The following is a 72,089-nucleotide window of genomic DNA, read 5'->3' as shown; positions in this document are numbered from 1 at the left end:
TCCCCTGGGAGGACAGACGCACCAACATTAGCGTCCTTGACCAAGCCAACATCGCCAGCATCGAAGCACTGACCACACTTGATCAGCTCCGCTGGGCAGGCCACATTGTCCGCAAGCCAGACACGAGTCTCCCAAAGCAAACGCTCTACTCGGAACTCCTTCATGGCAAACGAGCCAAATGTGGGCAGAGGAAACATTACAAGAACACCCTCAAAGCCTCCCTGATAAAATGTAACATCCCCACCGACACCTGGGAGTCCCTGGCCAAAGACCTTCCGAAGTGCATCCGGGAGGGCGCTGAGCAGCTCGAGTCTAATCACCGAGAGCATGCAGAAATCAAGCACAGGCAGCGGAAAGAGCATGCGGCTAATCTGTCCCACCCACCCTTACTCTCAATAAGTATCTGTTCCACCTGTGACAGGGACTGTGGCTCTCGTATTGGACTGTTCAGCCACCTAAGGACTCATTTTAAGAGTGGAAGCAAGTCTTCCTCGATTCCAAGGGACTGCCAATGATAATGACTTGTTACAAGACTATCTAACCCATCAGAAATAATCGAATCATTCCAACTTTCAACTCCTTCCACATCTGTAGGTAAAACATGATCAATGTGAACAAACCTAACCTTTCCGTGATCAAACACCTTGACCAAATATGTGCGAGGACCACATAACTTCACCACTCTTCCTGGAAACCACTTTAACCATTTATGGTGATGGTTCTTCACTCTAACCTACTGATTTAATTTCACATATCACGCTCTCTTACTCTACCTCTTTTACAAGCCAGCAAAGAATGACTAAAAATTGATTAAGAAAGGGAAGATTGATAGGCTATGAAAGTAAACTAGCACAAAATATAAAAACAGATAGTAAGAGTTTCTATAGGTATATAAAAAGGAAAAGGGTGGCTAAACTAAATGTTGGTCCCTTAGAGAATGAGACTGGGGAATTAGTAATGGGGAACATGGAGATAACAGAAACTCTGAACAAATATTTTGTATCAGTCTTTACGGTAGAGGACACTAACAATATTCCGACAGTGGATAATCTAGGGGTGAAAGGAGGAGAGGAACTAAACATAATCTCAATCACTAAAGAGGTGGTACTCAGTAAGGTAATGGGACTAAAGGCAGATAAATCCCCTGGACCAGATGGTTTGCATCCTCGGGTCTTAAAAGAAGTAGCGGCAAGGATTGTGGATGCATTGGTTGTAATTTACCAAAATTCTCTGGATTCTGGGGAGGTCCCAGCAGATTGGAAAACTGCAAATGTAATGCTCCTATTTAAAAAAGGAGGCAGACAAAAAGCGGGAAACTATAGACCAGTTAGCCTAATATCTGTGGTTAGGAAATTGTTGGGAGTCCATTATTAAAGAATCAGTAGCGGGACATTTGGAAAAGCAAAATTCAGTCACGCAGAGTCAGCATGGATTTATGAAGGGGAAGTCATGTTTGACAAATTTGCTGGAGTTCTTTGAGGATGTAACGAACAAGGTGGATAAAGGAGAACCAGAGGATGTGGTGTATTTGGACTTCCAGAAGGCATTTGACAAGGTGCCACATAAAAGGTTACTGCACAAGATGAAAGTTCACGCGGGTTGGGGGTAATTTATTAGCATGGATAGAGGATTGGCTAACTAACAGAGAACAGAGAGTTGGGATAAATGGTTAATTCTCTGGTTGGCAACCAGTAACTATTGTGGTGCCGCGGGGATCAATGCTAGAACCCCAACTATTTACAATCTATATTAACGACTTGGAGGAAGGGACTGAGTGTAACGTAGCCAAGTTTGCTGACGATACAAAGATGGGAGGAAAAGCAATGTGTGAGGAGGACACAACAAATCTGCAAAAGGACATAGACAGACTAAGTGAGTGGGCAAAAATTTGGCAGATGGAGTATAATGTCGGAAAGTGTGAGGTCATGCACTTTGGCAGAAAAAAATCAAAGAGCAAGTTATTATTTAAATGGAGAAAGATTGCAAAGTGCCGCAGTACAGTTGGACCTGGGGGTATTTGTGCATGAAACACAAAAGGATAGTATGCAGATACAGCAAGTGATCAGGAAGGCCAGTGGTATCTTGGTCTTTATTGCAAAGGGGATGGAGTATAAAAGCAGGGAAGTCTTACTACAGTTATATAAGGTAGTGGTGAGGCCACAACTGGAATACTGCGTGCAGTTTTGGTTTCCATATTTACGAAAGGATATACTTGCTTTGGAGGCAGTTCAGAGAAGGTTCACTAGGTTGATTCCAGGATGAGGGGGTTGACTTATGAGGAAAGGTTGAGTAGGTTGGCTCTACTCATTGGAATTCAGAAGAATGAGAGGTGATTTTATCGAGACATATAAGATTATGAGGGGGCTTGACAAGGTGGATGCAGAGAGGATGTTTCCACTGATGGGGGAAACTCGAACTAGAGGGCACGATCTTAGAATAAGGGGCCACCCATTTAAAACTGAGATGAGGAAAAATTTCTTCTCTCAGAGGGTTGTGAATCTGTGGAATTCGCTGCCTCAGAGAGCTGTGGAAGCTGGGAAATTCAATACATTTAAGACAGAAATAGAAGGTTTCTTAATCGATAAGGGGATAAGGGGTTATGGAGAGCGGGCAGGGAAGTGGAGCTGAGTCCGTGATCAGATCAGCCATGGTCTTATTGAATGGCGGAGCAGGCTCGAGGGGCCGTATGGTCTACTCCTGTTCCTATTTCTTATGTTCTTATGTTCTATCATGATACTCTTTGTGTCTTAATTGTTTCTCTTCTACTAACTGTGCCAAGTTTGGCTTTAACAACGAGAACCTGGTTCATGGCTGATGTTTCAAAAGCCACTCTGCTGGTATTTTACCAGTAGTTGTATGAGGAGTATTACGATAAGTATTTAGAAATTTGCTAATTTGTGATCAAACGACAACTCCCGTTTCTTTGGATTTGGATCCAACATTTGCTTGATGAGGGCACGTTTTACAATTTGCACTGTGCGCTCTGCTGTACCATTTGAAGCAGGGTGGTACGGTGAACCTTGGTATGTTTCACACCATTTCTGTTCATGAACTGTGCAAATTCTAATGAACAACATTGCGGCTCATTACCAGGCACAATTTCTTCTGGAAGGCCATATGAAGAAAACAATCTTTGCAAATTGTCGGGTGTTTTACGTGTTATTTTCCGCATCGGAAACTCCTCCACCCACTTCGAATGGCTACCAATCACAATGAACAATTGCTGTCCTTCTAGCTCAGCAAAATCTACATGTAACCTTTGCCACATCCTGGGAGGCCATTTCCATGGCTGTAATGATACCGATGGTGGTTTCTTGCTTACCGATTGACACGTTGTACACTGACTAACGATGCACTCTATCTGCCACCATAAGCAACTGTATGCAAAACTCTTGGTCAAGCACATTTCCAGGTGCTGGTCATAAAGAACTCCTAATAATTTGGACCTGAACTTATTTGGAATAACTACTCTTGCACCCCACATGATACAATCTTTATCCACTGATAATTTATTCCTATGAATGAAGTATGGATGAATATCTTTCTCTAATACCTGGTTTGGCCAGCCATTTGTGATGTAATCATATACACTTGACATAACTGGGTCACATTTGGTTGCTCTACCAATCTCTTCAGCTGTGACTGGCAGCTCATTAATGTATGAAAAATAGAACACTTCTTCCCTATTGGGTGTAACTTGTGGTGGGGATGGCAATCTGGACATAGCATCAGCATTTCTGTGATCAGCTGATCATGTGTACTCAATGTCAAATATATATGCTGAGAAAATCACAGCCCAACTCTGCATTTGGTCTGCAGCTAAGGTTGGAACTGGGGACTTTGGATGAAGGATTGCTGTCAAGTGCTTATGGTCCATAACAATGGTAAACTTACAGCCATACAAGTATTTGTGGAATGCCTTGACCTCAATAATTAATGCCACAGCTTCCCTTTGGATTTGCACATAATTACGTTCACTGGCACTGAGAGTGCATAAAGCAAAAACAATTGGTCTCTCCTCCCCACTATGTAATACATGAGAGATCACTCCCCCAACTCCATACCGAGAGGCGTCACATGCTAGCTTGATCTCCTTAGATACATCAGAGTGAACTAATTTGGTACTCTCTACCAACTGGCATTTATATTCTTTGAATGCTACGTCGCATTCTTCTGACCACTTCCAATAGACCTGTTTTTTCAAAAGCTCATTCAGTGGATGTAACACTGTAGCCAACTTTGGTAGGAACTTTCCATAATAGATCCAAAAAATAATCGAAGTTCAGTGACATTCTTTGAAGTGGGTGCATTTCTGATTGCATCCAGCTTTCCCTTGGTTGGATGTAAACCATCTTTGTCTACTCTGTGCCCTAAGTACTCCTCTGAGTTTTGAAATAACTCACACTTGTGAGCAGTCACTAGTACTCCGTGCTTCTCTAGCCATTTGAGCATTTCATTCAATATGTTATTATGGATTTGCCTGTTTGGCGCTGAAATGAGTATGTCATCTAAATAACATACTACCCATTCAAGGCCTTGAACAATCTGGTTCATCATCCCTTGGAATATGGCGGTGGCAGAAGACACTCCAAATGGTAGCCTATTAAATTGATATAGGCCTAGATGATTAGTGATAGTCAAGCATGATTTGGACTCCTCATCTTGGTCACATTGTAAGTAGGCATTTGTCAGATTTAACTTTGAGACGATCTGGCCACCTGTCAGCGTTGTGAACATATCTTTTACATTTGGCAATGTATTGGGTAAATTACCTTCTAGAACCTGGTTTACGGTTTCTTTATAATCATCACACAACCTTACCTTACCTGACTTAGATACAACAGCAATGGGTGTAGCCCAATTACATAGATCTATCTTAGAAATAATGTTCTCAGATTCTAGTCTTTTGAGTTCTTGATCGGACTGCCTGTTTTGCGGAACAACTTCGGATATTGCTTGATGACTTCATCCTTCAATGCAAATCTCATTTCAACACGAAAAATCTAATTCCAATCCAGCTTCAGTGATCTCAAGCAATTTCTACCTATTAAGGCAGGCTTGTCTCCTGCCACTACTAAGAGATGCAAGCTCTGAAACTGATCTTTGCATTTCTCCTGAGTAGCCTCGCAGCTCTATCTTTGATTTCTTCATCGGATAATCACTCAACTTGACGAGATATAGTGATTCTGGTACTATGCTCATGGGCGCACCAGTGTCGATTTCCGTGGGTATCCTGGTTCCTGCAATGTCTCCTTGGTGACGATACTTCATGAATCATTGTTAGGCACCCTTGTGCTCCTGATGATGTGTATCTCCAGAACCTTCTCATCCTGATGCTTCACTTCAATGCTTGTAGTCTCTGGGGATTTCTACTTACAGCCTTGAAAGTTGGTTTCCTCTTCAGTCGGCATGTCTTTGCAAGATGCCCAGTTTTCTTGCAGAAAAAATATTTTGCCTTCACATATGGACAACTTTGAACAATGTGTTGTCCCAGACACCGATAGCATGACTTCAATGCACTCTTATCTTGGCCAGTTGCTGAGGCCTTGGGGCCCAACTGCCTTTTACTTCTAACCTGTAGGCGATACACTTTGATTGGCTGACGACTGGAAATGACATGATATTCTCGGGAGTATTGGTCGGTCATATCCATTGATAAGCAAAATTAAAAGTCAAGTTAGGGGTTGTCAACAACTGATTGCTTCATTTTTCATCTCACAAACAAAGCGATCACGCAATGCTCGGTCCTGAAAGTTTCCGAAATGATAGTGAATGGATAGCTTTTTTAAAGCTACAATGTACTCACTGATACTCTTATCATTTAACTGATCCCGTATTCCAAAACAAAAACTTTTAGCAGTTTCCAGGTATTTAGGACAATAGTGCTGAGAATCGCCATCAGTGGCGTGTACTTTGACTTGACGGGAACAAGCACATTTTTCAGGGTTTCATACACCTCGAGGCCTGCTTATGTCAAGAAAATAGCCCATTTTCTTTCTAACACCACACGGTTATGGTTTTCATAGAAACGTAGAAAATAGGTGCAGGAATAGGCCATTCGGCCCTTCGAGCCTGCACCACCATTCAATAAGATCATGCTGATCATTCACCTCAGTACCCCTTTCCTGCTTTCTCTTCATACCCCTTGATCCCTTTAGCCGTAAGGGCCGTATCTAACTCCCTCTTGAATATATCCAGTGAACTGGCATCAACAATTCTCTGCTGTAGAGAATTCCACAGTTTAACAACTCTCTGAGTGAAGAAATTTCTCCTCATCTCAGTCCTAAATGGCTTACCCCTTATCCTTAGACTGTGTCCCCTGATTCTGAACTTCCCCAACATCGGGAATATTCTTCCTGCATCTAACCTGTCCAGTCCCGTCAGAATTTTATATGTTTCTATGAGATCCCCTCTCATCCTTCTAAACTCCAGTGAATACAGGCCCAGTCGATCAAGTCTCTCCTCATACGTCAGTCCTGCCATCCCGGGAATCAGTCTGGTGAGCCTTCACTGCACTTCCTCAATGGCAAGATCGTCCTTCCTCAGATTAGGAGACCAAAACTGAACACAATATTCCAGGTGAGGCCTCACTAAGGCCCTGTACAACTGCAGTAAGACCTCCCTGCCCCTATACTCAAATCCCCTCGCTATGAAGGCCAACATACCATTTGCCTTCTTCACCGCCTGCTGTACCTGCATGCCAACTTTCAATGACTAATGTACCATGACACCCAGGTCTCATTACACTTCCCCTTTTCCTAATCTGCCACCATTCGCATAATATTCTGCCTTCGTGTTTTGGCCATCAAAGTGGATAACCTCACATTTATCCACAATATACTTCATCTGCCATGCATTTGCACACTCACCTAACCTGTCCAAGTCACCCTGCAGCCTTTTAGCGTCCTCCTCACAGCTCACACCGCCACACAGCTTATCTGCAAACTTGGAGATATTACACTCAATTCCTTCATCTAAATCATTAATGTATATTGTAAATAGCTGGGGTCCCAGCACTGCGGCACCCCACTAGTCACTGCCTGCCATTCTGAAAAGGAACCGTTTATCCGACTCTCTGCTTCCTGTCTACCAACCAGTTCTATATCCACGTCAGTACATTACCCCCAATACCATGTGCTTTAATTTTGCACACCAATCTCTTGTATGGGACCTTGTCAAAAGCCTTTTGAATGTCAGAATACACCACATCCACTGGTTCTCCATTGTCCACTCTACTAGTTATATCCTCACAAAATTCTAGAAGATTTGTCAATCATGATTTTCCTTTCATAAATCCATGCTGACTTGGACCGATCCTGTCACTGCTTTCCAAAGGCGCTGCTATTTCATCTTTAATAATTGATTCCAACATTTTCCCCACTACTGATGTCAGGCTAACCAGTCTATAATCACCCGTTTTCTCTCTCCCTCCTTTTTTAAAAAGTGGTGTTACATTAGCTACCCTCCAGTCCATAGGAACTGATCCAGAGTCGATAGACTGTTGGAAAATGATCACCAATGCATCCACTATTCCTAGGGCCACTTCCTTAAGTACTCTGGGATGCAGACTGTCAGGCCCCGGGGATTTATCGGCCTTCAATCCCATAAAGGCCTTTCATCATAGCGATGAAAAACTTTTCGAGCCACTCCACATATACTCCAAAAGTCTCTCGGTCATGATGGAACTCATCCAAGCGCCCTATTATTCCCATAGGCTCAGGCATCTGGAATCTTCAGTTCAGCCAAACATGCTTGCAATTTACCTTGGATTTTTAGTTGTGCTGCTCAACAAAGAACCTCTCACAGTCTCTCTGTTGTTTGGCTAGGTGATTCACCAACAAAAATTTCAGCTGGGGTATCCAATTATCCTTACCTCGTTCACCAATGTGATATATTCTTTACAATATCACAAACACACACACAAGATAGCTCTGCAGGAATTTTTCATCATGTGACTTGTCCCTTTTATTGTATATACATCAGCAGTTGCATTACCACAGTAGCCCCCTAGTTGGAGCTATATTACAGTGTTGAGTTTCTTGAGTGTTGTTGGAGCTGCACTCATCCAGGTAAGTGGAAAGTATTCCATTACATTGCTGACTTGTGCCTTGTAGATAGTGGAAAGGCTTTGGGGGGTCAGGAGGTGAGACACTCACCGCAGAATACCCAGCCTCTGTCTTGCTGTTGTTGTCATGATATTTATATGGCTGGTCCAGTTAAGTTTCTGGTGAATGGTGACCCCCAGGATGTTGATGGTGGGGGATTTGTCGATAGTAATACCGTTGAATATCAAGGGGAAGTGGTTAGACTCTCACTTATTGTAGATGGTCATCGCCTGGCACTTCTGTGGTGCGAATGTTACTTGCCACTTATCAGCCCAAGCCTGAATGATGTCCAGGTCTTGCTGCATGTGGGCATGGACTGCTTCATTTTCTGAAGAGTTGCGAATGGAACTGAACACTGTACAATCATCAGCGAACATCCCCACTTCTGACCTTATGATTGAGAGAAGGTCATTGATGAAGTAGCTGAAGATGGCTGGGCCTAGAACACTGCCCTGTGGAACTCCTGCAGCGATGTCCTGGGTCTGGAATGATTGACCTCCAACAACCACATCCATCTTCCTTTGTCCTGGAGGGGGTCAAGGACAGAATCTATATAGCTAGAGTTAAGAAATAATAAAGGTGCCATTACACTAAACTGTATTATATGGACCACCAAATAGTGGGAAAGATAGAGAGGAGTAAATTTGCAGAGAAATTACAGAGAGGTGCAAGAAGTATAGAATAGTAATAATGTGGGATTTCAACTTTCCTAATATACACTGGGATAGTAATAATGCAAAGGGCAGAGAAGGGGAAGAATTTCTGAAGTGTATTCGGGAGAACTTTCTTGATCAGTATGTTTCCGGCTCGACGAGGGAGGAGGCATTGCTGGATCTGGTTCTGGGGAATGAGGTAAATCAAGTGGAACAAGTGTCAGTAGATTAACATTTAGGCAACAGTGATCATAGTATCATAAGGTTTAGATTAGCTATGGAAAAGAACAGGGAGCAATCTAGAGTAAAAATATTTAACTGGGGGAAGGCCAATTTCAGTGGGATGAGAACAGATCTGGCCCAGGTAAACTGGAATCAAACTGTAATGGAACAATGGGCTGCCTTTAAAGAGGAAGTAGTTCAGGTACAGTTGAGGTACATTCCCACTAGTGGGAAGGGCAGGACAACTAAATCCCTGGATGATGAAACAGATAAGAGAATTTGATGAAGCAAAAAAAGAGCACGTATGACAGACGTCAGGTTACAAATACATCTGAGAATAAGGCTACATATAGAAAGGTCAGAGGAGAAGTGAAAAAGAAAATTATGAGAATAGAATGCCAGTCAACATAAAAGTAATCGAAAAGTCTTCTGTAAGCATATACATAGTAAAAGGGTAGTAAGAGTTGGGGTGGGGCCGATTAGGGACCAAAAATGAGACCTATGCATGGAAGCAGAGGGTATGGCTGAGGTACTAAATGAGTACTTTGCATCTGTCTTCACCAAGGAAGGGGATTCTGCCATAGAAGGTATTAGAAAGGCTGGCTGTACTTAAAGTAGATAAATCACCAGGATGGGATGCATCCTAGGATGCTGAGGGAATTGAGGGCAGAAATTGTGAAGGTACTGGCCATAATATTCCAATCCTCCATAGATACAGGAGTGGTGCCATAGGACTGGCAAATTGCAAATGTTACACCATTGTCCAAAAATGAAGCAAAGATAAACCCAGGGACTACAGGCCAGTCAGTTTAACCTCAGTAGTGGGGAAACTTTTAGAAACAGTGATCAGGGACAAAATTAACAGTCGCTTGGATAGGTGTGGATTAATTAAGGAAAGGCAGCACAGATGTTATAGGCAAATCGTGTTTAACCAACTCGATCGAGTTTTTTTGATGAGGTAACAGAGAGGGTTGATGAAGGCAATGCGGTTGACGTGGTGTACGTGGATTTCCAAAAGACATTCAACAAAGTGCCACATAATAGACTTGCCAGCAAAATTGGAGCCCATGGAATAACTAAGACAATGGCAGCCTGGATACGAAATTGGCTAAGTGACAGGGAACTGAGTAATGGTGAACTTTTGTCTTTTGGACTTGGGGAAGACACACAGTGATGTTCCCCAAGGGTTGGTACTAGGATCAATGCTTTTCTTTTTATATATTAATGACTTGGATGTGGGTTTATAGGGCACAATTTCAAAATTTGCAGATCACACAAAAACATGGAAGCATAGTGAACAGTGAGGAGAATAGTCATAGACTTCAAGATGACAAAGAGAGCCTGGTAGAATGGGCGGACATGTGGCAGATGAAATTTAATGCAGAAAAGATGAAGTGATACATTTTGGTAGAAAGAATGAGGAGAGAAAATATAAACTAACGGGTGCAATCCAAAAGCGGGTGCATGAACAGATAGACCTGGGGGTATATGTGCACAAATCATTGAAGGTGGCAGGGCAGATTGAGAAAGCAGTTAAAAAGCTTATGGGATCCTGGGCTTCATGAATAGAGGTATAAAGTACAAAAGCGTGGAAATTATGATGAACCTTTATAAAACACTGGTTCGGCCTCAACTGGAGTATTGTGTCCAATTCTGGGCATCACACTTTAGGAAGAATGTCAAGGCCTTTGAAAGGGTGCAGTAAAGATTGATGAGAATGATTTCAGGGATGAGGGACTTCAGTTACGTGGACAGACTGGAGAAGCTGGGGTGGTTCTCCTTAGAACAGAGAAGATTGAGAGGAGATTTGATAGAGGTGTTCAAAATCATGAGGGGTCTGGACAGAGTAGATGGAGAGAAACTGTTCCCACTGGCAGAAGGGTTCGAGAACCAGAGGACACAGATTTAAAGTGATTGGCACAAAAACCAAATAAGAATAAGCTTTTGTACACAGCGAGTGGTTAGGATCCGGAATGCACTGCCTGAAAGGATGATGGAAGCAGACTCAATCACTGCTTTCAAAAGGGAGTTGGATAAGCAACTGAAAGAAAAAGGGCAGGAGAGTGGGACTAGCTGAGATGCTCTTGCAGAGATGGCACGGGCTCGACGGGCCAAATGGCCTTCTTCCGTGCTGTAACCACTCTATGATCCTTTAATAGCTTTGGTTAACAATAAGTTACCAATCTCAGGATAAAAATTAACAATTGATCCAGCATCAATTGCCGTTTACGGAAGAGAGTTCCAAACTTCTACCATCCTTTCTATGTAGAAGTGTTTCCTAATTTCACTCATGAAAGGTCTGGCTTTAAATGTTAGACTATGCCCCCTAGTCCCAGACTCCTCAACCAGTGGAAATAATTTCTCCCTGTTCCCCTTAATATGCTGAAAACCGATTAGATCACCCCTTAACCTTCTAAATTCTAGGGAACACAACCCTAATTTATGTAATCTTTCCTCGTAACTTAACTCATGAAGTCCAGGTCATAATTATAATTTTCCATTCCACTTTGGCTATGACAATTGTGCTGATACAGTTCACCTGCATTTTCTCTTTACAAAGACTGATGAACCTGCTGTGCATTTCCACAGTTTTTCATTTTTGGTTTTTAAACTAATAATTATTCTTCATTGTCAACATCGAGTTCAATCATTTCAGACCATAATCTCTGCCCATATTTTGTTCCCTGTTTTTTTACAACCACCCCCCCGGCTTTATTTTATTTTTTTCTCTTTCCCTTGGCAGCTGGTAATTATGCCGCCATTCACACCCTATCGAGACTCAACTTTTGTTTCCTAACTTGTGCCATTGCTATCTCAATTTAGCCCAGCATCCCTTTTGTCTCTCAAATCTCTTCTGCCTTCCACCCAATCACAGACCTTCCCTTTTGCTCTTTCCTCCCCTCCCCCTTTCAGTGCCTCTTGCACTTCCTTAAGAATCTGTTACATTTCAAACTTTTGCCAGTTCTGAAATGCTAACTCTGTTTCTCTCCACAGATGCTGCCTGACCCGCTGAGATTTTCAACATTTTCTGTTTTTATTTCAGATTCCAGCATATGCAGTAGTTCACCTTTGAATGATTGGTCATTACTCATCATGTTACCAGTTTAACATTTCTTTACATTTGGTTCAGTTTTGGTAGCAGGATGCAGTGGTGGAGAGTAAAATGAAAAACAGAGTAGTTATTATTGGCTGAATATTTTCGGCGAAGAAAGAAGGTTCAGGTTTAAGGCAAAAGAAACGAATAAATTTTCATTTATTTTGCATGAAACATTCACATTTGTACTGCGTTAAAGGCATTAGAAAGTAAACACAATTTGTTTTACAATAAAATAACTGAAATGAATATGAAAAATATACAGAAGAGAATAATAAGCATTACTCATCATTTTGAAAATTAAAACATTGTCACATTCTTGGACATGGAGCAATCATTGGTTTCAATATATTTCGGGGATATAGCAGATTTTTTAATATATATAACAGAAATAGTGGCTAAAAAAAAATCCACAAGCTGTGGCCAGGGCAATTTATATTCAGCCAGTCACTATAGCTAAATTAATTGTAAAATGTAAGTGTCATATAAACAATATGTACAAGAAGTTCAGAAAGTACTTAGTTTCCATCAATGATGCAATAACACTATGAATCAAACTGTGTGCCAATTAAATGTTAAATAATTGTGTATTTTGAAATTATTTTTAAAAAATATACATTTAATATTTTAACAAAATAATACTGCAATTTATTTTAGCTAAATGCATCTTTTTAAAACAAACATGAACGCTATGATTTATTTTTCTGACAATCTGGCCTGCTCAATGAAAATGCAGTCATACCAGCTTCTAGTTAAAGGGCTTAGTGGTGAAAGAACGGTCACAATGGTTGTAAATACTAGCATAACATGGTAACCCTTGCTATATGGTATTGATGAAAGGCAGCACGGGGGCAAATTTACTCTTCATGAACTTATAAACACATTCGCATTCACAATTTCTCTGCAAATAAAAAAAGAGATTTCTATCCCACCCCAAGTAGTTCTTCACTAACTGAGCTTGGGCAATCAGGAGAGAGTTTGCAGAGTTAATCCAGGAACAGCAGTTCAAACTATATCTGCTTGAGTAGGACAACGTCTGTATATTAAAACCTTCATTACAGAATGTAGCTATGGATTAAAGTGTATTCATTATGGGTGTGCAACCATGTGTGAATATTCACAGCCCAGTTGTTTTTTGTTGTTGAATAATATGATTTAAATGTCATTACTTATTCAAATAATTGCTGTGTGTCTACCAATATCACACGCCTCTATGATTTTGAAGCAACACCCATGTTGCTGTAATAAAATTCTCATTGTCACGTACGCCAGCTATATGAGTAAGATGTAAATAAAGTGAAAGGGCAATGGGTCCGGCCCAAAATCCATTTTATGAATAAAATACTGTTCACAAAAGTTTGAGAGAATTGTTTTCTAGACAATATGACCTATTTAGCTTACTAAACCCATTTCCGACCATGTGATGCATGCTATATGAAACCAAGTCATCTTATCTTGTGGCTCAGGCTCATTAATCTGTAATATATTTTGCAACAGATTAGTTTAGAAGTTGGGGATGTTCTGGTGACCTAAAAGTGCAGAGTCAGACCATTCAAGTGCCTTAACAATGGTTTCCCCTGTCAGTTGATCTGTCCTCATTTTCTTCTGAATTTGTTTACTCTTTAGGCTGCAGTGTGAGCTTTTCCAAACAACATTTCCTTAAATGTAGTATCTGCCCTTTTTGGGGGGGAGGACTATGATTTGCAATTTGGACTTTTGTCGTTCCTTATGGTAGGGTTAACAATTTTTGTACAGTTTTAGGCAGTGTCGGCATTCTTCCTTGAGATGGATGTGTGGAGAACGGCTTTTGTTTTATGTTGAACTATATTTATTACTGGAACGTGAATTGCTGTGGTCCAGTCCATGATCGATGCCATTTGACTTCCACTTGATGCAGGACTGCTTCTCATCCAGGGGCAACACGTGCATCATAGTCTTCCTCTGGAACCAGCAGCAAAGGCAGGACTGTATATAACAAAGAAAATTTTATAATTCCCATCATACTAAATAGGCGAGAAAACCTAGAGAACAGCTTAGTGAACAGTCAGTTGACTACTACAACAACAACAACTTGTATTTATATAGCGCCTTTAATGTAGTGAAACATCCCAAGGCACTTCACAGGAATATTATACGACAAAAAATATTGATGCCGAGCCACATGAGGAGAAATTAGCAGAGGTGATCAAAAGCTTGGTCAAAGACGTAGGTTTTAAGGAGCGTCTTAAAGGAGGAAAGAGAGTTAGAGAGGTTTAGGCAGTGAGTTCCAGAGCTTAGGATTCTCCATGAATGGAAAAGATCCATAACCTTTGAGCAATTTAATTTACAATCCACTTTGACACAATTGAAACAATAACACCAATTCACTACATGGTGCGATTTTCTTGTTTCTTTTCAGTTATCTTATATGTTCAGCTCTTCCTGTTTTTTTGGGTCTTCCCAGGTCATAGGCTATACCTGGAATGGAGAGGGAAGACAGGAAACCAGTAGTGGCTTTTTCCAATATCGCTCTCTGATATGTAAATGAGAGTTTGCCAGAGTGACTCGCCCTCTTATTTCCAGTTGCAACTTATTGAGAAGGCCCTGCGTTACACTCTACGTCTCTTCTCACCCACCCTCCCGCCCCTACTGACTAAAAATTAACCCACTATGTATAGAACTTTGTGCATCAATTTATGTGACTGAGATACTCTGTTTTATGGGAGAGAATAATTGTTGCAAACTCAGGACAGCAATTACACCTAGAGTACTGAAAAATAGCTGTCAACAATCAATGACAAATCACATAAGATAGAATCATACAACAACAGCTTGTATTTATATAGCACCTTTAACGTAGTAAAAATGCCCCAAGGCATTTCACAGGTCGAGGCAACAGAAGGCACAGCCACCAATGGTTGAGCGATTATAATCAGGGATGCTCAAGAGGGAAGAATTAGAGGAGAGCAGACATCTCGGGGGGTTGTGGGACAGGAGGAGATTACAGAGATTAGGAGGGGCGAGGCCAAGGAGTGATTTGAAAACAAGGATGAGAATTTTGAAATTGAGGCCTTGCTTGACCGGGGGCCATTCTGTCCATCGTGCCTGAGTCGGCTCTTTGTAAGAGCTATCCAATTCGTTCCCCTCCCCTGCTCTTTCTCCAATAGCCCTGCAAAGATTATTATATTCCCATTCATCGGGAACCAAATAGAATTCATTCCCATAGTGCAAAGACTGCTTGTTAAGTAGCTTCTCATTGTTTTAATTTTATTGAAATCCCCAGGCAAAGGTCACCGGTATTGACACAACTGGTTAACGTGTAATTAAATGACTATTGGATTAGATGTAAAAACCCCTATTTATGTATCAATCACTTTAACCGTATTCTATTCTTAATAATTACTCTTGTGGCTAAGGTACTATAATTATGACACACAATTTTCATGGTTTTTAGAAATGCATTTTATTCTCACTTTGTTATAATTATCTCTTTTTTTTGCAGAATAAAGTTACAAATCAGTTTCAGCCATAATATTGGAATACGTTTTGTGTAGGTTAAGTAATTTAGTAGGGTCACCAGGTATTTCACCACCAATGTTCCAGAGAGTACAGACTACTTGCAATATGTAACTAATAATTTGAATGCAAAGTTAAACATGTTTAAACTGAGAATAATTTCAAGTATATTGAACTCTGAAGACTCAAATTTGTAGAGCATTTAAAATCTGCTGTGTTTATAACTGGAACATCAACCGTTTAAAAAGAAAGACTCCAATATCAGTATTTATACAAAAGCCCAAATTATGGTTGCATGTGAGTAGGTGACTGCTTCACATAAGGAGAAAAAAAGGCCGATGCACTGCCAAGTTTTAGTGTACCATGATGGGCTGTTTATGGCTTTTTCAAATGTTGGTAGGCGATTCATCCATTTTATGGGGGGTGGGGGAGGGAGGGGTGCATTGCGGCCAAGTTCAGTCCTGTACTCGCCCATTACCCACTCACATGGACCTTCTAGGAACCATCAGTGGATAGTAAGAAGGAGGGGGCCCCATGGCAGTACCAATGCCCCTGCCTGGCTGAGGTCAGCTAGTTCATTATAAACTGGGATTTTCCTATGTTTTCTATACCTCGGTACCTCACCATGCAGTACATTGAAATCAAACATTATATATAGTTTTTGAGTGTGTTTTCCTGCAGTACTTTATGTTGCCTTATAATATTACTGTTTGTTTTCAGGCTGTACCAAATATTTAATTGAGGCTAGGCAATAAGGAGTAATCTGTAAATAAGCACTTGCTCACTACAAGCTGAACTGTGACCTTATAAACATGATATCTGGTGAAGCAGGGTCAGACCGAACATGTTTGTTACTGGAAATGGCATAACCCCTGTCACCCTTCTAGTCAGGTAACTGAAGAATAATCACTGTCAGACCATGTGACTTAGATTATAATCCCTGAATCGGGTTTATTAAAAGTAAAATAAAATAAACAGTAGCAATGAGTTATAACAACATGTTTCATTAACTTACAACAGAATTCCTGGTGGTAAAACAATAAAAGATGCAATGTTTTGCTAACCCTCCCAATAACACGGAACTTGGTCCAACATCGGTAACACAAGGTTGAGCCTTCTTTTGTTCAATTCCACATCGCTAGAACAGGAACTAGCCAAAGAGTGCACAGTACATTTTTCTGTTTGGGTATGGAACTGTCAGTAAACTCTTTCTTCTCTCACCATCCTCCACAGAACTCTCTTTGGGACATCCTCTGCCACAAGAGCCAAATTACTACGGTTTACGTTTTTGCAGCATTCAAAATTGTCATTCGTTGCTCAAAAGATACAATGGCGCTATTTATAATGGAGAATAAATACAGGTCTGATAGTTCAACCATAAGAAATGACAGGAGCACCCAGACTGCTAAAGTCCCACCATAGCCATAGAATGATTGAATATACAATCAGTACAGTTGAGATGATTGCTTGCAGGCGTATGAGCATGGTACCAGGAAGCAGCACAGAAGGCCAACTTCATCGCACGCATTCGGTGTGCCACCACCTCATTTTCAAGAGACATCAAATAGAGGGCTGTCTTGTTGCTTGTCTGCAGGCTTATATCTGCACTTAGGATTCCCTCTCCCTTCATTTCCATGCCACGCCTTAATTGCCTGTACTCACAGCTTTGACAAAGGCCGACGATGGGTTGCAATGCTTTAAATGGCTCTTCAAAAGCTTGCTGAATTTATGTCCCCCCCCACAACCCCCACCCCTACCATTGTGACACTGACCTTTAATTGTCCTGTCACTTTAAATATCACCAATACAATGTTCCTCTCTTGCCATTCTTGTCAGTCCTAGCCTTATATGAAACTGTGCCTAGTGTTGTGAATAATTTTGCAAATGAGCTTAGCCCAGAGAATGAAATGCTATTTGCTCTTGATATTTCAGGTGTGATTTGCTCCAGTTCTGCAACGAGATTTGACGATGGAAATTGGCCCATTTGTGGATTTGTCACAAATAATATAAAAAGTACAGAAGCCCCTATGGGATTTATAATTTATTCTGCAGAATTATTCATTTTAAAATATAAGATTAGTTAGAAAGTACGATTAATAGGCTCACAAACAGGATTTTGATTAGCTAGTTGTCAGATAAACCTTAAATTGATTAGTATTTTAAGATCTAGCATAAGTTTAAACTTTAGTCATTGAGTTTCAACTTTAGCAACAGCTCTGAATCAAACAATAAGCGTTTTAGGATGCAGATCTTCAAAACAATTATGCTGCTACCTGAAAGCAGTTCTTGAATCTCTTGCTGACAAAGTAGAGTGCAATTGGATTGATGCAGGAATTGAGGGAAGCCATGTTGATGCCGATGTAATTCATCACCAGGAGAAAACTGGATGAGAAAACAGAGACATTAGTAACGGTTAGCTAGAGAGTTGAAATATTTTATTATGCATGCAAGTATGTATTAAACATTTCAGGTCCTCACCAAAACATAGAAACATAGAAAATAGGTGCAGGAGTAGGCCATTCGGCCCTGCGAGCCTGCACCACCATTCAATAAGATCATGGCTAATCATTCACCTCAGTACCCCTTTCCTGCTTTCTCTCCATGCCCCTTGATCCCTTTAGCCATAAGGACCATATCTAACTCTCTTTTGAATATACCTAACAAACTAGCATCAACAACTCTCTGTGAAAGAGAATTCCACAGGTTAACAACTCTCTGAGTGAAGAAGTTTCTCCTCATCTCGGTCCTAAATGGCCTACCCCTTATCCTTAGACTGTGACCCCTGGTTCTGGACTTCCCCAACATCGGGAACATTCTTCCTGCATCTAACCTGTCTAGTCCCGTCAGAATTTTATATGTTTCTATGAGATCCCCTCTCATTCTTCTGAACTCCAGAGAATTCAAGCCCAGTCGATCCAGTCTCTTCTCATATGTCAGTCCTGCGATCCCAGGAATCAGTCTGGTGAACCTTTGCTGCACTCCCCCAATAGCAAGCATGTCCTTCCTCAGATTAGGAGACCAAAACTGAACACAATATTCCAGGTGAGGCCTCACCAAGGCCCTGTACAGCTGCAGCAAGACCTCCCTGCTCCTATACTCAAATCCCCTAGCTCTGAAGGCCAACATGCCATTTGCCTTCTTCATCGCCTGCTGCACCTGCATGCCAACCTTCAATGACTGATGTACCATGACACCCAAGTCTCGTTGTACCTCTCCTTTTCCTAATCTACTGCCATTCACATAATATTCTGCCTTCGTGGTTTTGCCACCAAAGTGGATAACCTCACATTTATCCACATTATAATGCATCTGCTATGCATTTGCCCACTCACCTAACCTGTCCAAGTCACCCTGCAGCCTCTTAGTATCCTCCTCACAGCTCACACCGCCACCCAGCTCAGTGTCATCTGCAAACTTGGGAGATATTACTCTCAATTCCTTCATCTAAATCACATGTTTTGGGTGCTAATTAACCGAGTATCAGTGAACAAAACAGTCTGAGTATATGTATGTGTTTTATGTGAATATACCTCTTATATTAAGCACGCCAACAACAATTTGCTCAATTGTAACTCGTATGTATGTCTGAAATAAAGAATGAATTTGCATTTGTAGAGCTTCTTATCTCCCAAAATACTTTACAGCCAATTAATTAGTTTTCACAGCAGTAAGTTCGCACTCATAGCAAAGTCCCACAAACAGCAAATGAATGAATAATGAATGGCCATATAATTTGTTTTGGTGGTGTTGGTTGGTTGAAATTGGAATGTTGGCCAAAACTCTGGGAACCCCCCCTTGCTCCTCTTTGAATAGGGCCAAGGGATCTTTTACATCCACCTCAGCAGGCAGTTTAACACCTCATCCAAAAGATAGCATTTCAGACAATGCAGCATTCCAACAGAACTGATGTACTGGAATGTCAGACAATATTAATTGTTTAAATCCATAGTGAGATTTGAACCTACATGAAAGTATCATGTTCATTTGCTATGATCAATTATTTTCCTTTCGGATGGTGGAGTTTCCTTCCTGGGGGGTCGGAGGTCGGGGGTGGGGTGAGGTGGTGAGGACTGACATTACTCTGGTTCAATTTGACAACAGATCAGTGATTGTTTCGGGCCAAAAAAGAATGGGTTTGCAATCTCGACAGACTCTCAGGGGTCCGGGGAGATTCCCGATTCAACATATCATTGGTAGGTGCCCTCGCCACCATGGGCATGTCTCGGCTGCCCACCACAGTAAACCCAGAAACCAAAACATATGAGCAGAACTGTTGGAGGTCCAGACTATATCATCATCATCATAGGTGGTCCCTCGAACGAGGATGACTTGCTTCCACAAGAGTTCACAGATGTTTCAATGAAGGACCCATTGTTCCAGTCCTGAACTCCAATTGAGGGGGTGGAAGATGCCTGTGCGTGGATATTTTTAACGTGTGGTGACCGTTGAACATCAGCCACCACACGGGCTCGAATCAGAACGACTGGAGATCTGCTCTGCTGCACGGACCTATTGCGTACACATATCGCAGTGTGGGCTGGCCCATGCGGCCCCTGGGCCCTCACCTCTTCTGGGCCCAGTACCCTCATTCGCCGCACCTTCGATATAAACCATGCCTAACCACCAAAAGGCCCACATTTACTGGCTGGTAGGCTGGTGTGCCTCCTTTCACTCAGTCTATTTACCAACTGGTGGATTCCAGGTTGTAACCGATGGAACTCCTAGCGCCTGAGTCCCCTACTCTTGGCCATGCCCTCTCTGATGCAGCGGACATATTTGGGCTGGATAGAATTTTTTCCCTCAAGAGCCTTCCCCTCACCCTTCCAGAAACTGGGTGTGGATGTTGCGAACCCGCATACGTGTGTGCATTCATATCTGATATAGTCTAGTGTCATGAAGTTGTAAGATATATCTATTCTAATATGATAGGTATTTCAAATGAATAAGTGTTGGAGAAGGCAATTACTATTAAGTGACACCAATAGTTGCTAAACTATGATACTTAGAATCAATGTATTTGATTATTCTGTACACATCATAAAATGGATTTGTGCAATTAAACAAATATTTTTTACAAGACATGTCTAGATAAATTATTTCAGAATTTTGAAGTGCTCAATGCAAAGTTTTTCTTTCGACATTTCTGTACAATACTATAACCTATTTTTATTAATCATCATTACATCTGTTATAATTTATAATATTTAATTTATACTATCATGGAATATTTTCTTTTTTCCAGATATTTTCTTTGTCCTCTTTTCCTCTCCATGCCTCAAGGTAGCATGGCCTTCCTCTGGAATTTCGTCCTCCTACTCATTATTCATGTGTGTGCCTAAATGATCAGTGTTGGCAGGCAACGGGTAACATCCCAGTGAGGCCAATCCTATCCTCAACCAGCATATATATTTTTGCACTTTTCAGTTATAATCACCAGAAAATGATCACATCAGGAGCCCTTGCTGATTCTCAAACCCCCTCATAGCCAAGAGGTTATGAGTCCATTTGTAGTGCTCTACTGTTATACTCATGCAAACTCTGCTGCCTGTATCCTAACTCGCACCAAGTCCCGTTCACCCATCACTCCTCTGTTTGCTGACTTTCGTTGGCTCCTGGTCCGGCAATATCTCAATTTTAAAATTCTCATCTCTGTTTTCAAATCTCTCCATGGCCTCGCCCCTGCCTATCTGTGTAGCCTCCTCCAGCCAAACAACCCTCAGAGATCTCTGCACCCCCACATTCTGGCCTCTTCCGCATCCCTAGTTTTAATCATCATCATCACCATAGGCAGTCCCTCAAAGCAAGGATGACTTGCTTCCATACCAAAAAGGGATGAGTTCACAGGTGTCTCAATGAAGAGCCTAATATTCCAGATCCCGAACTACATCGTGAAGGGTGGAAGATGCCTGTGCTTGGATTTTTTTTAAGGTGTGGTGACCGTTGCACAGCAGCCACCACACGGGCATGACAGAGCTAGGTCTTGGTCCAGTGGCAAGGATTACCCAAGACTAACTGGAGACAAGCTCTGCTGCACAGATTGAGTGCGCACACATGTCGCAGTGTGGGCTGGCCCATGCTGCTCCTGGGCCCTCGCCTCTTCTGGGCCTCAGATTCACACCTCTCCTGGGCCCCGGTCACTTCCCTCTACGGACCCTTGCTGCTCCTTCGCCCCTCCTGCTGTGCCTGCCCGCACTGCAATCAGCGACCTGGCTTCGTAGCCGTCGCCCTCCTGCAGCAGCACGCGCTGCTCCCTGCAGTGGTATGCTGCCGCACGCTGCTCCCTCCAATGGCCCCGGCCTGCTGGTGGTCTTGCAGGCCAGGACCACGCCGATTTCCGGGCCGGGCCCAATTCCTCGGCCGTCTTCCTAGTTTTAATCACACCACCACTGACAGCCGTGCCTTCAGCTACCAAAGCCCTAAGCTGTGGAATTTCCTCCCTAAACCTTTCTGCCTCTCTACCTCTCTGACCTCCTTTACGATGCTCCTTAAAACCTACCTCTTTGTCCAAGCATCTGACCTAATATTTCCTTATGTATCTGGGTGTCGAATTTTGTTTGATAACTATGGCTCCTATGATGCTTTACTACAGTACAGGCGCTATATAAATACAGGTTGTTGTTAGATGAGATCAAGTTGTATTTATTTTCTGTTTTTTGGGTGCATGTAATGCTGCCAATTCAGCATTGCTATTGGCCATCCTTAATTGTCCTGAGATGGTGGTGGTGAGGCTTTTTGACCTTGGGGTGGTGGCCTGCCCATGAATTCCAGGAAATTGACCCAGTGACAATGAATGCCTTGTGTGACTTGGGAGGGAGCTTGCAGGTGAAAGTGTTCCCATGATCTGAGATAACTGAGCAGGGGTCAAGGATGTTCCCAGGCTGTATAGCTGTGCTGCCAACTGAGCCATCGGTGGGAACCTTCGTGACCTCTTAACAGCTTTTGTGTGAATGTTAAATGGAGAAAATCAGAACAGATGCTCTTCTGATAAAAGAGCCAACGTTACACTTTTAACTGTTACATTCCTGGCAATGGAAATCAACAAATTGAAAATAAGATTTCATTTATTCCTGTGTCATAGAATTTTTTGAATTAAATTAACATAAACTGGTAATGAGCATCCATAATACTAATCACAACCAGTAGCTGCCCTGAAAGATTCAAGATCTTTATACATTTTATAAATGCCAAGCACTAATCAGCAAATAGATATACATATTTGAAATTACAAAACCTTACCTAAATCATAGTCCTTGGCATCAAAGTAAAATACTCTTTAGCAAACATTAAGAACCATTCCTTAGAAAATTTGACACTCGATACAGCATAAGAACATAAAAAATAGGAACAGGAGTAGGCCATACGGCCCCTCGAGCCTGCTCCGCCATTCAATAAGATCATGGCTGATCTGATCATGGACTCAGCTCCACTTCCCCGCCCACTCCCCATAACCCCTTATCGTTTAAGAAACTGTCTATTTCTGTCTTAAATTTATTCAATGTCCCAAGCTTCCACAGCTCTCTGAGGCAGCGAATTCCACAGACTTGCAATCCTCTGAGAGAAGAAATTTCTCCTCATCTCTGTTTTAAATGGGCGGCCCCTTATTCTAAGATCATGCCCTCTAGTTCTAGTCTCCCCCATCAGTGGAAACATCCTCTCTGCATCCACCTTGTCAAGCCCCCTCATAATCTTATATGTTTCGATAAGATCACCTCTCATTCTTCTGAATTCCAATGAGTAGAGGCCCAACCTACTCAACCTTTCCTCATAAGTCAACCCCCTCAACCCCATGCTTTTTTCCATATTACTTAAGATGAGCTTCAATCTGCCATATACAAATCAAATGGAGATTAATATGCTACGTTTTTAATATTGTAAACATATATAAAATCCCACACTATCAGCCCTATTTCCCCATCAGAAAACAAGCTTTAACAGGAGTCATTAGCTATTTATCTGCTATATGTTATGTACATTGATGGTAATCTGGCAGCGACACGTTCCATTAAGTCTTACCTCAATAGTTCACATCTGTTGGGATCATATTCATCATAGAATATTCTCATTAAAATTCTGCTAAGGTGAAGTGGAAGCCAACAGAGAGCAAAAACGAGCACTAAGCAGAACACAGTCTTTGCTACCTCACGACGCTGCAAGGGAATGATCAGAATGTTAGTTATACAATTGAACCCTTTGTTTGAAGGAGCTTCAAGATTAGTAATCAAAGACACTTTGAGTATACTGTATGATTATAGTCATGAGACTTAGCTGAAATCAGTTGAATGAACTCTTTCCATGGCAATAATAATAGTGACACGTACTCAATATTTTAGCAAATTACTTCCCCGTGTAACTTTACTGTTGCATGAAACTTGCCAACAAGCAAGTGTATAGATTTCTGCTACAGGATTGATTTGACGGATGTGTTGGTGTGACCAGTTATTCACTACCTCTGAGAATGAGCTTTTCTGCAACTTCAAGTACGAATTCTTCAGAGTTAGCGGAGTGGGCAGATAGGTGGCAGAAATGTGAAATACTATATTTTGGGGGAAAAAAACAGTGAAAGGAGCACACCTTAAATCGTAAAATTCTAATCCGAATGAATAAACAGAGCAATCTCGGACGTTAATCTCTAAAGATGAAATGCAGGTTCAAAAAAGGCATATGATGAGTAAGATTCTGTGATTTATGTTTAGGGACTGTGAATACAAAAGCAAGGAAGTGGTGACTTTGTGCAAATTATCATCACTGTTTGAGTATTCCATGCAATTCTGGACACCCTTATTACAGGTTATTACAGCTATGAGAATGGTACAGTGAAAACTCACTACAATACTACCAGGAATAAGAAGTTACAGTTATGAAAAAAGGTTCAAATCATTGGGACGATTTTCACTGCAACAGAGAAGGATCAAGGGGGATATACTGAAAATGTTCAAATTATGAAAGGTTTTGAGAGGGTTAATAGTGAAAGATTGTTGCCATTTGTTGGTGAATCAGTAATGAGGGGACTAAAACTGTGCACTGGAAGAACAAAGGGGAAAGTTTGTAGAATTATTTTCACAGAGAATTATTAGAACATGGAGTTTTTTTACTGCTATTGAGGCAGAGACTCATTTAATAAGGAATGCTTGTAAAAGACTATAAAATGATATTGGGAAAGATCAGGGAAAAGGAATTATGATAACCCCAGTTGAAAAGCATGATGAGGCAAACTGTGTCCTTCTGTAATATTTGAAATTCCGCAAGTTCAGATATGGTACTTGTAGGTTTGTGGGGCACTGAGAGTTTAAAGCAGTCAATTACATTCTACTTGGTCCAAACAGAAAGCACGTTGTTGAACGGTAATCAACTAAGCCATAGGACGGAGATTAAATTGGCAACTTTTAAATAATCTTGATTCAAGTGGAGCATTTCTTAGCAAAGCAGTTGTGTGGTCATCAACAATTTTGCAGTTCTGACATTCCCTTTTTTAATGTTGATCGGAACAAAATGACATTCTGTACCATTTCTATTAAATGAACAATCTGCCCTGTGAAGCAGTATCGGGGAACAGTACAAACTTGGCTATAATGGAGATTGATCTGTGTACGATGCAATCCGATTATAGCTAGGAGGTGAATTGAAATCTTAAAGCTAACCCTTTGAGGTAATGGTAAACACTGATTATTACTAGTTAAGTATTCATGTATAGACTTGCATTAAAGAAGAAAGACTTGCATTTATATAGCACCTTTCATGACCACCAGACATCTCAAAACACTTTACAGCCAATGAATGTACAATATAGTCATTGTTGCAATATGGGGAACGCGGCAGTCAATTTGCGCACAAGCAGCTCCCACAAACAGCAATGTGATAATGACCATGACCAGATAAACTTGTTTTTGTTTTGTTGATTGATGGATAACTATTAGCCAGGACACTGGGGATAACACCCCTGCTCTTCTTCAAAATAGTGCCATGGGATCTTTTACATCCATCTGAAAGGGCTGATGGACAGGGCCTCGGTTTAATGTCTCATCCAAAAGACGGCACCTCCGACAGTGTCGCGTTTCCTCAGCACGGCACTGGACTGTCAGCCTAAATTTGTGTGCTCAAATCCCTGGAATGGGATTTGAATTCACAACCTTCTGACTCAGAGGCAAGTGTGCTTCCCACTGAGCCACAGCTAACATCATATGGTCAGTATAGCCGGATTGTCTGTGACGCAAGATTAAGTTGTATCCATTGTTTTCAAGAAAGAGTAGATGTGTGCATTTCAGCCTATTTATAGGGCAGCATTAAATATCAATTGGCTTTCAAACTCTACATTTTTAGAAAAAAACATTCTTTCATTCTGAAAAGTTCTGGCCTTCATTATCTTACAGTTTTTCACATTCCCTGAAAAATGGTTTTGTCTGATGTTGCTTTTCAAAAAGTTTACTACTTTCAGTTTAAGCTCTTCAGCTTTAAGCTGCCTTCATTTAATACTGGTTAACTGACGACAGCTTTAGATAAAGAAGCTGAAATTTCTGCTGTCATCACCCTATATGAGATTGCACAAGTATGAGAATCTGTCAAAATGTTGGGCCTAATTGCTAACACATACAACTGGCACATATGTGTTAGCATGCATGCCAACTGTCTTGTGTTTCACACAGCCGTTAGCTTTGTCAGGTCACTGTGTCTCTATCCATATTGCTCAGATGAAAAACTGCTCCAACTTCCCTTTGAGCACCATTCCCAGCTCTGCCCCCCGTGGGGTACTATTCCTGGCTCCTGCTACTGCCACCCCAGGGAACTGAACACAGCAGCAAGCTGTGGGAAGAAGTCTCATGATCCTGATACGTGATCAGGAACTCATGCCCATAGCTTGCAGGATATTCAAATCTCTGGCGCAGCAACAGCAGGTAGGAGCCAGAAGTGTCAGTTCTAGTGCTGAGAGGGGGAGGGGTAAGGCGCCAGCGTAAAATAGCGAAGGGCAAAAGCACCACCGTGAACAGAGGAGGCAAAGAGAGAAAATAATGCTTGGCAGAGGGTGTCGAGAATGCCTTCATGTCATTGTTACAACTATATAAACTATTGTAAAACAATTTAACTCCACGATTGATAAATTAAGCGTAAATTAAGGACAGATGCACCAACGTCAGTGTTCTCGATCAGGCCAACATCCCCAGCATCGAAGCACTGACCACACTCGACCAGCTCCGCTGGGCAGGCCACTTTGTCCGTATGCCGGATACAAGATTCCCAAAGCAAGCGCTCTATTCGGAACTCCTACACGGCAAGCGAACTCCAGGTGGGCAGTGGAAACGTTTCAAGGACACCCTCAAAGCCTCCTCGATAAAGTGCAACATCCCCACCGACACCTGGGAGTCCCTGGTCAAAGACCGCCCTAAGTGGAGGAAGAGCATCCGGGAGGGCGCTGAGCACCTCGAGTCTCGTCGCCGAGAACATGCAGAAAACAAGCGCAGAGAGTGGAAGGAGTGTGCGGCAAACCAGACTCTCCACCCACCCTTTCCTCCAACGACTGCCTGTCCCATCTGTGAAAGAGAGTGTCATTCCCGTATTGGACTGTACAGTCATCTGAGAACTCATTTTTGGAGTGGAAGCAAGTCTTCCTCGATTTCGAGGGACTGCCTATGATGATGATGACTTACCATCAACAGCAAACAATTTCTCCACAATAAATATGGGAAAATCCAAACAGTTGGTGACAATCTCCCACAATGCAAACAATGAGAGGGTGATTTTGCAATCTGCTGCCTCCCTCTGGGAGTGCCGCATTGCAGAATTGTTCTCATCAGGAATACCTGTGAATTGTGCTATAATAATTTGTGCCTCATTGTGCTTTTAGTGTAGCTAAATCTCATTGGCCTAAATTCAGAGCTGGTTTTATGCTGTCAGCATTTTTGAAGCTGGCCAATAAGTTCGTTTTCCAGTTTGGCATGTATATTTTGGAGACTGTACAAGTTTTAGAGAATATGCAAATATTAGAAATTGTACAAATAATAGCAGAGAAATGTCAAAATATTATCAAAGTGAAAATGGTTGCAGGGACTGCCCTTGCATTAGCAAATTAACCACTTCAGTCCCCAGAACTCTCCTGTTTTTTGTTCGATAAACGTTGCTAAGACTTCAAAGGAGAACCCTCAACTGTAGCCAGATTTAGATTTTGGGAGCCAGGTACTTTTTACCTGCAGTCAGATTGATGCTAAATTTGGGGCAGTTTTCAGCTCAGAGGTTTCCTGCCCAACTTGTAGAGAGAACAAAACGTTCTGTCCCTCAGATGCTGGCAAAAGTTAAAAATTAAAAAAAACTAAAGACAGATAAGGCTGAAAAGCCAAGAACAGTTAGAAGGATTGAAAATTAAGTTGAAAAGAATATCAACAGTAAATGTTGGAAAAGACTTAATTATGCAGTGACAGAAACTTAATGCATTTATATCTCACTCTTTTACTGATTATTTTAACAAAGATATTGATAAGTGAGAAATTTGGTATGATACACTAAGCGTTCTTAGGGTAATACTGCATGGCGTAACTTGCAGGTGAGAGAGGCCAAAGTATTGATTGTCATCCCCCTTCGCATTGAAACTCAGGGCAAAACAGGAGGAAAAATGTGAAAGGCTATAACATAAGTGGAAAATATAGGTAAACTCTCCTTTTAATAATATATTTTGTTGGAATATTTTGTTTTTTTTATTGCATTCTTACTTGCTCAAGTAATTTATCAAATACAGCAGACATTAATTCTTATGTCATTGATCATTGGGTTTTAATCTTTGCAACTAGGTAAAGGTGATAATCAGGCAACAGTCAAAATCTGCAATAAATAAGAAACTAATCTTTTGTTTGTATTGAATTATTTTATCTCAGTCCCAGTGGGTTGGGGGGTTCGGGGGAGTGTGGTGATGGGAATCAGCCGCGTTCCCATTTACAATCATTATCCACCTGGAAGGTACAAATGTGTGGACAAACAAGGAGGTCTAGGGTTGGGCTATACTGCCCCATAGTCTGCCAGCACTTGCTGTGTGGGTTTACGTGTGGAATGGCCAATTAAGTGAGGCAGTGGAGTGTGAACAGCATGCAAGGAAGGAGTCAATACTTTCATAAAAGGGAGTGGAGAAAAATAGTGGAGGGAGAATGAAGGAACTAAAATGAAAGTGTACTGAGAGACTTCCTGTTAAAGATTGGGACCGTGAATTTCCGCAGGAGCTCTGCTGGTGTCCCATTATATCTCCAGCTTTTTCATAGCGGGGTCGAATGGGGGGCAGGGTTTAACCAGTCTCCTGCCGGAGTTATGGTGGGAGATCTGTAGAGGCCTTAATCTATTGTTCTAAGGCACTCTAATAGTCATCTGTGACTCAGCGGGTACCCCTTGCCCTTTGGGTCAGAAGGTTGTGGGTTCAAGTCCCACTCCAGAGGTTTGAGCCCAAAAATCTAGGCTGACACTCCAGTACAGTACTGAGGGAGTGCTGCATTTCGGAGGTGCTGTCTTTCAGATGAGATGCTAAACCGAGGCCCTGTCTGCTCTCTCAAGTTGGACGTAAAGGATCCCATGGCACTATTTCAAAGAAGAGCAGGGGAGTTATCCCAGGGGAGTCTTGGTCAATATTTATCTCTCAATCAACATAACAATAACAGATTGGGTCGTAAATTGAGGCCTCTCCGGGTACATACGATGTGCACACATACCTGAAGAGGTCTCACAAATGCCGCAAACCGGCATGTGCGATCTGTCAAAATGCATCCCCACAAGAAGGACATTCGCGCGCAGAGATTTGGGCTATTTACTCAACTCCTGCCCAGCGAATGTTCTTCAAACTCTTACACCTGGTAACAGCAGGCGCATAGCCTACTTTTACCAGCGTAAGAGTTTTAAAAGATAGAAAAATTAAATGTTATTACTAATTTTTATATTAAAACCCTGTCCATTAAGTTAAGTTTATTTTTTCCCATATTAAAACATATTTTTTAAAATTTCAGAAAAATAAATTTTTGTCTAAAACATGTAATTTTAAATATGTGGTGTTTTTTAAATTTATGCTATTGTGTTTCTGTGTTTTTGGGGTATTCTCATTGATAGTAATTGTAGCTCGTATAAATGGAGCTCCCATTATTATCAATGAGAATACTCCATGTTCATTAGTGGTCCAGGCCCATGTGATCCCAGGTTGCACTTACGTTCCTGGGATGCGCGGGCCATTCGCTGTGCTGTGACTGAAGGCCTCGGACCACAAGTATACGTTCCTCCGGGACCACCAGGTACTGTCGTAAAAAAGATTTGTGTCGGTGGCGTCCCCCTGCAGGAAGCCTCCGACTGCAATTTTTGGGCCATTATCTGGTCATTATCACATTGGTGTTTGTGGGAGCTTGCTGTGCACAAATGTTCTGCTGTGTTTCCTACATTACAACAGAGACTACACTTCAAAAAAAGTACTTCATTGGCTGTAAAGCGCTTTGGGACGTCCGGTCGTCGTGAAAGGCGCTATATAAATGCAAGTCTTTCTTTATTTCTTTCATGCTAACTGTATTTAATTGGGGAAAAGACCTCATAACAAAGGGTCACAATATTTAGTAAGCAACATGTTATTGAAACTGACTATTGATTTTGTTTCAACTATTTAGATTTGAAATGCGGTGCTCATTGCTGCATTGCAAAAATAAAGGTTCAAAGTAAGATGCAATTGCTTACTTGCTTCAGATGATCATTCAGAGCGATCTGCATCCCACTTTTCTTCCTTAACATCTCACAAGTCATTAAAGAGTAAAACAGAGCTGTGCATGCTAGAGGCATACAGAAATAAAAAGCCAACAGCCACCAGTCTTTGGCTGTCTTGTAGAACTGCAGTTGGGAATAAAAAAACACACATCAGACTGATAACAGATAATGATGATGAAAAAGCCAGACTTCCATAGTCTTGACTCCATTCTACCAACATAAAACATCTTACACACTAAACTTTTGAAACAGTTTTGATTGTGTGCGATATCTCAGAATTCTAAATTTACTACCATTTAGAGTTGCCCAATCTGGTTGGACGTATTCCAGGAGGCTTCATTGCATGACCTCCTGCCTTCAACTGGACCGCCCAGTCAAACAGCCTCTTTTTTTAACCATCTCCAATATTTTTAATAACTAATAAACAAAAGTGTTCAAAGAAAATGAAAAAAATGCACAATTCATATGGCTCCGGTTGGGGAGAAGTGTAGAATGTTTCAGTGTAAGGGGTGTCGCAGTTATGTGGGGCGGACTGGTTGGGCTGGGTGCTCTTGACCTTTTTGCCATTGTTCATTGGTTTATATGTAACCTTCAGGGCTGCTGACCAAGGGCCGTGCAGCTCTTTGTTGGCCGGCGCGGACATGATGGGCCCAAATGGCCTCCTTCTGCTCTGTAAATTTCTATGTTTCTATGAATGCAACTATGAGTTTTCTTGCAGCTGTGTCCTGGAGATTAAATTTTAATTCCTGGAGCTAGCAGAACAATCCCGGAGGATTGGTAACCCTATCACCAGTAGTGTGACTATTTTGGCTAGGAATTTCCTTGGATCTGTTCCATCTCCCTTGCTGTAACTTTGATAGAAGTGCGGCAGGAACCTCGATTACTCCGGCAAGGTTATGGCGACAGCTCCCAGGAAATTCGCTACCATCATTTTACATTTTTATAAATTTTATGTTCAATATCAGAAAAGATGTCAGAGCTGGGAAATGAATTTAATGTTTGCTTTTTGGCTCCCACCGTCAATATGAAACACTCTTGGGTCCATTATAGCATAAAGTAAAAACAAATCATTCACTGCGCAGAATAAATGTCTTTGTTCTTCACCACCTGTCTTTCCATCTGTCTGCACCACAAACCGCAGCAGTTGTGTGTAAATGTATACTAATTTTGGGAAGTTTTTGAATTGTGGATTCACAGACATTGTGATCTGGTTTAAGACCCATTTAAAACTGAGATGAGGAGGAATTTCTTCTCTCAGGGGGTTGTAAATCTGTGGAATTCACTGCCTCAGAGAGCTGTGGAAGCCGGACATTGAATAAATTTAAGACAGAAATAGACAGTTTCTTAACCGATAAGGGATTAAAGGGTTATGGGGAGCGGGCGGGGAAGTGAACCTGAGTCCATGATCGGGTCAGCCATGATCGTATTAAATGGCGGAGCAGGCTCAAGGGGCCGTATGGCCTACTCCTGCTCCTATTTCTTATGTTCTTATGTAAATTCACTTCACATTGGATCCTTACACCTGATGGAGAGAAAGAAGCTCTCCATTGTATAAATCTGATATGCATTCATCCTGAAGTGAAAGGAAAGTGTGCTAATCAACTGTCTGTCAGTGTTACTCTCAGGTTATACATTTTGTTCAATTTCCATGAAAAATATGTCATCACCCTAGAAATGTTTATAAAATGATGCCAATTTCAATGTACAGGCAAAAAGTAAAACCCCAAATACTGGAGACACACAGTGGGTGCATCATCTCCTAAAAAGAAAAGATGGATTATATTTTGGGTGTGGATCCTTCACCAGATTGGGTCTCCATCTTAAACATCATTAGTTCTAATAAAGAGTCTACACCCGAACCATGAAACTGTCTTTCGTCTCTTCCGATGCTGACCGACCTGCTGTGTTTTTATTAATGCGTCGATGTTACGGTCTAGTTCGTTAATTTGGAATGGCCTTGTAAAGTAATTTCACTTAATGTATCGTCAGTTTTGTATCCCGCTGCAAACTAAAACATCTGCACACACTGCTCAGCCCATTCTGATCAGAAAAGTGTATCCATCAACACAGCTGAATTTCATCAATAAACAGAAATGATGGAATCTCTTACCTGCATAAATGTCGTTTTCTGAACGGGATGAAGCAAGCAGACACTGTACTTCTTGCCTCGATATTCCATGTTTACCAGATCAAAGGCGATGGTTTCAGGAACTGCCAAAATAATCGACACTACCCAGATGAGTATGATTTCAATCACGGTCCACATGGGAACTCTGACTCCTTGGATACGGCTCCAGGATGCAACTGCTCGATACCTGAGATTGGGGGAACCCATGTAACACCACATTAAATATAACATGCCTTTCAATAGCAAGTAGCGAGCAAGATAAAACAGAGAGGAACATGTTTGACTGTTGTGGTAAATTACCTGTCTATACTGAGTGCACAGAGACTGAGAACAGTGATGCCAACCGATGCTTTCTGCATAAAAGGCATTAGCTTACATATTTCCACCCCAAAAGGCCAGTCTTCGGCATGGAGCTGGAAAGAGAAGGAATCATTACAAATTCTGTGAGATTAGTAGGTTTAATAATGTGACATCAATGCACTTGTTAAATACTGACAGCAGTATTGATTTACTGTTACTGATTTACCGGAATACTATGTATGCAGTGATCCATCCACTTTTTTCTGTTTTTTACCCCTTTAACCTGTCTACCTTTTTTCCTCCAGTCTCCTTTCCAATTTTACAAATTTAATACTGCGTTCCAATCTTCTGTCCTAAATGCAGTGACTCATGCTTTGCTATCGGTGATTGCCCTTCATTACCTCAGTTAAGGCGCTGCACTTCAGGTAAGACCAGAAAGGTGAGTATCAACAGTCTAAAATGACTGGAGCAATCATAAGAACGCAACTCAATCCTATCCTTGGCCAATGTACAAACATGCACATTTCCCAGTGGGGCCACCAGGTAGTAATTGAGCCCAGGTCATTTCTGCAGCTTCCCTAGCCCAGTGGTATTAGGTTTTGGGGCCAGACACCTGCCTTTAATGGTGCTTTGCTTCCCTATGTTCTGCAGGAATGTGGATGCCAATTTTAGCAACATCATCACCCTGGCAGCGATGTGTCAGTTCAACATAGACTGGGGATCAAAGTCGTGACCAAGGATGAGCTTATCCGAAGAAATTCACTAAGCCCTGAGGACACTGCAAATCATCACCTCAGAGCAAGTTATTATTTAAATGGAGCAAGATTGCAAAGTGCTGCAGTACAGCGGGACCTGTGGGTATTTGTGCATGAAACATAAAAGGATAGTATGCAGATATAGCAAGTGATCAAGAAGGCCAGTGAAATCTTGGCCTTTATTGCAAAGGGGATGGAGTATAAAAGCAGGGAAGTCTTGCTACAGTTATACAGGGTATTGGTGAGGCCACACCGGGAATACTGTGTGCAGTTTTGGTTTCCATATTTAAGAAAGGATATACTTGCTTTGGAGGCAGTTCAGAGAAGGTTCACTGGGTTGATTCCGGAGATGAGGGGGTTGACTTATGAGGAAAGGTTGAGTAGGTTGGGCCGCTACTCACTGGAATTCAGAAGAATGAGAGGTGATCTTATTAAAACGTATAAGGTTATGAGGGGGCTTGACAAGGTGGATGAGGAGAGGATGTTTCCACTGATGGGGGGAGACTAGAACTAGAGGGCATGATCTTAGAATAAGGGGCCGCCCATTTAAAACTGAGATGAGGAGAAATTTCTTCTCTCAGAGGGTTATAAGTCTGTGGAATTCGCTGCCTCAGAGAGCTGTGAAAGCTGGGACATTGAATAAATTTAAGACAGAAATAGACAGTTTCTTGAGCGATAAGGGGATAAGGGGTTATGGGGAGCGGGCGGGGAAGTGGACCTGAGTCCATGGTGCAGGCTAGAAGGGCTGAATGGCCTGCTCCTGCACCTATTTTCTATGGATCAACCATGATTGTATTAAATGGCGGAGCAGGCTCGAGGGGCCGTATCACCTACTCCTGCTCCGATTTCTTATGTTCTTATGTTCTTACTATTCCTACCACTACAATCACTAGTGGCAGACCTATAACTATCAGTACTTCACCCTAATATTACACAATTCAAAATGCTCTCTCCAGATTCACGACTGGATAGAAATTTGGGTGCAATGCTAATCACAAATATGTATGAAATCTCTTTTGCCTACAATTTAAAGCCTGTTTTAAACAGGTTCATGCTTTTCATAAACTAAAGTGACATTTCATGGGAATGCGTTAATGTTACTGAAAACACACCGTGCGATTTCACCCCCAAATCTGTAATTGCACTGCGGATGTTTTTAATTATTTACAAGTGGTCACAGTATGACAAATTCAGTGAGGTCATGCACCTGGTGGAAGGTCAGAGAATCAAGCTACAGTGCTCCAGTCCAACCCACCCAGATGCACTCCCATCTGGCAAAGTTCTGCTCTCGGAGCACCATTTCATGATTTGAAGCAGTATTATATTTCATATGTGATATAATTTTGCTTCACTGAAATCCTCATGATGTCGATGCTAATGCTGCCCCAACATGTGTTCATCTGCGAACGATTCATTTTCCCACAAGCAAAGATGCCTTGATAAAGCACTGCTGCTTGGCGCAACATTTCATTTATGCGATAAGCATTCTTTAAACTAAGACTTAAAACTGAGACCTTTGTGTGAAATGCAAATTTGTCGGTGATTTAGTCACACAAGTACACTGTAACTTTCCCATTTTTAGCAGAATGAGGTATCACACCTGGGATAATGGATAGATAGCAGAAGCCTCTTGACAGTAACAATTTTGTACATAGTAAGATGTCTTTAGGTGCTGCTGGGGAGTAAATGCGGTTTTAAAAAGGATTAAAAGGATGTTAAGAGCTACATGAAGATATCGAATAATATGCACCTGACGTATGTTGCACAGCTGCAATGCATTGTGGGATTGAGATGACATCAGAAATAACAAGAAGTATGAGTTGTTTATGTATATCACCCGAAGGTAAGATACTTGAGACAAATTTTGGCATTTTATTCTGTACAATCTGTACAAGCTTAGCGTTGCTAGCTGTTGATATTTTTGGGTTTCATTTTCTAATGACTGGATTGTCACAGCCAACAACACTGGACAAAATTAAAAATAAACACAAATAAGTAAGCTGAAAGAAAAAAGGGAAATCTAAAGCCATTTACTGGCAGGAGGATGTTAAGATGTAATTAGCATTTGCGGTGTTTTCAACTGTTGTATGCTGTACAATAGAAAACAACAGTTCAAAACAATGTCTTATTAATTTGGGACATGAAAATCTGCAATAGAATGAAAAAAAGCATCAAGCTATCAAGTTCATTCCATCTAGCAGATTGACTTCGAGTTAGTCCCATCTATTATCCACTGATTCCCTTATTCTCCAAACCACAATCCCATCTGCCAATAGTTCGTCTTAGATTGTAAACCTAAAGGGGAACCAGTGGATGTAGTGTATTTGGACTTCCAGAAGGCATTTGACAAGGTGCCACATAAAAGGTTACTGCACAAGTTCACAGGGTTGGGGGTAATATATTAGCATGGATAGAGGATTGGGTAACTAACAGAGAACAGAGAGTCAGGATAAATGGTTCATTCTCTGGTTGGCAACCAGTAACTAGTGGGGTGCTGCAGGGATCAGTGCATGGACCTCAACTATTTACAATCTATATTAACAACTTGGAAAAAAGGACTGAGGGTAACTTAGCCAGATTTGCTGATGATACAAAGATGGGAGGAAAAGCAATGTGCGAGGAGGACATAAAAAATCTGCAAGAGGACATAGACAGGCTAAGTGAGTGGGCAAAAATTTGGCAGATGGAGTATAATGTCGGAAAGTGTGAGGTCATGCACTTTGGCAGAAAAAAATTAAAGAGCAAGTTATTATTTAAATGGAGAAAGATTGCAAAGTGCGGCAGTACAGCGGGACCTGGCGGTATTGTGCATGAAACATAAAAGGTACAGCAAGTGATCTGGAAGGCCAATGGTATCTTGGCCTTTATTGCAAAGGGGATGGAGTATAAAAGCAGGGAAGTCTTGCTACGGCTATATAAGATATTGGTGAGGCCACAACTGGAATACTGCATGCAGTTTTGATTTCCATATTTACGAAAGGATATACTTGCTTTGGAGGCAGTTCAGAGAAGGTTCACTCGGTTGATTCCAGGGATGAGGTGGTTGACTTATGAGGAAAGGTTGAGTAGGTTGGGCCTCTACGCATTGGAATTCAGAAGAATGAGAGGTGATCTTATCAAAACGTATAAGATTATGAGGGGGCTTGACAAGATAGATGCAGAGAGGATGTTTCCACTGATGGGGGAGACTAGAACTAGAGGGCATGATGTTAGAATAAGGGGCCGCCCATTTAAAACAGAGATAAGGAGTAAATTTCTTCTCTCTGAGGGTTATAAATCTGTGGAATTTGCTGTCTCAGAGAGCTGTGGAAGCTGGGATATTAAATAAATTTAAGACAGAAATAGACAGTTTCTTAGAGGATAAGGGGTTATGGGGAATGGGCGGAGAAGTGGAGCTGAGTCCATGATCAGATCAGCCATGATCTTATTGAATGGCGGAGCAGGCTCGAGGGGCCGTATGGCCTACTCCTGTTCCTATTTCTTATGTTCTTATGTTCTTTTAAGATACAACAAAAATGGGTCCAATTACCTACAGATTTACCATACTGGAAGAAGGAAAGAATCTGCACTGTATCACATGCTCAGGATGTCCCAAAGTTTCTTACAACTAATAGATTACCTTTGAAGTGCAGACAAATGTAGCAAGCAGATTACAAACAGCTAGATCCCACAGAAAGAAAATGAATGAGTGCATAATCTGTATTTAGTCGTATAATTTTTTAGGAAGGAATATTGGCTTGGAGAAAGGAGAGCTTGCCATCAGATCTCTTATATCCACCGGAGCAGGCAGGTGGGGCTTTGGTTTCACACCTCTTTCCATTGAAGTCAATGGAAAGGAAAACCAAGTGGGATGTATAAGGATATGCTCCCGCCAACGGTGAAAGTGAAAATCTACCCAGTTTCGGCCAAATTAGATGCAAACCCACAGCCCTCTCTGTCTGTTCAAGTTCATTTACTCCAGACTACAATCTTTCTTCTAAAATCTTAATAATCAGTAGCTTCTAAATGTTTAAGCATATTTTCTTGATTTACTTTAGCTTCTGCTTTTACTTATTTCCCTATTCATTTTAAAATGTGAATAAAACTATCTCATTCTGTCTTGCTGAGAATAAAGTTCTCAAATGTATAGCAATGCTGGCGGCTGCCCAAGTGGATGGTTAATTCGATGATGGATTGGTGGAAAGAATCCAGATGTGCATGTAGGAGCTTAGAACGTTGCCTACTATAATGAAATTCAAACTATACAGTAATGGATTTCTTGTAAGGCATTATAAAATGTAACTTAAACCGCTAATTTATGGTAATTTTATAGAACAAGAGGGAGACATGCTTCTCTTGTTCTCATAGATTTTAACAGCCACCAATCAAAATGGCAGGTGGACAAATGTTTGTTTTGATTGATGTTTTGCAACATGGATTATTTTAGCAGGATTTTTTTTTAAAGCCAGGGCACATCTACAATAATGCTGCCTGCATACCTCTCAAAGTTAACAAATGATTTACACACTTTAAACTGCGAACATTTTGTGAATCCAGCTGTTGACACTGGCAGAGAGGTAGCTGCACAAGCTGGAGACGACCCATCGCTATCAATGCTGTTAAATGTAGTGTAGGACCCGCCCAGTAAACCGGCAACACTGTACAGTCTGTGAGCCTACTGTAGGTGTAGGATTGCCAAGCCTCTGGGATTGTCCCGGAGTCTCCAGGAATTAACGGTTAACCTCCTGGTCACTGCAACGGGCAAATCCAGGAGAAAAATTAAAGGCTGTTAATAAAAAATGTTTTTTCATTTTCTTTGAACAGTTATAAAATATTGGAGATGGGGGAGAGGGGGAGTAAAAGGCTGGGTAATTGGAGGCTGAAGGTCATGTGATGAAATCTCCAGGAATACGTCCAACCAGAGTTGCCGACCCTGAGTAGGTGGCAGACCTTACCAGTACCATAGCAACCACTCCAGTGCAGTGCTGAGGGAACGCTGCACTGTCGGAGGTGCCGTCTTTTAGACAAGACATTAAATCGATGCCCTGTCTTCTCTCTCAGGTTAACGTAAAAAGATCCCATGCCACTATTTCGAAGAAGAGCAGTGGAGTTATCCCTGGTGTCCTGCCCAATATTTATCCCTCAATTAATATAACAAAAACAGATCATCTGGTCTTTATCACTGTTTGTGGGAGTTTGCAGTGTGCAAGTTGACTGCCGCGTTTCCCACATTACAACAGTGACTGCACTCCAAAAGTACTTAATTGGCTGTAAAGTGCTTTGAGATGTCCGGTGGTCATGAAAGGCACTATATAAATGCAAGTCTTTCTTTCTTTCTATTGAGTTCCCAAGAGGATTACAGCTCAGAGCTTAACTGAAATCCATATATTCTTTAGAAATGACTTGCAAGTTCCAGAATAAAAAGGATGTGAAAAAGAGAATAAACCCTGGACCCTCCTTAGCAGGCTTCCCATGTCACTAGCCTAATCCAGCTGTGGATTGCTCAAATATTGTCTCAGCAGCAGATTTAGTAAAGAAGTTGTCTCATTGACCCTCCATTGTAGATTATGTGCATTGTGTGAGGGAGAAATGCTATGACCTTGTTAAGTTATGGCACACCAATAAACAAAGGGGACAAAGGATTTGGCAATATGTCGCAAAGCTTATGAACCTATGTATAGCCACTGTGAAAAACCAAATGGAGATTGGGGGAAAAAACAATCGTGGTTTCCAAAAGATCACTAAAGCAAGACCAGAATATTATTGTAAAGTAGCAGTAGAAGACAGATTCAGATATTCAGTTAATCATTGATCATTTTCCTGTACCTTCATGACTACTTTTTAAAATCAAAATGAATGCACAGATGGAAATGTCTCAGTGCTATCACTGAGAACCTCGCAGTGAAGGTGGAACAGTTTAACCATATGTCCAACCATTTCATTCATGGCAGATAATCAGTTTGACAGTATAGAAATGATCCAGCCTGTGCAAACTGGACCACCGGTTACTATAATGTAAAGAAAAGATTAGGACAGTATTGATGTTCTGCCACTGAATATTATTGGCACATTTAGTAAATAGTGAATCACATCATACTTGCACGTCAAGCTAAAGACATACATATGAAATATAATTATTGTACTAGCTTTAACTTTTGGAATAATATTGGATTCCAAAAATTGTACATGGGAAGCTGAATGGATTAACCTGTTTTAAATACCAAGATGACACAGTAGGGTTGAGTAGACTATATCAATATTTATTTACTGTATCGATGGGTATATGTATCAAAATGTACATATTTTTATGCTATTAACTATCAAATATAACCTATTAATTCCAGAGGTCTTGCATTACCAATACATTATTCCTTGAGCCTTTGTCATATGATCCATCAACTTTATGACCACCAAAGTTCCAAATAACTTCCACTACAGCCTCCTTTTGTGACAATAGAAGGAAAACATTGCAAAGGTAATAAAACAAATTTTATACAAGAAAAAAATACATTCTAGTCTCTTTAGAAAGAGCATCTGATGTCTCATAATAGATTTTTAATGATTCAACTTCCAATGTTGAATTCTGGAAATAAACTACTCAAGCTTTGCTCTAACGATTTACGGTTTAATCCGAACACCTTGATCGAATCACTGGCTTGTAATGCTGCTATTATGCTAAGTTGACTGAATCATGTTAAGCAAGTCGACCACATTCATGCTAGCCAGGTTACACTCACCACAAATTATATAGCTCTCAGGTTTCCTCTCGATCTTGGACCACGTACAATCAAGATATACATGGTGCATACCATATGTATCTCCACATGTCCAAGTTTTGAGAAAACCAGAGCTGTGTGTGTATATCTGTGTGTGTGTGTGGCCCACATACACTGGCTACATTCATTATATCTAGTACTGGCTCAGTCTACTGGCCTGAGGGGTGAATATAAAGGAGAGCCACTGCATGTTAGGGCACAGTATGGTCTTTACACATACTGTATTCTAGGATTTTGGTTTGCAGCTGTGATAGCCATACTTCATTTTTAGATTGCCACCATAGGTGGCTCAGACAAAGCTGAGTGTGATTCAGCCACTCTATAGTATGATTTTCCCACTCAAAATACACTCAATAGCAACAGCTAGTATAACATAAAGTTAATTCACTGATGAGCGAATCATATCCAATGTTTGCTAAAAGTCTTTTGTTGGTCTACAACCAATTTCCATTCGGACTTAAGTGAGTAACCGTTCTCTTTGGGAGGTAAAACAAACTTGGTAGTATTTTACTGCAGTGAAATTCAGCAACATTTCCCAATGCATATGAAATACAAAAGTAAAATATTACCGATTCTCAAGTATCTTGAAACTTACTGAAACTTTAGAATATTATTTTTAGCGTATTAGTTTCAGTAGGCAAATTGTAAAGAACTTTTTTCAATTTGTTGAGGATTAATACTGGATAATTTAATTGCTGTAAACTGTCAAATTTTAGAACTATGTACAATGAGACTGGTCTCATGTTAACCAGATACATAATTTACTACTATCTAAAAGACATTCCATTGTTGGAAATGTAATGGTGTTTTAATTATTGCGCTTAAACCCCATGTTGAAAGTTACATTATTTCTTCTCAATCAGCCAATTTCTCAATTTCCTATTCTTCATTTAAGGAAACAATCAAGATAGCATCTCCGCCTATACAGATGCTGGGAGGTAGGGAGGTAAAGATTATAATGGAGGTGGAACAAACCCAGAAATGTGTACAGAACTTCATACTTTCAAGGCCTGAGTTTCAACTGGTTGTTTTTTTTTAGAGGAGCTATGTAGTGAATAAACAGGGATCAATTTGGATAGGCAGTATTAATGGAATACTTATTTGACGTTTCTTTCCTATGTCCCTCCATGCGCTCTCAAAGCTCAGCTCATCCATGAGATCCACCTCCACTTCCTCAACCCCATTCTCATTAAACTCTTAACCACCCAGCTTCTCTCCTGGCCACTATACTAGCCGACATTGTAGATGGTTCTCTCTCCTTAGGCACTGTCTCCCTCCCTTTCAAATCCACCATCAACCCCATGCCCAAAAAGTCCACTGTCAACACCTTTGCCCTTGCAAACATATCATTCCACCTTCAATTTCCCTTCCCTCTCCAAAGTCCTGAATGCATTGACATCACCCAGATTATGTCCATCTGTCCCGCAGCTCCCTGATTAAACGTTTCCATTTAGATGTCCATCCCTGCCACTGCACCAAAATGGCCGTAACCAAAGTCATGAACAACATTATCTGTGACAGTGATTATGATGTATTAATTCTCCTTGTCCCCTTCGACCTCACTGCAGCCTTTGACATGGTCAAGCACAGCTTTTTCCTCCAATGTCTCTCCTTTGTTGTCCAACTCAATGGAGTATATTCAAGGCTGCGGATAAATAGAGTTTTGGATTCTAGGAGATGTTAAACCAAGGCCCCATCTACTCTCTCAGGATCTCATTGCACTATTTTGAAGAAGAGCAGGGGAGTTATCCCCGATGTCCTGGCCAATATTTATTCCTCAATCAACATCACTAAAAACCAGATGATCTGGTCATAATCACATTGCTGTTTGTGGGAGCTTGCTGTGCACAAATTGGCTGCCACATTTCCCACATTACAACAGTGACTATCCTTCAAAAAGTACTTAATTGGCTGTAAGGTATATTGGGACATCCTGAGATTGTGAAAGGTGCTATATAAATGCAAGTCTTTCTTTTTATGTTTATTATTTGAGGCGAACAAAATGAAAGGCACGATGAAGAGCGAGCAAATATAAAAAGGAAAAAAGTAAAAGCAAATGTGGATTCAGAAAAGGAGTTATATTTTGAGGAACAGTAATTGTTATATTATTTAAATTATATATCTGTATTTTTTCCCATGGTCTTCCTGCTGCAGAAGTGTAGGTATTTCATAGAATTCCCTATCATTTAAAAAAGGTGAACAAGCATTTTTAATACTAGCAAATGTTAACTTTTATATTGGAACAAAGCTAGATTTACCAAAGATACCAGCATTTCCTGCTAAACCTCAGGGCAACAACAGTGCCAGCATATGCTAACTGGATATTTCACATCTTCAAAATATTAATGCAGTGTCATTTTTAAATAGCGTGTAATGTTTACAATGAAACCCCGCCATGAAAAATGCATGTACAGTACACATACATATCTCATAGGAAAGAACAATAGGAATGTGGAAACATTTTATCTCTAATAATAGTTTGTGCCAAATAAATTTTGATCATACTTAGTAAACTTTACTTTTATTGAGTGCCAAATATGATGCAGTTTCCCATAAGGATAAGCATTCACACTTTGTGCAGTTTATAACCTAAACAGATATGCTTTGCACAGTAATTGAGTTTCAAAGGTTTAGTTAAAGTGCATTGTTCATTGATACCAAACAGTGTGTATTCCCATCAGACTCCTTTTACAATACTGCGGTTATGTGCCTAGAAATGTAGTGCTGCTTGGATCAATTGGGATTTTCTCAATTTCCATTTGCCGTTTCAAATAAAAATTTGCACATGTCACAGCTGGACATTGATACCAGTTAAGCATCTGTTTTCTGCATGGGAAATATTGAAGGAATCATTATTATTGCCGCTTTTTGCCATTCCCGCACATTACACCAGATTATCTGATTAAAAGCCACGCATGCCTACCATTTCCTTAGCCGGATTGTCAATAACAATACAAAGGGATTTCCCTATTTTCTAAAAGGAAACTAGAAGGCAAACTAGACTTGCAAGCACAAGTCAATGTTTCAAGATGCATTTCTACAATACTGCTGATCTGATATTTTTAGCACTAGAATGCAGAACGCAGTTGTCAAGGCCGAAGTTATACTGCAGGCTTTGCTAGACTATAACTTGCACTTTGCCTGTCCTGGAAGAACTCTGCAAATACATATTGGCCCAGATTTTCCTGTAGCAGGGCATCTAATTGCATCTGCCACTAGTTAGATTTGCTCTTGCACATTTCGGCGTTTAATTTTTTTTGCGTAACAAGTTGCTGAAAGTGCGAGCTGACCACCGGCGCATTGAGGGAAACTGAACATCTGGGACCTGAGTGAACAGGACAAGCGCCTGTGTATCTCCTTAACCAATCAGATTACAGGATTGTGAAATTAGCAGCAAAGAAGTATAAATTAGAGTGGGTGCTTTCAATGTCAAATCAGGTACAGGAAGAGAAATAAAAAGATGGAAAGAAAGACGGATTAAGAGAGAAAAAAGGACAGAAAGGAAAAATTTTAAAAATGTTTTCACATTTTAAAAATCTCCAACAATTAAAATATGATGGAATGAGACTCCACACTTGTAATAGTTAATTTTCAGGGCCAGGGAGGTTGACTGGTAGTAATTAACAATTATCATGTGGTTAAAAGAGTACTTAAGAGATTGAAATGGACAATATTTAACTTTCTGCGGCGACTTTAACTCGTATCTATTGCGCAAATACAGCAACTTCACGCCATTCAATGCATTTCAATGGTGAGGCAGACAGCGAGACGCCACTGTCAACAAGGGCAGACATCGACGATGAGGTCCAACACCGTCAGTTCCGCAAAACTAATGGTGGAACGCCTCATCTAGGACCGCAACTTTTCTATATCCGCGTTTAATTGTGCATCTGCCCCTAGTCTAAAGTTGTTGTAGATTTTACGCATAAATAACAGCAAGTGCGGTTTGCCTCACCGTTAGTTTGACAGCAAAATCTGGTCCATTCACACAGATCTTGGGGGAGTACATTTTTTTAAATGAAGGAAGGGGGTACTTGTCATTAAAAAGGACTACATCGAAAATGCCCGGCAGATCCAACGGAGAGAGACTGTGCACTTTATATACCTGGCTTCGCCCTGGGACTGGAGTTATAATGGCAAAGTCCAAGGTGGTGAGATGGTCTTCTGAAGAAATCTCGCGTCCTTGATCTAAAAGCGTTGGGGGCGAGATCTTTCTCCGGAGTTACACGCACATACATCCCAGACCAGTTTGCGTGCAGGTGGAAGCGGCAGTGAATATATGTGAATCAGGTCTACTTGAAAGTGTTTGTATTCAACACCTAATGATACGGATTCGCTGCCGTACAATGCCGTGCTCAGATTCGGTGGCGGGTTGGATTGTATAAAGATGGCAATGTATTTAAAGTATAGGGACAACTTTCACTTGCTCCTGATGGCAGTAATTCCCCTTAGCTGCAATGCATCCTGCAATACCACTGGACCTGCCTCTGTCTCATGCCCATGCCACTGCGAGAGATGTTGAATGAGAAGTCTTCCCCCAACCCCCCTTGCCCCTTACCTTGTACACAGTGATGGGGATGTCGATGATGATGTGGAGTAAGTCCCCCAAAGCCAGGCTGGCGATCAGGATGTTCGGTCCATTCCTCATGTATTTGTTTTTGTAAATGATTCTCAAGAGAGTCGAGTTGCCTATGATGCCCACCACGAACACCAGGCAGGAGACGATGGTGTTGATGTATTTGAAGGTGCCCCTGATCTCGGTCCGCTGCTTGCACATCGGGCGGTTCCTGCCCCGGGTGCCGTTCGGGCTGTGCTCGGGGTTGCTGGCGTTGAGCAGGTCCTGGTTGGAAGAGCCGTGGGGAGTGAGCGCGCTGGATGGCGAGCTGGACGGGTGCCCCTCCGCACCGTGCCGAGATTCGGTCTGGCCCTGGACGGCGAGGATCGATGTCTCCCCAAGGGTGAGGAGGATCAGCAACACGATGGCTCCAGAACCGAGCATCCTGCCAGTCCCTACACCTTCTCCTTCAGCACCAGGACAGTCACTGACAACGGAGAGCGTCCCCCCCGCCCCCTCCTCCCCCAACAAACTATAAAGGGGAGGAGGAGCTGGAAGAGAGCAAAAACAAGGAATTACAACCCAGAAAACATCCAACCAATTTCACCGGCTCATGTCATGCACTCGCAGACGAGATGGGGACGGGTTCCAATCCGTCACGACTTTTAACTGGTGAAATACATTTAGAATCAAATCTTCCAGTCAAAGTTCAGTCTACCTCCGATAAAGTGGACTGGGTTTTACTGGAAGATAATTATTTCCCAAATGCACCCAGTAGAAACGGCGAGAGAGGCTCCCTATTAGCGAGCTCATGATGTATGAAGCACTCTTTCTATGTTTAATACTTCACAAATAAACTTTCTCCTCGCTTGCCACCGATATGTTCGTGCTGAAAACATTTTGTTTCGCTCACAATCTGCTGAATCTTCAATTTTTACCCTGACTGGCCTTTCTCAATCCTTCCTAAATCACACTTCTGATTTATTTTCGACAGAATTCGCAGGGTAATTTATACTTACACAGATATTCGGATGAAAGGCTGAGGAGTTGTGTGTGTGTGAATGTGCCTGGATAAGTCTTGCAGCGCTGCTCAAACAGATGTCAGATTGCATACACACACACACACACACACAGACAATGGTTGGAGATGGGGCCAGGAGATCACTTGCTGGCTCTGTCTCTGTCTCCCACTCAGTGATCCCTGGGGCCAGGAGATCACTTGTTGACTCTGTCTCCCACTCTGTGAGCAACTTTTCGCCAGGCGCTGCTCGCCGTTTCGCGGCGATCACAGAAAACCACTTTTATTCCCTCCGACTTTCTCCATCAATCAACCCAAGACCCCGCCCGCTGCCAAGACTCTGCATCACTGGCTCTCGGATCCCAGCGAGAAAACGGCATGTTTTTTTTTAATTTCCCATCTTTCTCCGAAGAGTTTTTCCCCAAGGTTTGTGCCGGGCTCCCATACACCAGGGCAGGTTTACATTACCGTCAACTCCCCGAGTAATGATAACTCACAGGGCAGCGCCCACCTTAATTTCACCGATCAGATCAGAGGCAGCAGAGGTTATTTTGGAACTCGCCCCTGGATTTCGCATCAACTTCATGTTTTGTCTGTTTATGAGCTGAAGCAGTGTGTCACCCTAGAGCTCGATTTCCCCCGCACATGTGCAAATTGGCGTGAGACTGCAAAAGCAGCTCGGATCTGAAGAAATCAGTAAACGTCAGAAAGATACAGACCTCACAGAAGAGTAAATCTGTTAGCCATTGTCAAACCCCTCCTGACAGAAACGTAGAATTGATTCGTCTTCTGACACAGAATGCAGAAAATAAACGGTGCTCGTTGACAGAAAACATTACAAATAGTCATCTGATCTTAATATTGAATTTAACAACTTCAGACCCTAACTAGAGATTCAATTTTCCCTCTGGCAAGAGATGTTGGCAATGTGGGAGAATGTTCTGATATTTCAGGGGATGGAGAACTATAGCCCCACCTCCAACTTCCCTTTCCTCTCAAAAGTCCTTGATGTAGCCTTCCAAATCCATAGCCATCTTTCACACAACTCTAAGTTTGGATCTCCAATCAGGTTTCCAACATTGAACTCTGAAATAGCCCTAATAAAATTCACAAATCACATGCCCTGTGTCCACGATGCACTATCCTTCCTCATCCTTCTTGACCTGTGTGCAGCCTTTGACACGGTTGACCACATTATCCTCCTCCAATACCTTTCCTCCATTGCCCAGCTGAGTGCGACAGCCCCCACTCAGTTCCACTCTTACCAAATTCCCGTCTTTGCCAGAGAATTTTCTGCAATGGCTTCTCCGCCACCTCCCGCACCGTTACCTCTGGAGTCTCACCAAGGCTCTATCCTTGGCGCCTCATATTTCCCATCTACATATTGCCCCTCATCATCACCATAGGCAGTCCCTCAGAATCGAAGAAGACTTGCTTCCACTCATAAGGTGGCCGGACAGTCCAATACGAGAACCACAGTCCCTGTCACAGGTGGGACAGGTAGTCGTTGAGGAAAAGGGTGGGTGGGACAGATTTGCCGCACGCCCTTTGCGCTGCATGCACTTGATTTCTGCATGCTCTCGGCGATGAGACTCGAGGTGCTCAGCATCCTCCACTTAGGACGGTCTTTGGCCAGGGACTCCCAGGTGTCAGTGGGAATGTTGCACACTTTATCAGGGAGGCTTTGAGGGTGTCCCTGTAACGTTTCCTCTGCCCACCTTTGGCTCGTTTGCTATGAAGGAGTTCCGAGTAGAGCGTTTGCTTTGGAAGTCTCGTGTCTGGCATGCGAACAATGTGACCTGCCCAGCACAGCCCCTCAGCAACACATGATGTCAGGTTCCACATGTACACTGACGACATCTTGGATAAGCTGCAATTCCCTTCAATTAAACACGGGGAAGACGGAAGCTGTCATCTTTGGGCTCCGTCACAAACTCCATTCCCTCGGCACTGATTAAGTCCCCCTCCCTGACCACTATCTCAGCCTGAACCAAGCTGTTCGCAAACTTTCCATCCTGCTTGATTCTGAGCTGAGTTTTCAACCCCATTTCTCTCCATCACAAAGAATGCCTACTTTGATCTACATAACTTTTTCACCCCTGCCTCAGCTTATTTGCTGCTGAAGCCATCATCCATGCTTTTGTTGGCTCGAGAATCGACTATTCCAACGCTCTCCTGGCCAGCCTCCCTTCTTCCACCCTCCACATAAACTTAAGCTCATCCAAAACTATGCTGCCCATATCCTAACCCACACCAAGTCCCATTCATCCATCACCCCTATGCTTTCGGACCTACATTGAATTCCAGTCCACCAATGTCTCAATTTTAAAATTCTCAATCCTCATGTTCCAATCCTTCCATGGCCCTATCTCTGTACTAGTCTCCAGCCCTCCAACCCTTCAAGAACTCTGCGTTCCTCCAATTCTGGCCTCTTGTGTATTCCCACTCCCTTCGCCCCAACATTGGTGGCCGTGCCTTCAGCCTTCTAGGCCTTAAGCTCTAGAATTCCCTCCGTAAATCTCTGTTATGTCTTTAATACTCTTATGAATGACTCCGCGAGGTCTAGTATTTGACTTGAGCTGTTGTGACCTTAGTCCCATTTATTGTAACTCCAGAGTGAGGCACAAGCATGGTGGGCAGCTTTTTATACTGGGCCCTGCACACCTATGCAGGTGACCCTCAGGTCTCCCACCACAGTGCCCACTGGTGGCACACCTTATGTGACTATACAGTTAGTATACAGTTAGTCTACATACATGACATCACTTCCCCCCAAGTCTTTAATGCAAATTGATTCATACATTGATGGTGACCTGGGCTTTGCTCTTCCTGGTTGACCATTGGAGGGTCACTTCTAGCTTGGGTGGGTTGGTAGTGAGATTTGTTGCCGGTGGAGATCCCCGTTGTTTCTGGTTGTGAGTCCATGACTACTCCAATCTCCCCCCACACAGAGATCATGCTAATGGCCCATTACATATAAGTTTCATTCAAGTTCATCACATGGGTTTTACATTTGCATCTTGGTACATTTGTTGGGTGGATTACAGTTGCGTTTCTTTTTGTGTGGTACATTTACATGATCAATACAGGTATATCAGTACAGATACACAAGGACAGTCTAGATCCAGCGTGGCCGGATGAGATTTGGGTCGTCTGGTGGTGACACAGCGCCCCATGCTAGTGGGTCTGTGGGCGAGGTGAGCTCATTTCACTCGAATTGCCAGAGCTCAGAGCTCTTGCCATTACTCCTAGTGTCAGGCAGGCCCAAAGACAGCTGATGTGTCTGTGACCTCCCTGTCCTTTTCGTTTGCACAGTGCCACTGCTGCTCCCTGGGAAGCGGTCTGAGCGAGTGAGCGTTTCGTCTAAGCGATGGTGGGGCTGCCTCGTCTTGTCTAGCAGTTCGCAGGGGACTGCTGACTTGCTTTCCTTGAGGGCACCGTTGTGAACACTCTCTTGTTTGAATCCTTGCTGGTCCAGGTCCCGTTCAGAGGAGCCGTTGCGGGTGACCCTTTGCTCTTGGGCATTGCCATGGTGGCGAGTGGGTTTGTGGTCTGCGCCTTTTCCACCCGGGTGGTGGCCGATGGTAGCCGACTGTGAGCATAGGCGCAGTTTACCATTTCTGGCCCATAGCGGTTCATGCCATCAGGTGCCTGCAATGTTAAACCAATCTGAGGCAGGGTAACGCTACCGGTTCCTCTGCTCTCAGGGGATCATTTACTCTGCGGCTTGTCTACTCCTGTCAGCCATGGGGACACTTTATGATACATCGTTCTGGTCCCAGGGATACAAGCTACAGCATTGGGTAGCCTGCTGGACGTGTATACGACCGTTAGGTGTTTGCCCGCTACATTGGCTGATTGCAATTTGCAACCGACATCGCTCAACAACATTTTGTTTGTTACAGCTGGACTTTTACATTGGTTACCAATTTCAAGCAGTTCATTCAAAAATGGCGGGTTGCTGGCCTGCTTTAAACTGGCCTTATTACTTTTACCCCAATCGTCTTCCTTGCGTGAAACCACGTGTCATTGCTCCATTAGCGCTGCACCTTGTGGTTTGGATGCCATCTTTTCCCTGTCCATGATGTCGACTGCCGTGATCTTCTTTCCCAGGGATTCTCTACTGAAGCTGGGAAGGCGCCCTTGGATTGATTCTTCCTCCCAGGAGTCCTGCCACTGAAACTGGGAAGGTGCATTCGGGTCGTCTTGGCCAGATCATCACCATGCAGTCGTGATGAATGGTCTGTGCCTCGGGGGCTGCGCGGATCTGCTCTCTGGTGCCTGGTCCAACCGAAGGTGGGGGCTTGCTCTGCTTCTGAGCACGGAGGATGTCGATCGCTGGAGGGATGATGTCTTCCCAGTTCCAATGAATCTTCCCCATCCATCTTCTTCCAAGTAGCGTTGGTCCACCACCTGAAACAATCCACAATGGTAAATTGTGCACCGCGCCATCATGGGATACACTTACATCCGCATTACCAACAACTGATATCAGTTCCTTGGTGTAGGTGCATAGCTTTGCCTGAACCGGGACCAGCTTGGGTCATTCAGCTTGATCGTTCCATAGCCTCTCAAAGGCTTCCTGGCTCATTACTGACTGACTTGCCACCGTGTCCACTTCCATGAAGACTGCAACGCCATTTATCTCAACTTCCATTATCACTGGAGGACAATCTGTGGTGCAGGTATATACTCCATACACTTCTTCCTGGGACTGAGCTGCCTCTCTAGCCATCGCCTCGTAATCCGTGCTGGATTCACAGCCATCTGCTGACTCCTCTTCCATGTAGTGAGTCACAGCTCTTTTGCACATTCGCTGGAGGTGGCCCTTTGTGCTGCAGCCTTTGCACACATAGTCTCTGAACCGACATTGATGAGCCCAGTCATTACCTCTGCAATGCCAGCATGGTGCTACTTGACTTATGTTTGCACCCCTCGGCGGACTCTGAGTTAAAGGACTTGGGGACCTGTATGCTCTGCCCTGGGCAGATTCATATTCAAAAGTTCTGCCGGTGAAAGGCGCCATTCTATTTACAGTACTTGCCGGGTTTGAGTCCTGAGAGTGAGTCATCATCTTCTTGGAGCTGCAGCTTGAGGTCATGAATGCCTGACTGATGCTGATGGCCTTCTGCAGAGTGACGGTGGTTTCGGCAGACAGTAGCCTGTGAAGAAGGGCCTCATGACCGATGCCAATTACGAAGACGTCCCGCAACGCATCGGCAAGGGATGCGCCAAATTCCTGACGGTCCTGCCAGCCTCCTGAAGTCGGCAGCGTACTTCGTGATTTGCTGGCCCTTGGGGCAGCGGTGGTGTGTATAAAATCGATGACTGGCCGCGAGGATGCTCTCTTTCGGTTTGAGTTGGTCCAGAATTAGCACTTTCAGCTCCTCGTATGACTTGTTTTCTCTGGTGCAAGCAAATCCCTGACGAGGCCGTAGACCGCAGGCCCACAACTGGTCAACAGGAAAGCTCTGCGCTTATCTGCCAGCGTGGCCGGATCATCCCCTACCAGGTCGTTTGCTATGAAATATTGGTCGAGCTGCTCCGTAAAGGCTTTCCAATCTTCACCCTCTGAGAACTTTTCTAATGCACCAACGTTAGTCATTTTTGTGTTAAAAATTTGTAATCTCGTCACCAGTTGTTATGTCTTTAATACACTTATGAATGACTCCACGAGGTCTAGTATTGTATTTGAGCTGTTGTGACCTTAGTCCTATTTATTGTAACTCCAGAGTGAGGCACAAGCATGGTGATCAGCCTTTCATACTGGACCCTGCACACCTATGCAGGTGACCCTCAGGTCTCCTACTGCAGTGCCCTGTGGTGGTATATCTTATGTGACTATACAGTTAGTATACATGGTCTTCATACATGAAACTCTCCACCCGAGTCTCCTCCTTTAAGACGCTCCTTAACAGCTACCATTTTGACCAAGCTTTTAGTCAACTGCCCAAATACTTTCTTCTTTGATTCCGGCATCAATTTTTGTCTGATTACGCTCCTGTGAAGTTAGCAATCTCGTTGTGCGAGTCCCTTGGGGAAGAGTGACCATAATATGGTGGAATTCTACATTAGGATTGAGAATGAAACAGTTAATTCAGACACCATGGTCCAGAACTTAAAGAAGGGTAACTTTGAAGGTATGACACATGAATTGGCTAGGATAGATTGGCGAATGATACTTAAGGGGTTGACTGTGGATGGGCAATGGCAACAATTGTACATCCCTGTCTGGCGTAAAAATAAAAAAGGGAAGGTGGCTCAACCGTGGCTATCAAGGGAAATCAGGGATAGTATTAAAACCAAGGAAGTGGCATACAAATTGGCCAGAAATAGCAGTGAACCCGGGGACTGGGAGAAATTTAGAACTAAGCAGAGGAGGACAAAGGGTTTGATTAGGGCAGGGAAAATAGAGTACGAGAGGAAGCTTGCAGGGAACATTAAAATGGACTGCAAAAACTTCTATAGATATGTAAAGAGAAAAAAGTTAGTAAAGACAAACGTAGGGTCCTGCAGTCAGAATCAGGGGAAGTCATAACGGGAAACAAAGAAATGGCAGACCAATTGAACAAGTACTTTGGTTCGGTATTCACTAAGGAGGACACAAACAACCTTCCGGATATAAAAGGAGTCAGAGGGTCTAGTAAGAAGGAGGAACTGAGGGAAATCCTTATTAGTCGGGAAATTGTGTTGGGGAAATTGATGGGATTGAATGCCGATAAATCCCCAGGGCCTGATGGTCTGCATCCCAGAGTACTTAAGGAGGTGGCCTTGGAAATAGCGGAGGCATTGACAGTCATTTCCCAACATTCCATAGACTCTGGATCAGTTCCTATGGAGTGGAGGATAGCCAATGTAACCCCACTTTTTAAAAAAGGAGGCAGAGAGAAAACAGGGAATTATAGACCGGTCAGCCTGACATCGGTAGTGGGTAAAATGATGGAATCAATTATTAAGGATGTCATAGTAGCGCATTTGGAAAGAGGTGACATGATAGGTCCAAGTCAGCATGGATTTGTGAAAGGGAAATCATGCTTGACAAATCTTCTGGAATTTTTTGAGGATGTTTCCAGTGGAGTGAACAAGGGGGAACCAGTTGATGTGGTGTATTTGGACTTTCAGAAGGCTTTCGACAAGGTCCCACACAAGAGATTAATGTGCAAAGTTAAAGCACATGGGATTGGGGGTAGTGTGCTGATGTGGATTGAGAACTGGTTGTCAGACAGGAAGCAAAGAGTAGGAGTAAATGGGTACTTTTCAGAATGGCAGGCAGTGACTAGTGGGGTACCGCAGGCAGTGACTAGTGGGACCCCAGCTGTTTGCATTGTACATTAATGGTTTAGACGAGGGGATTAAATGTAGTATCTCCAAGTTTGCGGATGACACTAAGTTGGGTGGCAGTGTGAGCTGCGAGGAGGATGCTATGAGGCTGCAGAGTGACTTGGCTAGGTTAGGTGAGTGGGCAAATGCATGGCAGATGAAGTATAATGTGGATAAATGTGAGGTTATCCACTTTGGTGGTTAAAAACAGAGAGACAGACTATTATCTGAATGGTGACAGATTAGGAAAAGGGGAGGTGCAACGAGACCTGGGTGTCATGGTACATCAGTCACTGAAGGTTGGCATGCAGGTACGGCAGGCGGTTAAGAAAGCAAATGGCATGTTGGCCTTCATAGCAAGGGGATTTGAGTACAGGGGCAGGGAGGTGTTACTACAGTTGTACAGGGCCTTGGTGAGGCCACACCTGGAGCATTGTGTAAAGTTTTGGTCTCCTAACTTGAGGAAGGACATTCTTGCTATTGAGGGAGTGCAGCGAACCAGACTGATTCCTGGGATGGCGGGACTGACATATCAAGAAAGACTGGATCAACTGGGCTTGTATTCATTGGAATTCAGAAGAATGAGAGGGGATCTCATAGAAACGTTTAAAATTCTGATGGGTTTATACAGGTTAGATGCAGGAAGAATGTTCCCAATGTTGGGGATGTCCAGAACCAGGGGTCACAGTCTAAGGATAAGGGGTAAGCCATTTAGGACCGAGATGAGGAGAAACTTCTTCACCCAGAGAGTGGTGAACCTGTGGAATTCTCTACCACAGAAAATTGTTGAGGCCAATTCACTAAATATATTCAAAAAGGAGTTAGATGTAGTCCTTACTACTAGGGGGATCAAGGGGTATGGCGAGAAAGCAGGAATGGGGTACTGAAGTTACATCTTCAGTCATGAACTCATTGAATGGCGGTACAGGCTCAAAGAGACGAATGGCCTACTCCTGCACCTAAATTCTATGTTTCTATGTTTCTATGTTTGAAGCATTTTACTATGTTAAAAGCGCTATATAAATGCAGGTCGCTGTTGTTGTTGAAAGGAGCAGATCGTGCTTGGGAGAAGGCCATCCATCAGAACACTGTGCTGACTAGACGGTCTGCACCCTTTTTATTGACCTGTTTCTTATTCTTCCAGGCTCCTGATCTTCTGGAGGCTTCCCCACTTTGCTAGTTTTGCATGCTTCCCTTTTTACCTGCCACTCACCTATTTAAACCATTCACACATTCTCTGTGTCTTGCATACGTCTTTAATTTCTCTCATTATTCCTCCTATTATCTCATGCTAATATCATTTCTACCATTTAACCTTCTTCAGTTCTCCACTTCGCAGCCCATTCTTTTTCTTCCGGTGTGTGTGTGTATGTGTTTGTGTTTTCTCTCCCCTTCTCCTTCTTCTGTTCCTTTTAAAATGATTACTATCAGTAATATCTTCCAGTCTTGACAAAGGGTCAGGACTGATGCTGCCTGACTTGCTGAGTGTTTCTGGTATTTTATCTTTTATCTACAAGTCTCCTCAGGTTTACTATAGCTGTATATATCTATGACATGAACCATTGTCAGTCCAGTCAGATAAAATCTTTAGCCTGATAACTGCTTATAAGTGTACTGAGAAGCATACATTCAGCTGTAGCTCAATGGGTAGCACACTCGCCACTGAGTTAGAAGGTTGTGAGCACAAAAATCTCGGCTGACACTCCAGTGCAGTGCTGAGGGAGAGCTGCACTATCCGAGAAGCGGTCATTCGGATGAGACGTTAAACCGATGTCCCATCTGCTCTCTCAGGCACTATTTGGAAGAAGAGTAGGGGAGTTATCCCTGGTGTCCTTGGCCAATATATATTCTGAATCAACATAACAATAACAGGTTATCTGGTCATCATTACATTGCTGTTTGTGGGAGCTTGCTGTGTGCAAAATGGCTGCCGTGTTTCCTACATTACAACAGTGACTACACTCCAAAAGTACTTCTGGGACGTCCAGTGGTCATAAAAGGTGTTATATAAATGTAAATCTTTCTTTTCTTTCTGTATAATTTATAGAGCTTAAAATAGAAATTAATTATCCAACTTTTGTTTGGCCAACCGGGTGTTCTAATAAGCCCATAATCCCTCACTATGTTTCAGACTTTAGACCAAGCTACTAAATAATGTGAACCAGTGAAGGCTTCTGTTTGCACTATACAGAGTGCACACTCTCTCCCTACAGGGTCACCGCCCATGTACCCAAAGCTAGAGAGTTGAAGTGCAGGTTGGCAAAGCTAAACTTAGGCTTCTTTTGTGGTCACTAGGTTAGCATAAGAAGGATAACAATTTGCTCTATGAAGAGATAGGATGGATATGCGAGAACTGAAAAGATATGTTAATGAGAGACTTTAATCAACCAAATATAAACTGGGAAAATTCAAGTTGATTAGAGTCAGCATTGGTAGATATACTGCATGTGTCTTTATGGCCCAGCATGTTAGGAAACCATGAGTGTCAATTTTATTTTGATCTGGTATTCGTAAATGGCCCAGAAAATGTACAGGAAATGGAAGTCATACCGGAGGAGGGTCGGGAACAGAGTGATAAAGTTTATCATGACTTAGGAGCCAAAACTGCCGAAACTTAAGAACCAAGTACATCATTTTAAAAGGTCTACACTGAATGAGATGTGGGAACAACTAAAGCAAGTGGAATTGTGGAGGTTGTTCAACAGCACTTCACTGAGTGACCAACTTTAAAACTACAATGCTGAGCATGCAGGAAAATATATTGCCAAAAGCAATAACCTCATTCTCAACAAACGTTACCCTAAATGGGTCAGCAAACAAATTAAAAGTGAGATAGAGAGGAAACTGACACAAAACGGCAGAGAGAAAGGGAAAGGGACACACTGGAATGAATTTCAGAAATACATAAAAAAAAGGGGAGAAATTCGGGTCATTAGCGCCTTCCGTTAGCACCGCCACTAATGACTCCCGTTCGGCGTGAGTTTAGCGGCGGTGGTAACACATAGCGTCCCGCACTGCTGCGCCGGCGATGCTGATATCATCACCATGCGCAGTGCCCCATTAGTGCCCCGGACCCTAAATTGGATATCGCCCCCTGAAGCTGCTCTGGGCGATGACAGCGACAGCTTCAGGGAACGCGTACCGGGCGGCGGGCTGCTAGCGGGGCGGAAGTTAAAAGGGAGGTGACTGGCTGTTACTAAAAAAAAAATCCCGATGTGCTTTGGACGCGGGGTCCGTGCTGCGATTGGTCAGCCCGGCACTCTGCTTGAGAGACGGGCTGTTGGCGCAGCACCCCCGCTGCCCGGTGGTCCAAGTAGGACCCTTTTTTTCCTGCAGAGTTTGCAGCTTGGGTCCTTCCCTTTAATTCAGGGAAGAGCCCCTCCTACGCGGCCCAATGCGTAGCGCTGCTGAACCATGCGCCCCGCTTCCTAGCTGTGCGCCCCGCTACCGCCCCAGAAAGGATGTGGAGTGCTTGAATTAGCGCTCCACTGTCTTTCGGGGACAGTAACCCCAATTTCCCGTGAGAGGCCAGACTTCTGTGCCTGGTGCAAAGTCTCGTGCCTCACAAGTGCTACTGCCCCCAAATGGGGCACACCTGAATTTTTAGCCCAAAGCTTTCATCTAGGCAAAGAAAGCGCTGGAAAAAAGTATACCCACTGAAGATAAGCATAAGAGTTTAAAAAAATTCAGTACCACAACAACCCGAGGGCAGTTAATGAAGGATAAACATAATTAACGATGCAAGTTATTTTGAAACTGATGATGAGCACAAAACAGTAAATATTTTGAATGACTACCAAATATTCACAAGGGAAGATATGAGCAACATGCCCTCTCCAAACAAGGATACCTTGAGTAAAAGCAATGCCTTTGTTATAAATGAGATGGAAGTCTTATCCAAGCTAATTGGGTTTGAATTAAATAAATCCTCTTGGCTAGACGATATTTATCGCAGAGTAATGAAAGAAGCTTTGGGAAGCATTGACAATCTCTCTGTTTTATTTGACCATGAGCTGAGCTTCCGACCCCATATTCTCTCCAACAAAAAGGCCTCCCAAATCCATCTCCATCACATCACCGACCTCTGCTCCTGCCTCAGTCCATCTGCTGCTGAAACCCTCATCCATGACTTTGTCACTTCCAGATTCGACCTTTCTAATGCTCTCCTGATTGGACTCCCACCGTACAACTTAAGCTCACCCAATACTTTGCTGCCTATAACCTGCGCCCTACCAAGTCTCACTGACCCATCACTCCTGTGCTCGCTAAGTTACATTGACACAAGAACCTTAAATTTTACATTTTTATCCTTGTTTAAATTCCTTCATGGCCTCACTCCTCCAGCTCTACAACCTTCAATAACTCTGCATTCCTCCAACTCTGGCGGCCTCCTGTGGATCCGCCTCTTCATCCTACCAGCCTTTACCCATCTTGACCCGATGCTCTGGATTGCCTTCCCTAAACCTCTTCTCCTTTTAAGACTCTCTTTAAAACTTATCTCTTTTCCAAACTTTAGTTATCCCTCCTTCCTTGGCCTGGCATGCATTTTTGTCGGATTACACTTCTGGGAAGTGCTGTGGGTTTTTTTTACATTAAAGGTGCTATATAAATGCGCATTGTTGCTGTTACTGAAGAGCCATTGGACACTGGAGAGGTAACAGGAGATTGGAAACAGACCAATGTAGTGCCCATATTCAAATAGGGTGACAAAACCAATACAGACAACTGCAAAAGCATTTTCTTACTCCCATTCCATGTAAAATAATGGAATCAATTATCAGGTGTAAACTTGAGAAGCATCTGTACACCACAATCTAGTTAACAGCAGTCAGCATGGATTCTAAAAGGTAAGCTCCCGCTTGACTAGCCTCCATAGAATCATAGAAATTTACAGCACAGAATGAGGCCATTCAGCCCATCGTGTCCATGATGTCCGACAAAGAGCAATCCAACCTAATCCCACTTTCCAGCTCTTGGTCCGTAGCCCTGTAGGTTATGACACTTCAAGTGCATATCCAAGTACTTTTTAAATGTGATGAGGGTTTCTGCCTCTACCACCCTTTCAGGCAGTGAGTTCCAGACGCCCACCACCCTCTGGGTGAAAACATGTCCTCTCAAGTCTCCTACCAATTACTTTAAATCTATGCCCCTGGTTAGGGAAATAGATCCTTCCTATCCACTCTATCTAGGCTCCTCATAATTTTATACACCTCAATTAGGTCTCCCTTCAGCCTCCTCTGTTCCAAAGAAAACAACCCTAAAACAATTTTTGGCAATGTTTTGGCAAAGGTTATTCATTGAACTCAAAGCTCTCAGGATTCAAGGTAAATCATGAGCATGGATAAGAAACAGGTTGAAAGGTGAGAGACAATGAGTATTCCTTAGAGGTTTATGTCAGATTGGAGAGAGGAGAAAGTGGATTCCTCAGGGCTCATGAGTTGGACAAGATGTGTAAGTTGGCAGAGCAATGGCAGATTAAATTTAATGTAAACGAATGTAAAGCGTTACACATCAGAAGGAAAAAAAGGTGACACGTATAATATCTGAATAGTGTTGAAATAGCTAAAGATGCGGTTGAGAGCTAGGAGTGTCAGTAGACTAAACAATTAACATGAAGCAGAGACTGTGTTTACATTTAAGAATGGGTTAGATACATGGTCGAAGGAAAGAGGATAAAGGGATATGGAAAATGGCAGACATGTGGGATTGGGACTACTGCTCATGTGCAGGTTGATCACCAACGTGGACTGGTTGAACTGAATGACTTAGTTTTGTGATGTAGTTTTCAGATAATTCTATGTAATCTTCCTGTCCACAGCAAGGAAACACACCAGATGAGATCAAAAAGCCAGTTCAATGCACTGCAAGAATCGAGTCTTCTTTACTCACTGAACCGTCACATGCTTGAGGGAAAGGACTTGGTTCAGCGCACTTATCACGCACACCATGTAAACACAAGCTCTACCAGCATCAGCTTATCACTCTGCAACTCAATCATGGTATGGACTGTGACCTGGATGTATGAGATCCATTGATCGATCTATCTTTCTTCATCTTTCAAAGCTAAGCATCCAGAAAAATAAATTGCAAACATCACAAGTTTCAACTTATATCAGGATGCAACTACATGTACACTATGGAAGAATTTTTGAAACAAGCCCAATAATGAGCTTTTGATGTGTTATTTTCAACTGGCTTACCAGAAACCTGGATGGCACTGCCACATTCCCTCTACTATTACGTTTCTTTCTCTCTCACTTCCTTGCTCATTCCCATTCTCTCTCATATCCCATCGCCTACAAATCCTCTTCTCTCACAATCTATTACCTGTGTTACATTCTCTCATTCACTCTCACCCTCCAAAATTCTAATGCTCACTGTCCTTATCATTCCCTTTTGTCCTCATTATTTTTTACTCCCTCATTAACTCTTTCCATATTATTCCTTCTCTCTTTTATTCTGTCTTTCCTTCTTTTTTTTGTGCCTTTCTCATATGATCATATAGGATTACATCAAATCTACAATAGAGAACCAGGCTATTTGGCCCAACTGGCCTATGCCAGTGTTTATGGTCCACACGAACTTCCTTCCACCCTACCCTATCTCACCCTATCAGCATATCCTTCTATTCCTTTCTTCCTCATGTATTTATCTAGCTTCCCCTTAAATACATCTACTCTATTCACCTCAATGATTCGTTGTGGTGGCAAGTTTCACATTCTAACCACTATCTTATATTTATGACCCCTACTTTTGGATTCCACCCCAAGTGGAAACATCTTCTCTACCTCGACCCTATCAAACCCCTTCATAATTTTAAAGACCGCTATTAGCTTACCCCTCAGCCTTCTCTTTTCTGGAGAAAAGAGCCCCAGCCTGTTGAGTTACAATCTCTCAGTTCTGGCATCATACCTGTAACTCTTTTTTGCATCTTCTCCAGTGCCTCAATATCCTGTTTGTAATATGGAGGCCAGACCTGTGGTCCCGTTATATTTACACAAAATATGAACCGATAAACTAATTTGTTTCATGGCAGGTCCTTTGCAGAATCATTGTCAGTTAAGAAGTAATCCCATGATGTGGGCATGCTTGTTTCCAAATAGGCATTGCTCTTGGTAAACTGGTTACAGTAGCATGGTGGTTATGTTACTGGACTAGTAATCCAGAGGCCTGGACTAATGGTTGGGAGATATGAGTTCAGAATCCCACCATGGCAGCTGGGAAATTTAAATTCAATTAAATAAATCTGGAATTAAAAGCTAGTATCAGTAATGGTGACCATAAAATGACTGAATTGTCATAAAAATCCCATCCGGTTCACTAATGCCCTTTAGGGAAGGTAATCTGCCGCCCTTACCTGGTCTGGGCGATATGTGACTCCAGACCCGCAGTAATGTGGTTGACTCTTAACTGCTCTCTGAATTGCTCGCCAGCACCTTCTCAAGCGCAATTAGGGATGAGCAATAATTGCTGGCTTTGGGAGTGCCGTCCACATCCCGTGAATGAATTTTTAAAAATCAATAATCTTAAGAAAATTTGAAATTTCATATTGGAATGTTGCTCAGTAGAAAAGTATTTTTGCATCAGTTATTATTAAAACATAAGGGACTGTATTTTCGGTTACCTAACGCCTCAGTTAGCGGCCATAGGGGGCATTAATGGGAGCGTAAGAGATTACCGACCAGTAGCGCCCCAACCGAAAAATTCATTAGAGGCTCACTGGGGGCACAAACCAGTCGTGCCTGGCTGCTGATAATAACTCCGATCATGACGTATTCCTGGTGCAACACCCACACTTGCGCCCTGGTCGGTAAATTAGAATAGGCTGCCTCATTTAGTGGCTGCCAAGAACAACACCTGGAAAAACAGTTGGTACAGGCTTGCAGAGTCGTTAACTGGTGGCTACTTAAAGGGATGAGGAAGCGCTTCCTTCGGAGGTCACTGTTAGTGCAACGTTTACACACAGTACGGTGGTGAACCTCTGAGTTTGCAGCGGCAGACAGACATACCAGTTGAGAGAAACTTATATCTACAACTTTAATGAGGGTATTACTTGTTCACCAATGTTGCATTCTACATGCTCACGCAAGGCGTTGTGAAGAAAGAAGGGTTGTTGGCCAAGTCGCCGGGCAAAGGAGGAGAGCTCTTCAACATTCGGCAGGAGGCCTTACCCCCCCCCCACGACTTTACCAGTGGCACCGCTCATACCTGGACCTGTCAGAGGAGTAGTGTGTCAGAAGCCTGCGCTGCCAAAAGGAAGTCGTTGCAGAGATATCACATCTCCTGTAGGAAGACCTGCAGCCTCACATCGGCACCAGGACTGTGCTGCCCATCGCAGTGAAGGTCACGATGGCACTCACCTTCTATGCCTCCAGCTTCTTCCAGGCTGCATCAGGGGACATATGCAGCGTCTCATAATTCGCAGTACATCGCCGTATCCGCGACGTCACACGGGCTCGCTACACACGCAGAATGGACTTCATTATCTTCCCGATGACCGGGGAGAAACAGGATGAGCAGCATGTGGGTTTGCCATGATAGCAGGCTTCCCGAGGGTGCAAGGAGCAATTGACTGCACGCACGAGGCCTTGTGAGCACCATTCCAGAATGCAGAGGTCTTCAGAAACAGAAAGTGATACCACTCCCTAAATGTGCAGCTGGCGTGCGACCACACGCAGCGCATCCTCGCAGTCAATGCTCGCTATCCTGGAAGTGCACATGACGTCTTCATCCTGCGGGAGAGCACCGCGCCTCGACTGTTTCTGCCCCCATGGCAAGGCCGAGGCTTGCTGCTCGGGGCCAAGGGATACGGCCTGACCACCTGGCTAATGATCCCCTTGTGGCACATTTATGCCACCTCTCTGTTACAAGTCAACAGTCATACACCAGAGGCTGAAGGAAACATTCGTCTTTACATTTTATTGCAAACACATCCCTCAAACTATCCGAAAAACCCCACCCTCCGTCAAAGAAAACAAAATGGGGCACCCGCCCCTTCAATAATACAATAGATGAATAACGTTTAGACCTTTTCTACATAGGGCCTACGGCCACACCTTTCATCAGTGGGTCTTGCGTATGCATTTCCCACCCCTCTGCCTCACCTCCCTCCCTCGCTTACTGCTCCTCCTCAATAGATCCTCAGTGCCTGCAACAAGGTTGCATGAGGCCTGCTGCGTGTCTGAGGGAGAGAGGATAGATGGCCTAGCTCGACACCCTGGACAAGCTCTGGGCTTGGAAGGCTCGGTTGCTGACAGCCCCACCTGAGAATGGGTGGCAGTAGTGTGGGAAGGCTGGTGTGTAGACTGCGGCAGGTGCAAAGGCGGAATGGCAGTGTCTGGAGACTGAATGATGTCATCCTGAGAGAGGACATCACATTTCATCTGGACCGACGGCCTGCCACTCCCCGGGGTAGAGCCTTAACATCTGGAGCAATCTGGTGGAGCGCAAATCGCTGGCCTACGTCAGCACCATTACCTCCCCGTTGGACTGATGGGGCCCCAGAAATGATGGCAGCAGTCAATGATTTTATGGCATCAATTTGACCCTGCATCAGAGGAGACAGCGCATTGATAGCAGCACTCACTGACAACATGGCAGAATGCAGGTAGTCTCGGCCTGCCGCTCAATGGCTATTGCCACATCAGCTATGACCCACACCATCATGTCTGGGACCCCATGTCACTTGTGGTATTGAGCATCCATTGTAATCGACCAAGAATGTGCTCAATGGGCCCCCGAAACGCAAATGCCAAGGTTGAAGCAGCCTCCGCCACATTCAACACAAGTGCATCCACGCTAGGCGGGATCCTCGCCAATGTATCCATGAGTTTGCGGTGCATCCGCATTGACTCCCTGGACATAGCCTGCAAGTCCAGGTGTTGATCTGCCGGTCTGCGAGCAGGAATCATGGGCCGACTTACCCTCCGGAGAGCTTGCCCTCAAGCTTCCCCTCACACTGAGCGTTGCTGCAGGCCACTGGGGCCAGGAGCCTCAGATTCAGCCAGCCCCAGGAAGGCGGCCTCTTTGACCGAGGTGCTCGCCCCACTTGATTTAAACTATGGACATCACGCCCTGTCCCAGCACACTGTTCTCCACCTCCCCCTCCTCATCTTCCCCATCGTCTGAAGACGTAGGCTGACGGGCAGGCTGGCGCTCTTCTGGCTCATCATGTATAAGCACAAAGCAACAGAAGTGCGGTTATCAGCTGGGGAGGGGGCAGGAAGGCGAGAAGGAGGGGGGGGGCATCGTTATTTTGGTTGCAACATCTTGCAAGGCATGTGGCCTCAAGGCTAAGGGGATTCACACAAAATGACCAACTCATTCGCATACTGTCACTGTCGAGCGGGGGCTCTGCCTCTCTGCCCTCCACCGCCATGACTGCAGCGTCCATGAGGTCGGACACTCGCTCCTCCTGGCTGGTCAGGTCCTGCAGGTAGGGCTGGCCCTCTCCCCAACGATCCAACTCACGCAGATTGTGCACGAGTTTGTCCTGCAATGACAAAAGCAAAAAGTTGTTAGTGGCTGTGTAGGTGCTGGTGTGCCACATGTGTCTGCAGTAGGGTACGCGCGAGAAAGCACAGGAGATACAACGATTGGCCAACAGCCATGATGTGCGAGGATTCTTCAGCACAGTCAAGGCGACCTACAGTCCAAGCTCCCAAGGCCCCATCCCACTGCTGGCCAAGAACGGGGAAACACTCATCAAGAACATCAAAGCAGTCAGGCCCGCTGGAAGGAGCACTTCGAAGATCTCCTCAATCGAGACTCTGCCTTTGACCCGAGTGTTCTCGACTCCATTCCGCGGCATGCGACCTGCCACGACCTCAGTGACAGCCTAACGCCACACGAGGTAGGAAACGCCGTAAGACAGCTCAAGAACAACAAGGCAATGGGAACGGATGGAATCCCTGCTGAGGCACTAAAGTATGGCGGAGAGACGCTGTTGGCACGGACACATGACCTCATCTCCCTCATCTGGAGGGAGGAGAGCATGCTGGGAGACCTCAGAGATGCAGTGATCATGACCATCTTTAAAAAAGAGGAAAAGTCCGACTGCGGCAACTACAGAGGAATCTCCCTGCTATCAGCCACTGGGAAAGTTATCGCTAGAGTCCTCCTCAACTGTCTTCTCCCCATGGCCGAGGAGCTCCTCCCGGAGTCACAATGAGGATTTCGTCCCCTACGGGGCACAACAGACATGATATTTTCAGCGCGACAGCTGCAGAATAAAATGCAGGGAGCAGCAGCAGGCCTTATACACGGCCTTCTTCGACCTTTGACACTGTCAGAGATCAGAGCTGTAAACATTATAATGAGCAGGCAGCAAGATTTTTGTGTGCTGCCTGCACCACTTTGAACGGGTGCAGGCACATCGCGCTGCACAATGCCCTGCCCGTTTTCTGGCCTTATCCAATTTATAGGCCTAGAGGTTAAAGCATAGGAGAAGGCCTTTGAGCCTAGCGTGCATGTGCCAGCTATTAGCCAGAGCAATCCAAAATTATTCCTACCACCCTGCTCTCTCCCTGTAGTTCTGTATCTTCCTCGGCTTCAAATATTTTCCCTTTAAAGAAGCAATGGCCTCTGTCTCAAATACTCCCTGCGGGAAATGTTTTCCATGCCCCAACAATCTCATGTGTAAAGAGTTTCTCTTAACCTCTTTCCTCACTCTTTTAGTGATGATCACCTCATGGCTGATTTCCCCAAACCGTGAAAATAATCTTTCCCTATTCACTCTATCAAAATGCTTCATAATTTATTTTTAAAACCTCTGTGTTTGTTGAATTCAGGACACCACAGATTGCTTCAGTATCCCTGGAAGAGGAAAGAAAAATCAATCAGTCTTCACACTCCTGAACACTATAGAGTGACCCCTGTTGGCACTAAAAGTGTGTGGGGCAGGACAGAACCAATCTTGAGTGTGATGCTCGATACATTTGAGCAGCCCACCATTGCACTATCAAGGCTCATGTATGAATAGGAACCTAGGAACCGGAGGAGGCCATTCTGCTCCTTGAGCCTTTTCCGCAATTCGATCATGTCTGATCTGAACCTCAACTGCATTTACTCACCTTTGCTCCATATCCTTAATACTCTTACATAACAAAAATCTTTCAATCTCACTTTTGAAATTTTCAATTGACCTAGCCTCAACAGCATGAATTCCAGCGCTGACTCTACCAGAGTTTGTGGGGGGTCAACAGGAGGGCATCTCATTAGCATGAGAAGGGTGGGCACAAGCTCTCCGGGGGGGCATCTCCGGCACCTGCCATCACATGCCAGCTGGAAACTCCAGCACCTGCTATCCTTGGGGGGAGGGGGGGGGATAGGTTGCCCAGGCTGCCCTGACTCCAGCCACACATAATATGAGAACATAAGAATTAGGAACAGGAGTACGCCATCTAGCCCCTCGAGCCTGCTCCGCCACTCAACAAGATCATGGCTGATCTGGCTGTGGACTCAGCTCCACTTACCCGCCCGCTCCCCATAACCCTTAATTCCCTTATTGGTTAAAAATCTATCTATCTGTGATTTGAATACAGTCAATGAGCTAGCCTCAACTACTTCACTGGGCAGAGAATTCCACAGATTCACAACCCTCTGGGAGAAGAAATTCCTTCTCAACTCGGTTTTAAATTGGCTCCCCCGTATTTTGAGGCTGTGCCCCCTAGTTCTAGTCTCCCCGACCAGTGGAAACAACCTCTCTGCCTCGATCTTGTCTATCCTTTTCATTATTTTAAATGTTTCTTTAAGATCACCCTCATCCTTTTGAACTCCAATGAGTAAAGACCCAGTCTACTCAATCTATCATCATAAGGTAACCCCCTCATCTCCGGAATCAGCCTAGTGAATTGTCTCTGTACCCCCTTCAAAGCTAGTATATCCTTCCTTAAGTAAGGTGACCAAAACTGCACGCAGTACTCCAGGTGCGGCCTCACCAATATTCTGTACAGTTGCAGCAGGACCTCCCTGCTTTTGTACTCCATCCCTCTCGCAATGAAGGCCAACATTCCATTCGCCTTCCTGATTACCTGCTGCACTGCAAACTAACTTTTTGGGATTCATGCACAAGGACCCCCAGGTCCCTCTGCACCGCAGCATGTTGTAATTTCTCCCCATTCAAATAATATTCCCTTTTACTGTTTTTTTTTCCAAGGTGGATGACCTCACATTTTCCGACATTATATTCCATCTGCCAAATTCGCTTAACCTATCTAAATCTCTTTGCAGCCTCTCTGTGTCCTCTACACAACCCGCTTTCCCACTCATCTTTGTGTCATCTGCAATCTTTGTGTCATTCCGCGCATATGCTAGTGGGAAGATCTCCCTTTGAAAAAAGATTGGAGAGCTTTCTTCAGGGGTTCAAGCTACTTTCCTGGGGCCCACTCTCATGCTTCACCTCACTGAGTATATCATCCTCCACTGAAAGGTCAGGTCCCAACTGAACCAAAGGAGTTGGAACTCCCTGGCTCTGACCCCGAGCTGTCACTTGCCTTATAAGAGCTGGGCAGTGGTGCTGCCCCTTAGAAGGCAATGAGGAAACTCCTGGCACAGCCAAAGCTCCACCATTTGCTGAGCGGTTCTACCAGCATCCTGCTGGAGTTACGGTCGGAGACTGGCGGAACCCCAGAGGAACCTCGGCTTCTCATTCTTGTGGCACACTTCTCCACCATCTTTAATGAGCTAGGTGATATAAATGGAGAAGCTTTTGTGGCACTGTCGCTAACAAAGCTACTGATGGAAGCTGCTCTGGGATATAAATACAACATAGTCAGCAGCAGCAAAGTACAACATGGGAAAATGTATTGACTTTGTATCTTCTACGAAGGAGAGATGTGGTAGGTTAAAGAATTAGGGGGAGAAATTTGTTTGTTTCGCACCACCATTAGTGCCAGAGAGGGGTGCTAATGGGCCGCTAAACACCCACTGGCCGAGTGCCGCACTATGACAGCCTGCCACGAGCTTCACTGGTGGTTTAGTGGCGGTGCTGCCATTTAACGCTGCGCATTCTAGCACCACCCACTGGGTGACGTCAGGAGTGTGCAACGCCCCCTTTGCGATGCGTTTCCGAACTTGACTGCTTTCACTGCCATAGCGCCTGCCGCTGCTCCGACAGGGGGAAGCACAGAGAATCTCGGGGCGATATCGCAGGGAATGACGAGGTAAGTGTTGAGAGTTAAACGTTTAACGTTAAATTACTTACCTCTCTTACCTGTGGAAGGTTGTTGGTAGCCTCCCTTCCATTTTTTTTGCAGGTTTTACACAGTCATCCTCACTTCACCTGAGACGGTAGACATCGCCCGACGTGAAAGGTAGCGCCCCGGCGCCTTCACCGTCACCGCCCTGAAACTAGGCGCTAACGAATTTCTAGCCCACTAGGTTTTTTACAATTTGTCGGACTGATACTCGGGAGACAAAATCCAGAATCTGAACAGCTGGAACAGATGATGATTTCAAAAGCGTGTTCGCTCAGTTTTATGGCTTTGTTGACTTGATTGCCATCGTCTGGCAGAAGCAGAAGCAGAATCCATGCTTTGGTCCAACTAAAACTTTGCAAACTCAAGGGCCGACAAGCTTCTCACAAAATTTGTGTTGACAACTTTATATGTATCAATCCATCATGGCACACTAAATTCTGGGCTGCAGATTTGGGAACTCCACAGACGCAGACCCCAACCATATTGCAACTGAGGTCTTGCCAAATGGCAAAGCTGTACAGTGTAAACAAGGTGCCTCAGGATTTGGAAAGACATTAAACTATTTACATTTTAATTGCATCTTGGCTGAATTTGAAGCTATTAGGGGTTCAAAAATACTGTATAATTAGGAGTTCTGTATGGCAGTCCTACAGACAAAAGGGAATCAGATTTAAGAAATTCAAAAAGTCCTTTGATTCCATGTATTTAATTGTTTTTGCCAATAGGAATGCACATTATAACATAGAAACATAGAAACATAGAAAATAGGTTCAGGAGTAGGCCATTCGGCCCTTCGAGTCTGCACCGCCATTTAATAAGGTCATGACAGATCATTCCCTCAGTACCCCTTTCTTGCTTTCTCTCCATACCCCTTGATCCCCTGAGCCGTATGGGCCATATCTAACTCCCTCTTGAATATATCAAATGAACTGGCATCAACAAATCTCTGCGGCAGGGAATTCCACAGGTTAACAACTCTCTGAGTGAAGAAGTTTCTCCTCTTCTCAGTCCTAAATGGCCTACCCCTTATCCTAAGACTATGTCCTCTGGTTCTGGACTTCCCCAACATCGGGAACATTCTTCCCGCATCTAACCTGTCCAGTCCCATCAGAATTTTATACGTTTCTATGAGATCCCCTCTCATCCTTCTAAACTCCAGTGAATAAAGACCCAGTTGATGCAGTCTCTCCTCATATGACAGTCCAGCCATCCCTGGAATCAGTCTGTTGAACCTTCGCTGCACTCCCTCAATAGCAAGAACGTCCTTCCTCAGATTAGGAGACCAAAACTGAACACAATATTCCAGGTGAGGCCTCACTAAGGCCCTGTACAACTGAAGTAAGACCTCCCTGCTCCTATACTCAAATCCCCTAGCTATGAAGGCCAACATACCATTTGTCTTCTTCACTGCCTGCTGTACCTGCATGCCCACTTTCAGCGACTGATGAACCATGACACCCAGGTCTCGTTGCACCTCCCCTTTTCCTAATCTGCCACCATTCAGATAATATTCTACCTTCGTGTTTTTGCCCCCAAAATGGATAACCTCACATTTATCCACATTATACTGCATCTGCCATGCATTTGCCCACTCACCTAACCTGTCCAAGTCACCCTGCAGCCTCTTAGGATCCTCCTCACAGCTCACACTGCCACTCAGTTTAGTGTCATCCACAAACTTGGAGATATTACACTCAATTCCTTCATCTAAATCGTAAATGTATATTGTAAAGAGCTGGGGTCCCAGCGCTGAGCCCTGTGGCACGCCACTAGTCACTGCCTGCCATTCTGAAAAGGACCCGTTTATCCTGACTCTCTGCTTCCTGTCTGCCAACTAGTTCTCTATCCATGTCAGTACATTACCCCCAATATGATGCGCTTTGATTTTGCACACCAATCTCTTGTGTGGGACCTTGTCAAAAGCCTTTTGAAAGTCCAAATACACCACATCCACTGGTTCTCCCTTGTCCACTCTACTAGTTACATCCTCAAAAAATTCCAGAAGATTCGTCAAGCATGATTTCCCTTTCATAAATCCATGCTGACTTGGTCCGATCCTGTCACTGCTTTCCAAATGTGCTGCTATTTCATCCTTAATGATTGATTCCAACATTTTCCCCACGACTGATGTCAGGCTAACCAGTCTATAATTACCTGTTTTCTCTCTCCCTCCTTTTTTAAAAAGTGGTGTTACATTAGCTACCCTCCAGTCCATGGGAACTGATCCAGAGTCGATAGACTGTTGGAAAATGCCACTTCCTTAAGTACTCTGGGATGCAGACTATCAGGCATCGGGGATTTATTGGCCTTCAATCCCATCAATTTCCCTAACACAATTTCCACCGAATAAGGATATCCTTCAGTTCCTCCTTCTCACTAGACCTACTGTCTCCTAGTACAATCGGTAGGTTATTTGTGTCTTCCTTCGTGAAGACAGAACCGAAGTATTTGTTCAATTGGTCTGCCATTTCTTTGTTCCCCATTATAAATTCACCTGAATCCGACTGCAAGGGACCTACGTTTGTCTTCATTAATCTTTTTCTCTTCACATATTTATAGAAGCTTTTGCAGTCAGTTTTTATGTTCCCTGCAAGCTTCCTCTTGTACTCTATTTTGCCCCTCTTAATTAAACCCTTAGTCATCCTCTGTTGAATTCTAAATTTCTCCCAGTCCTCAGGTTTGTTGCTTTTTCTAGCCAATTTATATGCCTCTTCCTTGGCTTTAAGACTGTCCTTAATTTTCCTTGTTAGCCATGGTTGAGCCATCTTCCCCATTTTATTTTTACTCCAGACAGGGATGTACAATTGCTAAAGTTCATACATGTGATCTTTAAATGTTTGCCATTGCTTATCCACTGTCAACCCTTTAAATATCCTTTGCCAGTCTATTCTAGCCAATTCACGCCTCATACCGTCGAAGTTACCTTTCCTTAAGTTCAGGACCCTAGTTTCCGAATTAACTGTGTCACTCTCCATCTTAATAAAGAATTCTACCACATTATGATCACTCTTCCCCAAGGGGCCTCGCACAATAAGATTGCTAATTAGTCCCTTCTCTTTACACATCGCCCAGTCTAGGATGCCCGGCTCTCTTGTTGGTTCCTCGACATATTGGTCGAGAAAACCATCCCTAATACACTCCAGGAATCCTTCTCCATTGCATTGCTACCAGTTTGGTTAGCCCAATCAATATGTAGCTTAAAGTCGCCCATGATAACTGCTGTACCTTTATTGCACACATCCCTTATTTCTTGTTTGATGCCATCCCCAACCTCACTACTACTGTTTAGTGGTCTGTACACAACTCCCACTAGTGTTTTCTGCCCTTTGGAATTCCGTAGCTCCACCCATACCGATTCCACATCATCCAGGCTAATGTCCCTCCTTACTATTGCATTAATTTCCTCTTTAACAAGCAACGCCACCCCGCCACCTTTTCCTTTCTGTCTATCCTTCCTAAATGTTGAATACCCATGGATGTTGAGTTCCCAGCCTTGATCACCCTGGATCCATGTCTCCGTGATGCCAATTACATCATATCCTTTAACTGCTATCTGCGCAGTTAATTCGTCCACTTTATTCAGAATACTCCTCGCTTTGAGGCACAGAGCCTTCAGGCTTGTCTTTTTCACACACTTTGCCTGCCCCTTTAGAATTTTGCTGTAATGTGGCCCTCTTTGTTTTTTGCCTTGGGTTTCTCTGCCCTTCACTTTTACTATTCTCCTTTCTATCTATTGCTTCTGCCTCCATTTTACTTCCCTCTGTCTCCCTGCATAGGTTCCTATCCCCCTGCCATATTAGTTTAACTCCTCCCCAACAGCACTAACAAACACTCCCCTTCGGACATTGGTTCTGGTCCTGCCCAGGTGCAGACCGTCCGGTTTGTACTGGTCCCACCTCCCCCAGAACCGGTTCCAATGCCCCAAGAATTTGAATCCCTCCCTTCTGCACCACTGCTCAAGCCACGTATTCATCTGAGCTATCCTGCGATTCCTACTCTGACTAGTACATGGCACTGGTAGCAATCCTGAGATTACTACTTTTGAGGTCCTACTTTTTAATTTAACTCCTAGCTCCCTAAATTCGTCTCGTAGGACCTCATCCCGTTTTTTACCTATATCGTTGGTACCTATATGCATCACGACAACTGGGTGTTCACCCTCCCTTTTCAGAATGTCCTGCACCCGCTCTGAGACATCCTTGACCCTTGCACCAGGGAGTCAACATACCATCCTGGAGTCTCGATTGCGGCCGCAGAAACGCTTATCTATTCCCCTTACAATTGAATCCCCTATCACTATCGCTCTCCCACTCTTTTTCCCGTCCTCCTGTGCAACAGAGCCAGTCATGCTGCCATGAACTTGGCTGCTGCTGTTCTCCCCTGATGAGTCATCCCCCTCAACAGTACTCAAAACGGTGTAACTGTTTTGCAGGGGGATGATTGCAGGGGATCCCTGAATTACCTCCCTTGCCCTGCTCTTCCTGTTGGTCTTCCATTCCCTATCTGGCCATGATCCCTTCACCTGCGGTAAGACCAACTCACTAAATGTGCTATTCACATCATTCTCAGCATCGTGCATGCTCCAGAGTGAATCCACCTGCAGCTCCAGTTCCGCAGTGCGGTCCGTCAGGAGCTGGAGGCAGATACACTTCCCGCACACGCAGTCGTCAGGGACACTGGAAGCGTCCCTGACTTCCCACATGGTACAGGAGGAGCATAAAACGTGTCTGAGCTCTCCTGCCATGACTTAACTCTTCGATAAACTTAAATTGGTAACAATAATGCTAA

General features: G+C 43.4%; 1 protein-coding gene across 3 annotated transcripts; it reads right to left on the bottom strand.

The window, feature by feature from the left end:
- Positions 1-12,191: 12,191 nt before the first annotated feature.
- On the bottom strand, positions 12,192-46,078 carry LOC139274948 (endothelin receptor type B-like). 3 transcript variants are annotated; one of them, XM_070891704.1, is made up of 8 exons: positions 45,785-46,078; positions 44,769-45,252; positions 32,701-32,813; positions 32,383-32,587; positions 30,246-30,395; positions 23,583-23,716; positions 17,843-17,951; positions 12,192-14,039 (listed from the first exon to the last, which is right to left on the bottom strand). In XM_070891704.1, exons 2-8 carry the CDS (start codon positions 45,207-45,209, stop codon positions 13,887-13,889), a joined length of 1,305 nt encoding a protein of 434 aa, XP_070747805.1. In that variant the 5' UTR covers positions 45,210-45,252; positions 45,785-46,078; the 3' UTR covers positions 12,192-13,886. The 3 variants fall into 3 exon arrangements, with proteins under 3 accessions (XP_070747805.1, XP_070747804.1, XP_070747803.1); XM_070891703.1 differs by having other exon boundaries at positions 44,769-45,316; positions 45,785-46,077; XM_070891702.1 differs by having other exon boundaries at positions 44,769-46,077.
- Positions 46,079-72,089: the final 26,011 nt, after the last annotated feature.

This window comes from Pristiophorus japonicus, chromosome 10, assembly GCF_044704955.1.
Source record: "Pristiophorus japonicus isolate sPriJap1 chromosome 10, sPriJap1.hap1, whole genome shotgun sequence".
Lineage (NCBI taxonomy): Eukaryota > Metazoa > Chordata > Chondrichthyes > Pristiophoridae > Pristiophorus > Pristiophorus japonicus.
The sequence above is the reverse complement of the archived record's forward strand: the minus strand, read 5'-3'. Positions and strand labels throughout refer to the sequence as shown.

Excerpts from the sequence above, each read along its gene's own strand:
- LOC139274948 (XM_070891704.1), bottom strand. The coding sequence starts at position 45,209 with ATGCTCGGTTCTGGAGCCATCGTGTTGCTGATCCTCCTCACCCTTGGG. Across the intron at positions 32,814-44,768 it reads TCCCCATCACTGTGTACAAG|CTCCATGCCGAAGACTGGCC; the intron begins GTAAGGGGCAAG and ends TTCTCTTTCCAG. Across the intron at positions 30,396-32,382 it reads AGAAAACGACATTTATGCAG|TTCTACAAGACAGCCAAAGA; the intron begins GTAAGAGATTCC and ends TCCCAACTGCAG.